The sequence below is a fragment of the Silene latifolia genome, chromosome Y (genome assembly GCF_048544455.1).
Source record: "Silene latifolia isolate original U9 population chromosome Y, ASM4854445v1, whole genome shotgun sequence".
NCBI classification, from domain to species: domain Eukaryota; kingdom Viridiplantae; phylum Streptophyta; class Magnoliopsida; order Caryophyllales; family Caryophyllaceae; genus Silene; species Silene latifolia.
The window spans coordinates 159,977,791-160,049,879 of record NC_133538.1 but is presented as its reverse complement, the minus strand read 5'-3'; the positions used below and the strand labels follow the sequence as shown (position 1 = coordinate 160,049,879).

General features: G+C 37.9%; 1 protein-coding gene, 2 long non-coding RNA genes and 3 other non-coding genes across 9 annotated transcripts; 3 read left to right on the top strand and 3 right to left on the bottom strand.

Moving 5' to 3' along the window:
* Nucleotides 1–7,840: 7,840 nt before the first annotated feature.
* On the top strand, nt 7,841–11,338 carry LOC141634464 (uncharacterized). The gene is made up of 9 exons (XR_012539197.1): nt 7,841–8,043; nt 8,685–8,804; nt 9,011–9,101; nt 9,251–9,324; nt 10,080–10,235; nt 10,327–10,429; nt 10,555–10,627; nt 10,734–10,832; nt 11,044–11,338. It is a non-coding gene; the product is annotated as an uncharacterized LOC141634464 (long non-coding RNA).
* Nucleotides 11,339–15,704: 4,366 nt separating this feature from the next.
* On the bottom strand, nt 15,705–21,234 carry LOC141630494 (uncharacterized). 4 transcript variants are annotated; one of them, XR_012537503.1, is made up of 7 exons: nt 20,976–21,230; nt 20,174–20,492; nt 19,281–19,327; nt 18,978–19,091; nt 18,801–18,876; nt 18,190–18,334; nt 15,705–15,941 (listed from the first exon to the last, which is right to left on the bottom strand). It is a non-coding gene; the product is annotated as an uncharacterized LOC141630494 (long non-coding RNA). The 4 variants fall into 4 exon arrangements; XR_012537502.1 differs by lacking the exon at nt 19,281–19,327 and having other exon boundaries at nt 20,976–21,234; XR_012537501.1 differs by lacking the exon at nt 19,281–19,327 and having other exon boundaries at nt 18,978–19,205.
* An 8,484-nt stretch (nt 21,235–29,718) lies between these two features.
* On the top strand, nt 29,719–32,691 carry LOC141629277 (uncharacterized). Its single transcript, XM_074442303.1, has 4 exons — nt 29,719–30,097; nt 30,146–30,588; nt 31,389–32,439; nt 32,645–32,691. The coding sequence occupies exons 1-4, from the start codon at nt 29,719–29,721 to the stop codon at nt 32,689–32,691; spliced, it is 1,920 nt and encodes a 639-aa protein (XP_074298404.1).
* Nucleotides 30,088–30,194, bottom strand: LOC141635282 (small nucleolar RNA R71). Its single transcript, XR_012539981.1, has one exon. It is a non-coding gene; the product is annotated as a small nucleolar RNA R71 (small nucleolar RNA).
* Nucleotides 32,692–39,141: 6,450 nt separating the features above from the next.
* On the bottom strand, nt 39,142–39,248 carry LOC141636540 (small nucleolar RNA R71). Its single transcript, XR_012541146.1, has one exon. It is a non-coding gene; the product is annotated as a small nucleolar RNA R71 (small nucleolar RNA).
* A 10,177-nt stretch (nt 39,249–49,425) lies between these two features.
* On the top strand, nt 49,426–49,532 carry LOC141637082 (small nucleolar RNA R71). Its single transcript, XR_012541644.1, has one exon. It is a non-coding gene; the product is annotated as a small nucleolar RNA R71 (small nucleolar RNA).
* Nucleotides 49,533–72,089: the final 22,557 nt, after the last annotated feature.

Here is a 72,089-nt window from a genome sequence, read left to right as displayed (position 1 = left end):
TGGGGGTATGCATTTTAAAGAAAAGAAACTTCCAGCTTTATTGTCTAAAGTCGGTGTCTAACATCGTAGAGGTCTGGGGTATCATCCCCAAACCAGTGGGCAAGTTGAGGTCTCTAATAGGGAACTAAAGGAGATTTTGGCTAAAGTTATTTCTAAATCACGGTAGGATTGGAGTTTAAAATTAGATGACACATTATGGGCATATCGGACTGCCTTTAAAACACCGATTAGTGCATCACCATATCGGTTGGTTTATGGGAAGTCATGTCATTTACCTATTGAACTAGAATATAAGGCTTGGTGGGCTATTTGTCAATTGAATTATGATCCTAAGTTGTGTGGTCAGAACCGTTTATTGCAGATAGATGAGCTGGAAGAGTTTAGGCTAAATGCCTACGATAGCTGTTTAATCCCCGACTACGCTTGTTTCCTGGTAAGCTGAAGTCCGGGTGGAGTGGCCCTTATACGGTGACTGGCGTCACCAAGTTTGGGTCAGTTGAGTTAGAGAATTCCGAGGGCAGACGGTTTAAAGTGAATGGCCATCATGTGAAGCATTACTATGGAGCAAATGATTTTGTTGGCAATGTCGAAGTGTTCTACTTCGACCATGTAGATGAACAAGATAATTGAAGCCAAAAGGTCGTGCGGGACCTCTTAAACTTGCGCTATCCGGGAGGCAACCCGGCTTGTAATTTATTGTACTTTGCTTAAAACATTTAGTTAGTTTTGTGTGCTTTAGTTGCTAGTTTTATATGCGTTAAACTGGAACGTTTGAACTTGTTTTGTTAGTTCTACAGGTTGTTTGCTGCGTGTTTGCAGGTTTATCGATCGAGCATTATACTTTCTCGATCGAGCACTTTCCTCACTCGATCGAGTACTTCACCCTCTCGATCGAGCACCCCTAGGAGATGACCTCTTGATCAAGTCCTTAAGTCTCTAGATCGAGCACTTCCGAAGTCCCATTCTACTCGATCGAGTACTTTGTTCCCTCGATCGAGTTCTCTTGTCTTGCCTCGCGTCTTGCGATGTTGCTATGGGGCTGTTTCGACCTCCCTTGGTGCTGGCTGGTTTGGGGAGGTCCCTACTTTGCGTTATCTTGTAAGTTCTCTGAGGCTACACTCTTCTTTTCAGTTTGCATTTCCTTCCCTTATCTTTGGGTACAATGAGGGCATTGTACGGTTTGGTTTAGGGAGGGTGTATGCATCCATATCCGTTTATTTCAGCATATAGGTTGAGTCGGAACGTTGATACTTTTATACTACACCGAGTCTTTTTACCTTTGCCTTGTACTTTTTAACATTTCTATTAGCATAGTCATTTGCATAATCTACGAGTTTTTGTTTAAATTCAGTTGAACGAATATACTTGACTCTAATATTGGCAAACTACATATACATTCTAAGATTTCGAGCTTGATAAACTGGTGACATTCATGACCGGTTTCATTTAAGATGTGAGTAGTACTCCTTATAAGGCATGTAACATCAAATTGTACAAACATGACTCTCTTTTCTTAATACCTGTATGCATTCGGGTTCCTGGCGGTGACACATGTGGACAGGTAACTTACGACCCCTTCTTTCATTTCTACCAATGAGCCTCACATAGCCAAATTGACATGTTTTGACCCACTATTTAACTACAATCCTAAATTTAGCCTACCCTAGTCAAGCTAGTTTAGTAGTTATTATGGGTATGTTGTGATTATCAGTTTGGTATTCCGTCTTGAATTAAGAAGATGAGGAGAATGGAAAGAAATAAAAGAAGTGAAATGGAAAAAATATGAAAAATCAAGAAAAAGTTGACGAAAGAAAGTTGAAAGAAGAATAAAAATGAATCATATGAAAAAAAAAGGTTGCTGAATATGACTCCCAAACCTATCATTATTTTTCATGGGGAGTCTTTTGATGGTGTGAGTGATGCCAAAATGGCACGATTTTACGATTTGTATGTTGAGTAGTGAAGCGGGATGAGTTTATTATTTGGTTACGGTTGTACTAGCTTGACTTTACCTCCACTTATCCAAATTGTTTTTGCCCCTTCTTACCCAATTACTTCACATCACATTATATGTAAGTCCTCGGCGTGTGGCTTGGTCCTAATTGGTTGGAATGCATATGTACGGTCGGTAGAAATCGGTTTCATTTCAGTTGCATGCATGTTCTTATAGGTCGAAGTTGGGTGAGCGGCTTTATTTCTTTTTTTCTCACAAAATTATACTCACCTTGTGCTTAATCTGTGTGATGAGTGACCCGTGAGAGTCCGATATATATGAGTCTTGCAAGGTCGACGGTTCAGTAGTTTCAAACATTGATTTAACTCGTTTGCACTTGACCCATTGCCACTTTGTTAATTTGTTGCATTAAATTGGTTTAGGTGGACAATTTATAGCTGATAAGCTGGTCCCGTTCCACTTGTTGTTTTTAGTTGCTTTTATAGTTTGCTTGGGGAAAAGCAAAGGTTTAGTTTGGTGAAATTTGATGCGTGCATTTTATATAAGGTTTTCACCCTATATTTATACGCATTTCCATGTTATTTATGTAGCATCTAGCTACAAATGTCCCCTGAATAGTCTACTTTGGTTTGTCTTGTATTATTTGCAGGTATGAACCGGAGGAGAGTTAAATCAAGCCTGAACCTGGCCCGTTTGCATGCATTTTGGGAGATAGAAAAATCGGAGCCCGGAATTTGTCACCTAAGGATGCATGAAGTGGCTTCGGAAGGTGTTTTGAGTTCACCCATGCTGATTCAGTGCTAGCTAACTCGATCGATTAAGTTGACTGCTAAAACTGGTCGATCGAGCACCCTTTGATGCTGAGAACCCTCGATCGAGTACTAGCTTTGCTTGATCGAGAAGGGTGTTTGTTGAGTTCCTCGATCGAGTACTTGCTTTGCTCGATAGGGATTTTTAACCTTTGCTTTGCTCGAAGGTTTTGACGTTAGAATATTTTCTATGCAATCTTTAAGATTTATCTTTCGGATATTTTAGTTTTATCTTAGAATAAATAAGAGTACGGCAGGAGAATGAGGCATCGCTCTTCCCCTTCTCTTTGGCTCCTTACTCCTTAGACCTAAAACCCTAGTTCTTGGAATTCCTTTGTATTGGGTACTTTCGATCCTTAATTTCAAATATTAATTATTGCAATTGTTTTTGCTGTCATCTCTTTTCTCTATTGCTTTATTTCTTGTTCTATTTAGTATCAATCTCTATCATTAGGGTTCATAATTTATCTCTTTATTATCATGCTCAAGTTAATTGTTTCGTTCGCTATTATTAATTTCTAAACTTTCATCATGCATAGCTAATCTTTTTATGCTAGGACATAGGGGAGCCATGGTAATTAGGGAGGTTAATATTAGGTGATTAGGTTTGGCTATAATTAGGTTTGTGTTGTTAATCACTGCATTTTAATAGCAATTAGTTGCTCGAGTCGACGCATTTGGCTAGTTGATTTGTTACACCTTGACCTAGATCGGAAGATTGGAAAAGGTAAGACATGCACTGAACATTAGGACATTCTAATGAGGGCGGAAGCTAAGTTAGTAATGTTTTAGGGCGAATAGCGGACCGGAAGGACCTTTTCAATACCCTGCAGACCAAGTTTATGCCGACCTTTGAGCCAAGATTGCATTCCTAGGAAACCATGGTGAACCGACTGTCCTAGTTGTTTCTCTCTTTCTGGTAATTTCTTAGAACTATTGCTTATTTCTTTATTGTTCCTTTTCTCTTTATCTCCGTAGTTTAGAATCAACAATCAACCCCCAAAGAAACGGTTACTTAGGCAGACTTAGTTTAGAATACAATATTCCCATCTCCCTGTGGATTCGATAGCCGATTGCCTCTACTACATTTTATAGAGAACGGTTGGTTTTATTTTTGATAGGGTTGCGACAGTCGTGTCACAACACGTTTATCTTAAGCGTGAGTTTGGTAATTTATTTTCATTACATATGTTTTGATATTTCAATCTAGTTTTGATATATTATTGCTGCTGTAACATTTATATCATCTGATATGGCTGGGACGACGTCGAGTTACTCCCCACTGATTGTGGCTGTTATGTTTATAACATGACAGGTGTTAGCTTTGCTGGGGATTTCTGTGTGAGCTAGCGAGTTGTTTGCAGATCCTACTCTGATTTTCTGCTTTCTTTTATGGTTTTTAGTTTGAACACTTTGAGGAATTTTATTTTCGCCCTTTTTTATAAAAGTGGCAATTGTTTAGACTTGACCATTTATTTTTTTTATTCTTGAGGATTTTCACATTCTCGTTATAATAATACTTAGTTCTTATCTTTGTGTATAATAATCCCAAGTCGACAATGTTTCTGCCATTGTTCAGCGATAGATTTTTTAGGGGATTACAAAAATTGTATAGAAAATCGATTAGTGATAAGTATTTTTTTTCAATCTCAACCATCCATTTCAATCCAACTATCTACATTTTTTTCCTTTTCTTTTTGGTAGTCCTTAATCAATTTCCTCTCAATCCATCTCAACCATCCATTTAGTCCATCCAATGGCCCTTAAAGGGACTTAGGGACTCAATGGAAGAGGAGGACTCATAAGAACTTCTCTCTCTCTCTCTCTCTCTCTCTCTCTCTCTCTCTCTCTCTCTCTCTCTCTCTCTATCTATCTATCTATCTATCTATCTATCTATATATATATATATATATATATATATATATATATAATTAGGATCACATGAGTCCACCATATCTTTTTGAGTCCGTGAGTCCATGATACAATATCACACGTTATGCTACACAATATCACAACTTACAGTTTCACACGTTATACTAAACAATATCACAGTTAAAAAAAAGTTTTTGAAAAAAAAAAATCGAAAAAAAAATAGTGATATTGTTTTGTAGTACAATATCACATATTATACTAAACATTATCACAGCTTACATTAAAAAAAAAATTAAAAAAAACCTTTTAAAAAAAAATTGAAAAAAAAATCGTGATATTATTTTGTAATACAATATCATACGTTACACTAAACAATATCACAACTTACGAGAAAAAAAAAACTTTTTCGAAAAAAATATTTGAAAAAAAAATCGTGATATTGTTTTGTAATACAATATCACGCGTTATACTAAACAATATTAAAGCTTACTTACAAAAAAAAAAAAAAAAAAAAAAAAAAACTTTTTCGTAAGAAAAAATTTCGAAAAAAAAAATTGAAAAAAAAATTTCGAAAAAAAAATAAAAATAAAAATCGTGTTATTATTTTGTATAGTGCGTGATATTGTTTTATGCACTCATGGACTCAAATATATAGGTGGACTCACCAGATCTTGCTTATATATATATATATATATATATATATATATATATATATATATATATATATATATATATATAGTTCCTATGATTAATCTATGCTACCATGATCAAAACATATCATTTCTATAAGTAGGCGTTTGGTTAGAGAGAGGGAAAGGGAAAGGGAAAGGAAATTGGAAAGGGTAAGAGGGGGAAATGTATGAGATTACCTAAAACTTAACTAGTTGTTTGGTTACACCAAGAAGATGAAGTGTGATGGGTTATGGTTTGTTTTGGTGTGCGGGTGGCGGTTTAGGTGGGGCATAAGCACGCGGAGCATCGGAGATAATAGGAGACTAGAAGAACATTTGGTATACACTTTCCTATCCTTTCTCCTTTACATTTCCTTTTCTTTTGTACATATTTGCATGGAGGAGGATGGGATTTGTTGATGAGGATGTTCCTTTTTGAAACTTGTGCTTGTGTGTTGATGACGTGGTGTTAGGACTTAGCTTGTTTGCATTTAGACTAATTTGTTGCTTGCATTAAGATTCTAGTTGCATAAACGTAGCTTGTTTATATTTGTCTAGATTGCATGCATTATGTCTCACATGTTTCTTGCAAATACGTGTCAAAGGTTTGAAGGTGGGAAGTTAAAATGCCATCCATGCCGATTTTTGTTGTGACCATGCCTTTCCCCTCTTGATAGCTTGCGTGTTTTGACATTTTTGGTTAGAAAAGGGAAAATGTGTATAATCTTTACCAAGTATTGACCCCCTTGTAAGACCTAACCGAGGTTTGACTTGACCAAGTACCAAATTAACTACCAAAATGGTGAGGTTTAGAGCCTCCAATGGGCCGACCCATCTATAACCGACCCCATTTAGATGTGAGTAGTTCTCCTCGCGTTACAGCGTTTCATCAAAACGCACAAAAGTGGCGCTCACTCCTTTACCATAAAAATGTTAAACTTTGATGTGCATATTTAGAGGCAATATCAATGTGTAATAAAGTAACTTCACATAGCCAAATAAGCCTTTGTTTCACCCTTAAGTCAAGTTTCCCTTTTGTTAGCCCATTTTTGAGCCTAAGCCATGTCATTTCTTTCAGCAACAAAAACAACTACATTTCATAAACACCTCACCATTTCTTGAGTTGTTCGTCATTATGGTTCTTTTAAGGTGTGTATATGGGTCTAATAAAGAGTGTATGTCAAATAAAGGCTTCAAGTCTTATAAAGGCTTGAAGTCTTATGCAATTGAGTTTTGTATTGTAAGTATTAATTTTTGGAAAAGGTGATCACTTACACCAATTTTGTGGAGGATTCATTTGCATTTGATAGAGTAAAGTAAGTTGGTTAGATGTGGCGACTACTCGATTTATAGCCCCACATTCCTAAAATGGTCTTTACACCAACCCCTTCTTACCTAACCCAAGCCCCGTTGAAACCCTCGTTGCCTCTTCTTTTATGTGCTTTATTTACATTTCTTATATGACATTAGGACGGAGGACCACACTATATTGTGGGCGCTATATCGCGAGTCGTAGTAGGATAGTGGACTTGTCTTATTTTGCACAAAAAGTCACCCAATATTCACATGTGTGACGAGCGAAAACCGTGAGGAATCGGTGCTTGGATCGCTAAGAGTCGACAACTTGATTTTTGGTTGAATCTCGTGGATGTCATGTCAAACTTATAGATTTTGTCGAGTTTTCCCCCATTGCGCCGCCTTGGAATTAGTTTCCTTAGCAAGTTGTTTGTCACATTGCCTCGTTTGAGCTAGATTTAGGGAATTGGCATCTTGTTATAACCCCGAGACGACATTTCTCACTTTCAATTTTTTTTTTTGCATATTGCATTTGAGCCGTTAGATGAGGAAACGACTAATATTTTGGATGCATCCTTACCTTCATTTGTGTTCCTACTTGTTTGGATGTATCACGATATTGTAGCAAGACCATACACTACTACAGAATTCATCAAGGACAACAGTGGATGGACATCGGATTTTTGAAAAAACAGATGTAATAAGTTTGCACATCGGATTTTTATAAAAGTCTGATGTAATTATATTATATGGACATCGGTTGTTATTTTCAACCCATGTCCATTATAATGGACATCGGATTAAATTACAACCCATGTCCATATAATCCTCAATTTGGGCGCAAAATGAAAACAATTCCCCCGCCCCAAATTATTTTCACTAGCATACTGAGTCAATCTATTATACTTACTCCATATCATTCTTTTTTTTAGACAAACCCAAACCCAAACCCTTAGCTTACTCATCCCTTTCTTCTCTATCACTAGTAGAAAAATGACATTAGGCAAGTACATAAGGCAACGGTCGTTGAAAATAACCATAGCCGTTTATGAATGGCTACGGTTATGTACCAACAACCGTAGCCATAAATGCCCATTAGAGAAAAATACTACGGTTCTAGCCTTTAACCGAAGCCAAATGACAAGAAAAAGCAACGGTTATAATTCTAAAGTTCTAAACCGAGGCCATTAGTAACCCACTCATCAGAATATATGTGACCTTACCAACTAAACCCTCTCACTACCCCTTTTTAATTCAGATTCCCATCTGCCTCACTCCCTCAACACCCAACTTCCTCATTATTGCTCACCTCCACGCAGAACGTCGGTAGCCATATCATCACCAACAACATCTCGCCATTTCCGACACCAACCTCGTGACCCACCAAATTACTTCCGGCAGCACTTGTTTTCAATTTATACCTCTCGCCATTCTCAATCAGGTTGGTATACTATCAATTTTTTTCTTAAATCCTTTGTTTTTCCTTATTTGTTTTCAATTTATAACTTAATTTAGGTTTTTTTATCATCTAGGGTTTATGGATTCAATTATTTTATCTACTAGGGTACAAGTAAGTATTAGGATTAGGCCTTTCAATTAAACTTCAATTCAATTGGGATATGGGTCTTTTTAATCAATTTGAGTAAAAGGGAGGTATTGTTTTCAGTCCAATTAAGCAGGACTTGCAATTTATGAATACAATAAAACTCTTGCGGTTGTGTATTATATTTCAGTTAGTATTATACTCGTATTGTTGTTTACAGCCCTCGTTCTAGCTCTATGAAGGTTCATTCAGCTAAATCATTAGCGAATTTCATGGTTAATCGTTATTTCATAATTTAGTTACTGCCGTTTTGATGGGTCGTTCCATGAAATTTGCAGTTTTGAATACAATAAAGTAGGACTTTCAAATTTGAGGAATGTATATTAGTACAATACCAGTCCAATCTAACATGTATATATGTACAAGTCCAGTACAATCTAAAGACGGCGACCTTAAATAATCTTATGGATAAGTACTCTTCTTCCTGATGCTGCTGCTGCATCATGTCTGATATGATTGCATTTGCCATAATTTTGTAGCTGAAGATAAAAAGAACAAGCCAAATGATAGGGGGCATAAGTTTGAATTACGAGCTGGCAGATTGATATAATTAAGTGACATAATTTATCGCTCATAAGGAAATAGTGATGCTTCACAAGGTTCGTAGAAGTTTATTAATATTGTTAATCCTGTAATATTGAAAACTGTGCACTTGTGCAGCATACTGTTCTCTTGGTCTTGTTAGGTTGATCACATCTTATGATTCTTATCTCCTTGATAGGTTGATTATGTCTCAGTTATCATTTTAATAACCTGTCTATTCATCTCGACTTATCCTTGATTAAAAGAATTATGTTGCCTGCAGCCAGAAACGATAATTGATATAAAGCGGTGATATATTGGCCACTGTAATATTGGAACGGACATAAAACAAGCTAGCTTTTTAGGCCAGACTGGTATTTTTTTTTCTGTCAATGCCATTTTAAAAGCTTTGATTAAATTTTGTTCGGATGTGGAACTCAACATCGGTGTTCCAATACTTTACTTGATAGCCGCTTTGATTTTGTTTGCTCTGAATTATAAGTAACTATGTGGCTACTGGAAGTGATGATGGTAGATGGTTCATTTGGGAAAAGAAAACGGGTAGATTGATAAAGATGCCAATGAGTGATGAAGCTGGTAAGGCTCTCAAAAACCTTTTCTGGCCAACTTATTCTTATTTATTTACTGTAGTTATATTGAATAGATGACACCATCACAAAGTAACAAAAAAAAATTAAGTCTAAGATGTCTTATCTGATTTACTTATTTACATCTTTGGTATTCTGTTCGCCTTGTTTTCAGTGGTTCATTGTGTCCATTCCCATCCATGTGACTCTGTTCTAGCTACTAGTGGAATAGATAACACTATTAAGGTATTCTTGCCAGTTCTCAGTTGAGGGATTTTATTTATTTTTATCTAAAACTTTCGCGGTTTTCATTGTTCAGCAGGGACGAGCGCCCTTGCTAACTCCCCATTATCCACCACTGTTGAGGAGTGAATGTAAGATGTAGAAATAATACTTTTGTGAAATTATGCATCTTCAATAGAGATGAACAAGTGCAGTTTTTTTGTGTTTGTTATCAGTTTCTCTGAGTTCTACGTGTCGTGCTATAGTGTCTAAGAGGACCGATTTATATTGCACATTGCTTGTATTTCAGGCGCACAACCATCTAAAAAGTCTTTATGGTGTATAAATAGTGGCAAGTGCTTTTTAGGCGGATAATTTAGGCTCTAGAAATGTGTTGTTTGCAATTAGTGTTTATGATTGGTTTCTTTAATTGAATTGGCTTATTGGCTTATTTCTGCTTGATAGTTCAGAAATACAGATCGCGCTTTTGTGCCCCTTTATTTACCGTAAATGTTGATTATACTTATACGTATATTGTTATAGGTACTTGGATAACATCTGTGACCAGCAAATGTACGGGTTCTTATGTCCAGAAATTATTTCACAAATAGGCTATGCCTCAGATGAAGCAGTAACCATACTTTCTAAAAGGATGAAAGACTTGAAAAGGAAATTTTACATCGCTCCATATTACGATGAGTAAGTGCTGATCAACCTTGCCTTTTAAATAAACAAAACTGTCACCATTTATTATTGATTATCATGTAAATAAGTTACAAATTATTTACAGTGATCATTGGATGCTCAGACCGACGTTGTTGATCATAATCAAGTGCATTGGTTCGACTCACTAGGAAAGTCGGTCAGTCAAAGTTGAGATCTTTAATTAATGCGTAAGTTCATCTTAATAGTTCATCTATTGATATGCACATAAATAAATGTTCAACTGATTAGAACATTAAAAATGGCAACTATTATTGGCTGACAATCATTTATTTGAAACCATGTTTATATTTAGATCGGTAAGAGTATACGGCTACAATGGTGGGGAAAGAATGCGTTCTCAAGCACCGCAATGGCTGCAACATAATGTAAGTTGTTGCTTATTATGACGACAAATTCAATGTCTGATCATCAATCACTTTTAATTGACAAAGTCATGTTATTGGTTTAATTCTTGTCGAGTTGTTGTTTTAGTGTGCTCGTCAACAAGGTGTTGTAGAATGCGGGTACTACGTCATGAGGTACATGCTGGAAATCGTCACGCGTTCTAATCCAACAAAAGCTATCAATGAGGTCAGTTTCGACATTATAGCAAAACTCTGTATTTTTTCAAGTAATTATCCTACTTTGACCTGCTGCCTATACGCATTGTGGGCGAACCTGCTGCCAATTCAATGAGCTAGCTGTTGCACCCTCTTCCCTTAATTATTAGCTTATATGAAGCTGCCCTTGTGAGTTGTGAGGCCATGTCTGACTACCCCATTGTCATTAATATGCATTACAGGTTTTTCAAGACAGCACGCCATATTCACAAGAAGAATTAGATGAGGTTCGGGACTTGTGGGCGAACTATTTTCTCAATATCTAGCCGTAGATAGCTAGCTAGCGTAGTAATGTATTAGGTAGTTGCATTTTGAAAAACTGATTACATGATCTGCAAGACCATATGTTATGTTGGCTGGGATTTGTTATGCCCTTTGTTGTTGTTCGTTAGTTGTTGAATTCGGATGACGGAGACGGTTGCGTTGTATGTTGATTGGGATCGGTTTTTATTAATTGAAATCGATCATTTTGGTTGAATGGCAGTTGACATGTTTTGTATTAATGTTTTGGCATTCAAATTGGTGTAATGCAATATGAATTGGCCTGCTCTTTTCAAATTTTTTTAAAAAAAAAAAAACAATATAAAGGACAGCGGATTTATAAAAGTTCGATGTAATTCTAGCTTCAAAGGACATGGGCTTTCTATAAAAATCTGATGTACATTACACATATGGACATCGGATTAATGTTAAAATGTGATGTTCATTACTCATATGGACATCGGATATATTTAAAAATCCGATGTGCATATATTAATGGACATCGGTTTAAAGTCCCATGTCCATTACACCCCATATGGACGGGACTGAACTCTACATCGGCCTATAATCCGATGTCCATGTGTCTAGAAGTCCGATGTCCTTCATGATTTCTGTAGTAGTGTTACATGCCTTGCAATAGGGCACTTCTCCTCATAAGTGTCAAATTGTGAGTTGAAAGGGCTATAGGTGTAGCTAAACCCGACTCTGATATTATAATAAAGTATTTACGCTTTTTGCTTGTTTACATTACGGGTCTTAGTTTAGTTTAATGAGCTTACTCGAGGACGAGTAAAGTTTAAGTGTGGGGAGATTTGATAAGTATAATTTTAGTTGCGTTTTACCCCATACTTTTACCTTATATTTGACTCGATCTTGTGCTATTTAATTGTCTAATAGCTCATTTTACTATATTATTAATAATTAATAGTTTTATTATAATAATTGTGAATAAATGTTATTTTGTTGGAATTTTGGTATTGCTATTTGCCGTTTAATCTTGTAGGTACCAATTCGAAATAGAGTATGGAATCGATAATGGAGTCGGGTTGAAGGCAAGTTGAATAATTAAAGAAAAACGAAGAAAAAAAAAGCAATTGATTAAAGGCCAAAGTCAAAGCTTGACTTCGACATACTGAGTACTACTGAAGTACTCATCATCAATCATCATTAACCCTACATCACCATTATTCATCATCGCCACATCGTCAATAACACAAGCTCGCTCAATCCGAGCAACCATGGCAGCATCACCAGACACGACCTTGCGGATAAGTAGAATTTTAGTCGCGTTTTACCTCTTATTTATACCTTACTCTGTCTCGACTTTTTCGTGCTTAAATGATTAAATAGCTCATTTAATTACTAATTTATAATAATTAGTCGTCTTAGCTAAAATTAATAATTAGTCGAATTCTTGTATAATATTAGTATTAGTATTACTTTATTATAATTTGTAGGCGAGGCGAAATAATAAAGCGGGAATAGACGGATTAAAGAGCAGTCGACTGAACTCAAGCCATTTAATTAAAAGAACAACAAGTCTTGCTATAGACGGATATATCCGTCTATAGCAAGAGACGGGTCAAATACCCATAAAGTGGTGATATTTTTGGGCCCCACCACGCAAGTTGTTGTTTGTCTTATGTGTAATGTGGTATGTTACTTAGCCCGACTTTAGTTATAGACCGATAGTTATCGTTTATAATGAGATTTTTTGTTAAAAGAAAGGTCGACCTTTGAACTTAGTCAACAAAGAGCTAAAATCATGGAAATGCCCAATTTTTACCATGGTGCTATCTCTTTCTCGCACCCATCTATCTAGATGGTGTAGCAATGTCTTCATCATCCACCATTGTCAAACAGAAATTCAATCACGCTCTAGAATCATCACCATATTTATACACATTCTCGTCACCATTAATCAACTCGACAACCACCATTCCTCCACCACCACCTCCATCTTCATTTGTAACCCGATTCCCACCATCATCACCATTCATGTTCATGTCATTATCATCTTCAAAATTAACCCATCACCATTGCCATCCTCTTCTTCGAAAACCCGAATCGGAGCTCCTCAATTCGCACCACCAATTCATCCACAATCTGCATCTCGCCTGAACAGGACAATAGCAGCACCGCCACCGGAGTTCACCTTGTCCGATTAGACCTTCAGCAGCCATGCATCAACAAGCAGCATCATTCTTCAGTTCGACAACCAGCCGGCCGACCGGCCGCCTGCCAACCGGCTGGTGGTCATTCTATGCAAATTTTACTACTTTTGTGATATGCCTCAGCGCCGCTCAGACCTACGGCAGCCGACCTACCGGCCCTTTGTTAGAGTAACCCAGGAGTGTACCTTGAAACACTCGAGCTTTACTGACAATGGCGGAAGTATAGAGAGAAAGAGAATATGAGAATAAGAGAGATAAAGTGATTTTTGTATTAACTAGTTGTTGCACCACGCCCTACCGGGCGCGGTGCCCCAATTTGTCGAAATGCTAAGCGTAAGTGAATTGGAAATAAATTAACATGAATCATGGTCCAACATATATTTAGAATTTGCGGAACGAGCATTATATATACGGAAATTTCTCATGGTACCATCGAACTTTGGCCGATTACACATGGTATCCCTCCTTTTAACTTTCTACATATGTTACCCCTGTGTTTACGTTTTTCTTTCCCAAAATACTGTTAATAGACTTTTCGTTATAACACCGTTAGTTTACAAACACTTTACCATCCCTAATCTTAATCTTCTTGTTTTACCATCTTGAAGAAATCAAGCCTAATCTCACCCATCCCCTTTCCCACCACCACCATGCGCAACCCCCACAACCACCACACCCAACGACAAAATCCAATCCCATCACCACTGATGACGCCACTCTGCTGCCCTCTCCCTGGCGACGTGTCTCTCTCTCATCTTCCTCTTGCCTCTTACCTTTCTCACTTCAATATTAATAGCCTCAATTCTAATTCGGTAAACAAACAAGTAATAGCTAAGCTTTCCCAATGAAGTAAACCTATGGTGAACATTCTAAAACGAAATCAAAGTAAGAAAAAAATCTAGTGCAGACAATAAACAAGTAAGGGCACAAGAAAAATCAACAAGGAATGGCAAGAAAAGAACACCATATTCATGAGAATAAAACCCGAGTTGGGGGCCGTTAAAACTCACACTTTTAACCACCTTCTTTTAAATTCAAGATCAACCCAAATGAGTAAACACTAATCTGATCAAAACCCAAATTCCAAAATCGCAAATTCAGGTCTTCATTGATCTCTTTCTCCTACATCGATCTTGATCAAGGTGTTCTTGAATTTGAGTAGACATTAGAATCAGATTGAAACGAATAGCAGCTTTACAATGACTGATAACACGGCGTTAAATGTATGGTATTCCGATTACTGAACCGTCGACATGGTAGACGACCTCTTTGACAAGAAGTCTAGGCCTATGCATCGCCGTGGTACAATGGTTTTTCCGCTGGTTATTGCGGTGGTGGTGGTGGATGAGCAAGAAGAAGTGGTTGTAGTTGAAGAAGATGATGACCAAGATGAAGGAGGACGGGATGAATTGGGGGAAGTTAGAATTTTCATTGGAATCCCGCCCCAAACCCTAACCCAACTGTCTCAGATGATGGCGACATTAGTGGTGGTGGTGGGACTGGATAGTGCCGTTGGTTATGGGGGTCCCGCGAGGTGGTATTGGTGGTGGTAGAGGGGATGAGTGACATTAGGCTTGAAGATATAAAACAAGGGAGATGAAGGATTAGGGATGGTAAAGTGTTTAGAAGATGTAAATTAACAACGTTATAACAAAAAGTCTGTAAGGGTATTCTGGGAAAGAAAAAGTTAAACACAGGGGTACCATATGTAGAAACTTGTAACGAGGGGTACCATGTGTAATCTGCCAAAGTCCGAGGGTACCATGGGAAAAAACCGTTACATATATTACACAACTCGCGAAATTTCTTGAAAACATGATGACTAATGCTAAGTAATTAGAGAATCATTGCTAGACAATAGAAGGCGACCTTATAGGCCATTAAGATAGACATTTGTTTTTTGACAAACAGACCTAAAGAACCTGATAAAAATACGAGAAGACAAAATCAACACCGACGAACGAAAACATAACACACTTAGTAAGACATACTCTCATCCATGCTACCTTATATGCCTCCAAAACAATTTATGGCCAAAGCGGGTGAAAGACATCCTTGGCATTAGCATAAGCGCGCAGGAGTCGTTGCTTGTCACTGAAAAGCATGTAACATAGATTTGATAACAGTACTCATGGGCCATAATTAATGAATCCTTCGAGAGAATACCAAGGCCACAAAAGCCTAAGAGCAACTCAAATCAAATCCCAGTGAGTTATATAGCATATGAATGAGAGAACATATTGTCGAAATCACGGGTTCTATCCAATCTCAATCAAAATCACCAGTTACACACTCAGCTTATTATACTGTATACTTAGCAAGATAGTACAAAATCTAAAATCTACATGTTGACTTCGCTCCATATCAGTAAACTCTACTTATCCTATTGGCTAACCAACAGTGTGTCATTGTGAAATTCCTAATCCCCACATTAAAACACCAAATCCTATGAGAATCAAACATTATCAAACACTAAAACAAACCGGTTCTGCCACATATTCAAAGTCAACTTAGTAACAAATCTCAAACTCTCTTAAATTTAAAAGTAACACGCTCAAGAGAAAAGAGCGTACTACACACATTTAATGGTAGGGAAACTTGCAGAAGAAAACATCTCTTGTACAAAATAGCCACCACCACATCACCTGCACAAAATTTAAACTTTGTAGTATTAGTGACCACTGTGTCCCTAAAACCCTAACTCCATATTATTTCATTAATACGAACTTTAAAAAATTAATTAAGAGTGCAATTGTAAAATTTAAATTCTAAAGCCTGAGGTCCCAATCTATCGAAGGAACAATGATGTATATTGAATTATTGAGGGATCATGTTCTTTGCATTAATGTTATCTCCTACAGCATGACAGGAGCTAAGTTGGTAAATATACATAATAAGGTTTTTAAAGAGTTCAGATAGGCGATAGGCTATAGAGACTATAAAAATTGACAGACATCGTTGATAATAAATGATAAACCTAAAAAAAAGCAATCAAAACCATCGAAACGATCTTGTGAGTAGTGAAAACATAGGTCATGACAAAAAAATCATTGGGCAGGAGCTGAAAAGTACTTTGTAATTAAAGAACAAGAATCACCGATTCAATCAAAGTGAATTTTTGGGCGCAACATAGCTAATATCTAGCTTTTTCTTCCATCTTCACAACTAAGGTATACACGTATAAACTAATTATACCATTGACGTACATGAATCATAATAGGGAAAGAGATAATCAAAATTTAATAAAGCTTATAGTTGAGGCGTAATCAATGGTCTTATGATGTTTGAGGTCTAAACAATAGTCCTATTACCTTAATAAATGTCAAATGATGTTAACTAAACAAAGAGAAACAAGAGAAAAGATTTAAGGCCTACTTTTTGTTTTTCTGTAAGCAACCCCGGCAATATTCTATTCTTATTGGGAGGTTACTTAATGTGTAGTATGAATATGAATACAACATATGCACCATAGATCTTGACCTTACAATAAATAAGTAACTCTCAATTTTTGATAGCAAGACTTGCTTACGTCATTGGTTCCAGAGTTCATAGCTTCACCTTAAAATATAAAGGAGTAGAAATTTATAGAACTAACTTCATTATAGTTCTTAATGTTACCCTTTCATAAAAACCCAACACATTAAATCTAGCTAACACACAATGACTACCTTTAAGATGGCGAAGAAACCAATTCCCAAAGATCTTGACAAAAAGAAAGGTAAGGATTGTATCGAAATTATGGAGGATCAACAATCAAACTTAAAAAACAGAAGTGGGGATTGGCATACATTATCAATTAATTTCCACAAAAATTCAGAGAGGCTCCACAAACAAACTCTAAATCAGGGAAATGAAAAAAAAATGCTAAAAACCAAACACAAATTATAGAGTAAGATGGTCTTATACTGTGGCACCGTCCATTTCTGTAAAAAAAACGCTCATTTATTGCTAATAAATGAGTTGATGTTTTACACAATGGGACCATCTCGCAGTGTGAGACCATATCATACAATAGTCACCGCAAACAAAAAATTATTGTCTATATCAAAAGTTTAAGACTGACATAATGTTTCTTATTCCAACTGACACAAATTTTAGAATCTTAAAGTTCCCTTCTCTAATACTTAGTGTATGGTCTGTATTCTCCTTTCAAAGAACACCAAAAAATAGTGTAAGAGACCATACACATGCACCAATTTTAGAGTAAACACAACGGCAGTCATCTAAACCCCTATAAATCTATAATTCAACATACCAAACAAAGATCAACCCATGTCCCATGGTGATTACTTGTTTATGATTTTACCGAGGCATTTAAGAATTATAAAACCACAGTTCGTAGTTCGGGTGGAAATGGATCGGGTTGCAGTTCAGTTTCCCATTAAGGTGAAATTGAAGTCATTCTTCTACCAAAACACAAAGCACGTGTCAACTACCTCAGTTAATTATGCTGTGAACCAAGACCGAAAACCTCTGTCAAAGCATTCCGTTTCATACAACGTAGTACCTCATAAACCTCATGTTCATTTTAACAGCTATATTTGTGATGAAACAGTCGACATGAAGGTGTCAAACTACATTTCTTCAGTAAAAGCACGCTTTAGGCATGAATTTACTCGTTCATCTTGATAAACAAGTGTTCTCTTAGGCGCTTACCAGACAAGCCACCATAGAATGGTTTTCTAGTCTCTTTTGATTTACAATAAGCCACATTGCAGTACATGCACTCTGAGTTTATGTATTTGCTATGAGATTTATGCACATATTATAAACCCAATTTTAATTTGCCACCCTCTGACACAAGTATTACAGAAACAAACTGCATAGCAACGTATTCCAGATAGGACAAACTATAAGATGCAAGTATCTTGAAATTGATTAAAAAGGTTTTACCTAGTCAATCGCCCTCGTCAAGGCTTTTCCCAAGCCAGAAGCTACTGGTTTTGTGTCCTCTGGGAGTACATTGTTATCTGCAAATCTTGACTGCCGTAATGTCCTTGCTCCATCATTCTAAAGGTTTTCTATCATCAGGATACTCCTGAAATCCAATATGATTATATTGATCAAAGAATTCATCTTACATACTGGATACGGAGTTGAAAAGCCACTTGAAGGTAAGACTCAATATATAGTCGGGGATGTAATGAGAAGGATTGCTATTTATTATACATAAGATAGAATAACAAAACAAAAAATTCCTAGTAGCCTAATTTCTTTGCAATACTGAAAAGATTTAAATAGATGGGGAAGCAGGATAAAGATCTGACAGAGAAGGGAAAGTAAACGTAAAGGAATAGAAAGGGAAAGGGCAAGGGAAATCCGAGCGGAGAATAAGGGTAAGCTAACTTCCATTAATCTGGAGACCCTGCAGCTCTGGACTGTTTTAGTACTTGTCAGAAAAATAAGCGATTTTACGACATATTACTACTACATATTTAGTACGTTACACAATGAAAGTTAAACAATGAAAACAACAATGAACAACAAAATATAGTTTTTACTACCTGATAGAAAACTTTTAAGATCCGTTCAACAGACAGTTGGTTTCAAACACCAGGCTAAAATAGTTTCAAATAACCCCTAAAACAAAAGAGCAGCCACAATCACATATATGAAATCCTTAAAGGAGCATAAAAAAAATAACCAATTCAAAATGCAATTTAAACAGCGAGGGAGATTACCATCAACAGACGGAGTACAGAAGACGAGATCAGCACACAAGCAACTACCTTCCGAAGTGAAGTCCACAAAAAGCTAGTCAACAGACAGATTGAATCCCTCAACAAATGTCAAACCTACAAAGTATAATCCACGATCATTTAAAGTTTGCACAGATGAATAGTGAGACACTGCCTACACAGTACACGCTAACCACCCACGACGACGATAGACGAATAGTTTGAAGCCGCCTGTACATCAACCACTGACAACAAAATCAAAATGACCCCGTTAAAATAATAACCTAATTAAGCAAGAGAACTTACTATCAACTGTCGACCCACAACCATCTCACAGGAATGACATAGCAACACTGATCATACAATCAGACAAAGAAAAAAAAAACAAATTAAACATCACCCAGCAGAAAAAAAAAACCGCTAGGCACACCCCGTTTTCACACAATACTCTTAAGACAAATTCAGCACCTAGCATAAATTCTAGGATTATAAACTATTATCATCAAGAGAGATTTAAACGCAACACCTACAGATTTCGAGACCAATCCATAAACGTCACATAATTCATAGTCACTCAACCCACGACCCAGCAAACTTACATGTACCGTCAACTAAACAAAGGCCTCACTAAACTGGCAACGCTAAAGTCTGCCACCAAATTAAGTGTAATACAGGCGAGCCGTATGATCTCAAAACGCTATAAAAATCCTACGCAAAAATAGCAGCCACAAGTGACCCGCATCGCTCAACTACGGTGTCTCTTAGGTTAGCCACGTCCAATAAAAAGCCTAAACTGACGAGAAATAAGAGTTGTGGACCTGGGAAAACTACGCCAGTCCCAAAACCCAGATCACATACCAAATAATCCTCCACAATAGATGACAGACCAACACCTTATTTGATACTGCATGTATGATACCCTAATTGATATTGCAGGGGCGGGGCTTTTCACCCTCAATAACACACAAAGATAGTAAAACATTAGGCAAAAAGGAACCTCAAACAAACACTAATGACTCAATTCATTGGGGTAAAAACAAGCCACAAAAATTAGGCAAAAGTTCAATACATATGATGCTTGTGAATATCTCATTGCCAACGACATTAATCTTCACAAACTACGCAAATTTGCCTGATAGTACTGAATTAATTACAGATCACTAACCGAAAATAATTGAAGGGTTGGAGAGGATACTTACCCATGTTTCCTCCTTTCACTTCTCTAACAGCCCTGGTAAATACTTTTTCGGACCAATAAATATTTGCATTCTACCTATTTTATATCATTCTCCATACCCAATTAGAGCAGTTTGGTAAACGTAATCATCAATAATACATGATTCATCAATTGAAAAAACGCAAACAAATAACCACAAATCAAATGGAAGATGGAGAGTTAGGGCTAGTAAGAAAACCTTGGGATTACGCTGAGCGTTGAGATGGTGGAGACCGAAGCTTTTATAGCACGATGTTCAGGTTAGCATTCATGGGTCCGCTGAAATTGGCGGTGGATGATGTCTATGAAAACAATGATAATCCATTAATATCAATAGTAAAAAAATCATATGCAATAATCATCCAGAGAAAAAACACATCATCACCGTATCCAATAATCCAAACTTTGTAAAACCTAAATTGAACAAAGTCCAGATGATCCTAAGCATAAAATCATACTTTGTGAAACTAATGAAATTGGGGTTAGTAGACTGAAACTTTGAGAATTAACTAAAAGCCCCATGATACAATCCAAAAAGAAGAGGACAATATCGGAAACACACATGAATTAAATTCTTTGTGATGTTCAAGAAGCTAGACGATGTTCTTGATTCTTGATCAAAATTATAGCGAACCAATAAGCAGTGAAGAACGGCGAAGATGAAGGTGGAAAATGAAGGGAGAACATTGAAGAGTGAGGTAAGATAGTAGAGCACAAACCAAAATTCAAAAATAATGACAAAAACATCTCAGGTACAAGAAATAAAAATCCGAAAATGGGAATACCTCTAGTGGTCTACGGTGAGGATGGAAGAAAATGCAGGGATACATATGTGGCGGTGGAACGAGGTGATGGGCCTGAGAATAACACTGTCAAATCGAAAATCATGGAACGAGTAAATGAAATTGAAATGGGGAAACGAGTGTTGGAGAGTGAAAGATGGAAAAAGGAAGAAATGAGCCCATGTGAGTATGTGAATGTGAGGCTAAGAAAAGGAAAAGTAGAAACTCAAGAGAACAGTAGTGTACCACTGCTCATCACATGAGGAGCACGGGAGGCACTGTTCCTAAGAAGTATTTTTGGAACTTCTTATATTTTAAGAGGTTATAGATATTCTGAATGAATGAGATATTACATCAGAGAGTGTATTTATAATCTATAACAAGTATAACAACTGTAACAAACTAATGCCAGCTCATCTTTGATTGGCTGACTAACAACTTATGTAACTAACTCTTTGCTAGATATTTAACTACTATAACATTCCTACCCCTTGAGAATAGACTTGACCTCAAGTCTGAACAACAAAAGTAGGATACTTCTGTTCAAAAGCCTCTGCCCATTCAGTGGCGGATCTTGAAAAAATTTCTTACGGGGGCCGGGCTAGATTAAATCGACTACTATTGTAGTCTTTCCATTCTAATTTTTTGTTTTCATTAATATAGCTTCTAAAAAAAATGGCAAGTAAATTATTTGCAGGAAATAGGGGTATTATTGAAATAAAATGTAGTCAAATTAAATTTAAAGTATAAAAAAATCGATGTCTATTATATGGTGTTTTTGTTGTTATTTTAGACATTTTTAATTTAACGTAAATGTAATTCCTTTCTCATGATCATTTGTTTACCTTTGATTTTGACACAAAGGCTAAGGAGAGATGAAAGAACCATTTATTTGGTGACAAATGAACCAAATTGAGTGTTGAAGATAAATTGTTCATCAAAATCATTACCAAAATAGAAAGGTAAACAATTGACCGAGACACCCTAATATGGAATAGATAAACAAATAACCGTGACAAAGGAGTATGAGACAAAAAAAATTACTATTTAGAACTAAATTTCGATTCATATTAAAAAAAAAAAAAACGTGAATCTTTATACTCCGCACTTATTGCTTACTAAACAGTTATTTTGTTGATTTAATTAACACAAATTGTTTAGTTAAAAATACGTTGAGAACTGTTAGTCACCCAACAAAAAAATTCCAACTAAATGATACAGTGGGCCAAAAACCCAAAGAATATCATCAAGAGAGAGTATTAAGATTTATATAAGTGGGCCTTTCTTAACAAACATGTGGGCTACCATGCATTATGGTACATCCTAATATCGACAGGGGTCAAACTAACCGTGTAGTGTATTTGCCCCAAAGGTTAGGGGGGGCCTGGCCCCTGCGCAGGTCAAGGGAGATCCGCCCCTGTGCCCATTCCCATGTAGCCTCAGATGCAGGGTAACTTGTCCATTGCACAAGATACTGTACCACAGCAGTATTCTGCCTCTTCACAACTCTCCTGTCGAGTATAGCAAGGGGTTGTACATCAACATCACCTTCTTTACCATGAAACCACTCAGGAATATAAGAAACAACAGGTAATGTGCCTCTAAATTGGTTCAGTTGGGACACATGAAAAACATTATGAATGAGAGCTCTTGCAGGCAATTTCAACTTATAAGCTAGCTTCCCCACTGTATCAATTATCTGAAATGGCCCTTAGTATTTAGGAGAAAGCTTCTCATTGTATACCACTTCATAGGGAGTAAGCTTTGAGGCTGTATGGAAGTTGGTATTATACCACCATTCAGCAAGAGGTAACCATAGATACCAATCCTTGGGATGTTCACTGGTCATGCATCTTATAAAGGCCTTCAAACATCGATTAACCACCTCAGTTTGAGCATCAGTCTGGGGATGATAAGAGGAAGATAGAAGGAGATTTGAACCATGAATGGAGAATAAAGCTTGCCAAAAGTGACTCAAGAATACAACATCCTTGTCACTTACAATGCTATGAGGCCAACCATGAAATTTAAACACATTATCAAGATATGTTTGAGCAACACCAACTGCAGTATAAGGATGAGAAAGTGCCATGAAATGAGCATACTTACTCATGCGATCTACCACCAAAAAAATCACCTCTTTACCTTGTGATTTAGGTAATCCTGTAATAAAATCCATTGAAATGTCCATCCAAACATCTTCAGAAATAGGGAGAGGTTGCAGTAACCCCGGAGATGCTACATTATCATATTTGTTGGCTTGGCATACTTGACAATTTCTTATGAAATTGTTAATAAATTTGTTCATACCTCTCCATGTAAATAATGCTTTGACTCTGTTGCTTATAGCATCTCTGCCAGAATGTTCCCCTTGAGATGACTCATGATACCATTGAAGTATAGTGTTTTTTAAAGAGTCATCAGACCCAATAAGTATCTTCCCTTTTCTCCTGATTAGTCCATTAACCAATGTTTACCCAGCAACTAATTGTTGTTCTTGAAGCTGGTCAAGTATATGTGATAAGGAGGGGCCAATAGCATAACTATCTTGAATCTTTTTCTCCAAATTAGATTACACAACAGATAAAGCCAACACAAGAACCTCTGAACCGACTACCCTTGACAGTGCATTAGCAACCAAATTTTCCTTGCCACTCCTATATTGGATTTCATAATCAAACCCCATAAGCTTTGATACCTAAAATTGTTGGAATGGTGTAGAGACTTTTTTTTGAAGTAACCATTTGAGACTTTTCTGGTATGTTTTAATTATAAAACGTTGACCAGATAGATATTGTTCCTACTTTTGTACAGCTGCAACCACGGCTAACAATTCCCTCTCATAGACAGATAAATTTTGCCATTTTGGACCCAAAGCTCTGCTAATGAATATTAGAGGATGGTCTTCTTGCATGAGGACTACACCAATTTTTGTATTAGAAGCATCTGTCTCTACCACAAAGACTTTTGAGAAGTCTGGTACAGCTAAAACTGGAGCTGAACTCAAAGCAGTTTTTAGTGCCTCAAATGCTACTTGAGCTTGCTTATTCCACTCAAATGCTCCTATCTTGAGGAGTGAGGTAAGGGGTTTGCTAATGAGAGCATAATTTCTCACAAACTTCCTATAATACCCAGCCAAACCAAGGAAGCTCCTTAGTTCTTTCACAGATTTTAGAACAGGCCAATTTTTAATTGCAATAATCTTCTATGGGTCTGTTTCTACCTCTTTTCCTGAGATAAAATATCCCAAATATTCGACCTTATCAATAGCAAAAGAACATTTACTAGCTTTGGCATATAGCAAATGTTGCTTCATGAGGCTAAACACTTCCTTCAGGTGCTGAATATGGTATGCCATGGTTTTACTATAAATCAAAATATCATCAAAGAAAACCAAGACATACTTCCTCAAGAGTGGTTTAAAGAAATGATTCATCCACCCTTGGACAAAAGCTAGAGCATTTGTAAGCCCAAATGGCATGACTAAGAACTCATAGTGCCCATTGTGAGTCTTAAATGTTGTTTTAAAAACATCTTCTTTGCAAACTCTCAATTGATGATAACCTGATCTCAGGTCAAGTTTGCTAAAAACTGATGCCCCTGCTAACTCGTCAATTAATTCATCCACTACTGGTATTGGAAACTTGTCCTTCACTATTCTTTTATTCAATTCTCTATAGTCTACACATAATTTCCAAGACCCATCCTTCTTCCCAACTAAGATCACTGGAGAAGCAAAAGGGCTGCAACTGTCCTGAATAATACCCTTATTTAACATATCTTGGACAAGTTTCTCAATGATATCCCTTTGCTTCAGAGGATACCTGTAGGGTCTTATACTAACTGGATTTGAGCCTGTTTGTAAAGGAATCCTATGGTCAGATATTCCCCTAATAGGTGGCATCCTAGTAGGCTCTTCAAACACAGTCTTATACTCTTGCAGCAAATCTGGAAGACCAGCATTTTGTTGTTGAACTGGTGCAGCAGTCATTTTTATAAGAGTAACTTCATCAAGTTGAGAGCCCCTAGGAATGAACTCCATAAGATACAGTTGCAATGCATTAGCAAGTATCTTAGGGGTTTGTGTTTCTTGCAATGTTTTAACCCCTTTAGGTGAGATGCCCCTCAAGGAATGATATAGCCCATTATAATCAAATTCCATAATCAACTTCTTAAAATTCGACTTCAAAGTACCTAAAGTACACATCCATTGAACTCCTAACACAATTTCACAACTATCCAATGGAATCAATAAAACATCAGTTTGAAACTAAGTATTTTACAGCTTCCAGGAAAAGTTTTTACAAATGAATTGACAAGCCAAATGGTTTCCATCAGCAACAGCCACTGCTTGGGGCGCTATAGGTTCCATTGGTAGCTTCAATTTTTGTGCCAAAGATGGATCTAAGAAGTTATGAGTACTCCCTGAATCTATCAAAATATGCAAGGTTTTCTTTCATAATATCCAGTTACTCTCATTGTTTGAAAATTATGACTACGACTCAATGCATTAACAGATATGCAAGGCTCAACATCTAACAATTCATATTCATTTTCCAATCCCTCTACTTCACCCCCATTTTGGTCATCACAAAACTCTTCTTCTAAACCATCCACCTCTACAGTGAACAACTGAGACTCTTTTATTTTACACCAGTGATTCCTGCCATAAGGTTGGTCACAAAGAAAACACAACCCCTTTGCAATTTATCTCTTCTTTCTGCAGCTGAGATAAATTTTCAAGGCTTTTGGTCAATCTTTGTGGTGTTAAGATTGTTCTTTATGATGTATGGATCTTGTGGAGTAGGTAGTAAAGGGGGTTTCATTTGGTTTTATAATGGTTTTGCTTGATTTTGAAACTGGTCAGATGATTTGGTAACCAAAGAGGAAGATGAAAAGGTGGCCTTATTGTGAATTTTACTGACTGCAGAAAAACTATCCTCCTGTAATCTTGCATACTCTACTGCCTCAATTAAAGAACTCGACTTAAATGCCCTAACAAAGGGTTTAAGATGAGGTTTCATACCACCAATGAAACTGTCCAAAAAGTATTGGTCAGGTAATTGTGGATTTCTTTGAATCATTAGCCCTCTAAGGTTCTCAAAAGCATCAAGATAATCATCTAATGCACCAATTTGATGCAAATTATTAAATTCCTCTACAACATTCGCACCAATATGTTCTTTAAATCGGGCACAAACATCCTCAAAAAATTCTTCCCATACAACATTCCTTCTAGCAGAAATATATGAATTAAACTAAGCTTCTGCTCTACCTATCATATGAATTGAAGCTAAATCCATTTTCTGATTATCAGGTACTTTGGAAAGATTAAAGTATCTAGCACACATCTTAAACCACATACGAGGATTATAACCATCAAAAACTGGAAATTCTAACTTAGGAACATACCTAAATGGCTTAGAAACATGAGTAGGGTTGCGAAAACCATTCATATTTCCATTGACAGTACCACTGCATTGATATCATGATCCTCTGAATCCTCAATTACAAAGACACCTCCAGATTAAGAAGGCCCAGATTGTTGCGACTTCTTTTGCTGCAACAGCTGCATAATTTGCCCAAATTGAGACTTGCTTTGCTCAATTAATTTCCCTTCTAGCTGTGAACTACGCTCCTCAAACCGTTTCTCAAGAATCTTGAGTTGTTCTTCAATTTTTTTGGATAATTGCAAAAATGTTAAGTGTTTTGATGCCAGATTGTAATCAAGAAAGGAAAGACTGATGAATTGATTGAAAGTGATCACGTGAAAGTGACCAAGAATGGAAAATTAACGGCGCCCAGCGAAAACTTGGATCGAAAAAAAGCTCTGATTATCAATGTTAAAGTAACCCAGGAGTGTACCTTGAAACAATCGAGCTTTACTGACAATGGCAGAAGTATAGAGAGAAAGAGAATAGGAGAATAAGAGAGATAAAGTGATTTTTGTATTAATATTCTAAATGAATGAGATATTACATAAGAGAGTGTATTTATAACCTATAACAAGAATAACAACTGTAACAAACTAATGTCAGCGCATCTTTGGTTGGCTGACTAACAACTTATGTAACTAACTCTTTGCTAGATATTTAACTACTATAACACCCATGGCCCCTGCTGCTACATCCGATGTATAAGAAGACAAGAAAAGAGGGAAAGACGCTTTTGCCCTTAATTTTACCTCTCAATTGAATGCTGCGTTTTGTGCATGAGGGGAAGTCGTTTTGTTTTGTTTTGTTTTATGGTGTTGGCAGGTTGAGTACTTGGTTATAAAAGCCCAGTAACCCCACAATTGCACTCATGACCCATTATTTAGGATTATTAATAGAATGAGTAATATTAGTATATGATTAATAATATAAAAATCCTATTTTATTTTATGTAATCCTTCAATCTTTCTCTTAATAAAGTTTTAATCTTTCTTTAATTAATCTTTAATTACTCTCTACAATTGTTTAGATCTACAATTTCTTATTAGTTTACATTTAGTATTGGGTTGTAATTTGAAGATTAGAAAAGATTCTTCTTCCAATTTTAATGCAAGTTTCACCCCTTTTCATCATAGTTGTTATATCTTTCTTCCCTTATTCATTTGTTTATATTTTCTTTTCCTCTAGTTTCATTGTTAGTGATTGTTGAATTCCTATTGTTTGTTGCTAGAATAGAGTAAATTTCTCTCTTGTTCTTCCATTCATGTTTCTTGGTATTGTTCTTTTAGTAAACGTTTGAATCTTTGATTTGACTTGTCAAAGTCTACTCCTTTTTACATTAATCCATCTTAATCTTACTTTAATTAGTCAATATTCTTCTTCACATAATTATTGTGTGATAAATTGTAGACATCAATTTCATATCATGTTATTTGTTAAAGCATCCACTTTTCAAATTCTACATGGTAACCCTACTTTTCAAAGAACACACATGGTAACCCTCAACTCTGTTAATACGCATTGTCGTGACCCTTAACTTCTTTTTCCGTCAATTTTGTCCGTTAAGTATGTGACGTGGCGAATTGAGTTTTGAGATTTTCTACAAGGTAACCCTCTGTTTTTTTTAAATCCTACAAAATACCCTATTCATTTTTTTTAAAGATAAACACTCTTAAAAATACTCCCTTAGTTCATAAATTTATCATTCTTAGTACATTTTTCACTCGATTACTCCAAAAAATGTCAACTCTTAATATCATCATCTCTTTAAGGTATCATTACCATAAATTTCCAAAAACCGGGTTCAATAATTAATAAGGAAATCTACTATTAAGTCAAATGTTTACAAATGAGTCTCACTCCTTAATTTTACCCAACTTTATTGTGTCAATTTGTCGAATAATTGAACTAAGTTATTATTGTGTTGACAACATTAATAATTTTGTCTTATTTGATGAGGTTTTGAAAACAAAAGTTTATTAATTAGATAAACTCTATGAATCAAATTTGGGATTGATTATTATAATGCTCGGAATAGAGTACTTTCACTTGGTATTTAGAATATCTTATTGGGAATTTTTTGATATCGAACAAAGATCTTATTTGATTTTTCTTTAAAAACTTGCTTAATTAAAGGGTAATGAGGGTGGATATGACAATTTGGGAGTAATCGAGTAAAATTGTGAAAAAAAGGTTGATTAAGGGATTATATTTTTATGCACATGTGATCTGTAGAAAAAGTAGGGTTAACTTGTAGAATTTTTAAAAATATAGGGTTACCTTATAGAAAATCTCAAAATTCAATTGGCCACGTCACATACTTAACGGACAAAACTGACGGAAAAAAAGTTAAGGGTCACGACAATGCGTATTAACAGAGTTGAGGGTTACCATGTAGAAAAACCCTTTATGAATTGTTTAGTTTTAATTATCACGAGTAGTGAGTAATCTTTTAACTAGGGTGCGATTAGGCACTAACACAAGTAATTAACATGATTGATTCCATTTAAGTTAGTTGTTGAGGGGTAATTAGTGGGGTTCTTCAAAGGATTTATCATTGTAGTGTTGAATTTGGGATTTTGGTTGATTGATAACCCTTGTCCACCAATGGAAATTGGTTAGGTCCTAGATTAACCACCCACTATGGGAGTGCCTTTGGGAACCGGGTTGACCTTTACCTTTGGGAAAAGGGTTGGAAAATCTGAGAATCTATTGTAAGCTTAATGTCCTTGAGCGATACTTGAGTGTTTAAAGAATAGCGCGTGTTCTTTTTGCATTAAATTATTGAGTCGGGGAAACCGAGTCACGAACCCGGGAGGGAGGTGAGTCGGGGTGTCTAGTGTCCTATTATGAGCCCGGGACGGAGTTAATAGGTGAATTAGATGAGTTTCCCCTTACTATATTACCCCTAGATGACTAATTGATGAAATTAGCATGATAATTATGAATGTTTGTAGTCTAATCGTGCCCTAGGCCTTTTATCAATTGAGTAAAACCGTATTATATTAGCTTGCTTTCTTATTTTTAGCATTTGCATAGTTAATGTCATTTACTTGTTAGCTAGTCTAGTTCATTTAGATTCGACCCTAAATTAGTGCGAAGAATCTCGTTCACTTGCGAGGTTAAAACTTAGACCATCAAGTTTTTGGCGCCGCTGCCGGGGAGCATTGGCTTGATATTAATTGTTTTGTTCTAGTTTAGACTAAGTTATTGTCACTTTTGCACACCTTGGTGTGCCGTTTGTCTGGCTAACCTCTTTACTTGAGTGTGTAGAGTTCTTTGAGAATCCTTTTGGAACTCCCGAAGAAGGAACTATGGTCGCGGTTCTTATGAGAAACAATTTGGCTCCCAAGATAATAGTCAACCCAAGTATTGTCAAGCCACCAATTCAAGCTAACAACTTTGAGGTGAAGGGTACGTTACTACAATTAGTCCAAGGGAATCAATTTGGAGGAGGTGCAACCGAAAACCCCAATGAACATATAAATGATTTCTTGGATAGTTGTGAGATGTATAAGGCCAACGGTGTTTCGGATGATGCTATTCGCCTTAGGTTATTCCCTTACTCCTTGAGGGGAAGTGCCAAGGAATGGCTCAAGAGTTGTGCCCCCGATTCACTAAGGACTTGGATTGATGTTTCCAAAGCTTTTTTGAACAAGTATTTCCCACCTCAAAGAACCGCCAAGATCAAAAGTGAACTCTAAGGATTCACTTAACTTGAAGATGAGACTCTCTATGAAGCATGGGAGAGGTATAAGGCACTTCAAATATTATGTCCTCATCATGGAATTGGGGATGATGAGCTCATCAACAACTTTTATGAGGGGTTGAACAATGTAATGAAGATGAACTTGGACTCTGGTTCGGGCCAGGGAGCACTTGATAAGATTGATCATAAAACGGCTAAGGAATTGATTGAAGAAATTGCATCTAGGACTTTCCATTGGAACAATGATCGACACAAGAGAAAAGGGAAGGCAAGTGTCGAATCGGCAAACAATTTGGAAGTCAAGGGTTTGGTTGAAGAACTAAAGCAACAAGTGGCCTTGTTGAAATCTAGCAACACACCCAACAATTCTTCATCAAGTAGGTACCAAGTGTCTGGTTGTGAGTTTTGTGGTGATCAAGGGCATCCACCCAATGAATGCCCCTTGATGGTGGGAGATGTAAATGGCATGGTACAAGTAAATGGTGTGTGGGAGTCAAGTCTCGCTAGACAAGCTTTCAACAACAATCAATACCATCCCAGAATGAAAAACCACCCAAACTTTTCCTATGCTTCACAAAATACCCAAAACCCCACTTTCCAACAAATGCCAAAATTTACACCCACCTTCCGAGCTCAAAAACAAACACAAGCCTTCAACCAAGGACCACCCGATTTTCAAGGAAGAAACTTTCAACCAAGACCATAATTTCAATCACTTAATCAACCAATCACACAATCCTTCCAACAACTCACCCAACTAACATTTCAACAAAACCAACAACCGCCCTAACAACAAGCACAACCAAAGTCCAAATTGGAGCTCATGATGGAGCAATTGATGACCAACCAAAATCAATTCATCACTAGCACAAATCAAAAGCAAGAAGAGACCACATCCTCAATTAACCAATTGAGGAGTCAAATGCAAGCATCTCAAGTCTCTCAAGTTAGCCAATTGCAAAGCCCGAATGGGATATTTCTGGGTAAAACCGAGGAGAATCCAAAAACTATCAATGCTATACACTTTAGGAGTGGTAAAGAGTTCGAGGGTTGTGCACCTATGAAGAAAACAAAGATTAGTCAACCGTAAAATGTAGTTGAGCCACCAAAAGAGGTTGAAGATGATCTTGTGGAAGTTGTTGTGGAGACACCCATGGTGATTGATAACCCAAGCAACAAATTGTGAAACCATATGTGCCACCAATCCCCTTTCTACAAAGACTTGCAAGGCCAAGACTTGAGAACAAGTACGAGAAGTTCATTGAAATTTTGAAGGGGATGAATGTTACCATACCATTTCTTGACATGGTAACCAAAATCCCAAATTATAGAAGGTTTCTAAAAGAACTTGTCACTATGAAGAGAAGGAGTGGAGGAGTACAATCCGTTAACCTCTCTAGAGAATGTAGCGCAATCCTCACTCAAAAACTTCCTTGCAAACTTGAAGACCCGGGAAGCTTTTCTATCCCTTGTTCCATTCAAGGGGTGAAGATAACGAGAGCTTTGTGTGATTTGGGAGCTAGCGTTAGCTTAATGCCGCTTTCCTTGTTTAAGAAGCTACAATTGGAAGATTTAAAACCCTCAAGGATCTCACTACAACTAGCCGATCGCTCGGTTAAGTATCCCTTGGGAGTGATTGAAGATGTTCCTTTGAAAGTTGGGAAACTTGTGATCCCGTGCGACTTCTTTGTCATGGACATGCCCGAAGATAGACATGTGCCAATTATTTTGGGTAGGCCTTGCTTGGCCACGGGAGGTGCTATGATAGATCATAAGAGTGGAAAACTCTCGCTCCAAGTGGGTAATGAGAAGATTGAGTTTGAACTCAACAATTCCATGAAGTCTCCTCCTATGGGCAACTCTTGTTGTAGGGTGGATATGGTGGAAGATAACTTGGATAAACCTATTCTAGAGCCTTCATTTTTGGACCTATTAGAAGCTTGCTCAACAAATGAGAATAGAAATGGACGTGATCTTGTGTTGAGAGTTGATGTGAAAGGAGATTTGGGTGAAGATGAATCAAGAGAAGAAGAATTTGAAGACCAAATTAATGATGAGATAGAATTGTATTTGAGCTCTCCAAATCTATTTGATCTAAGCTCTTTTGAAGGTACACCTTGGTTGGATAACTCATCAAGTGATTGGGAAGCTCAAATTAATGCCTTGGAGGCGACTCTTAATGGAAATGGTTCGGTTCAAAAGGAGGGGGAAGAAAATTGGGATATGAACGATAGCATTATGAACCTCAATGTTGAGAAATTGACCCCTCCATCTACTATTCCTTACCGATTTCCTTGCCTTGATCATGAAGAGATTTTCCAAACAAGTAAATCCTATAAGATCCCCTTCCTTCTACCTGGTCGACATATTTTTACTAAATCTTTCGGTTACTTGTCGTTAGGAGCACCTAGACCAAAACACAATTTATAACTTCACAAACAACTCAACAATTAGTAAAGAGGCAAGTAAAGGTTGGATCCCAAGGGACGGGAATTGAGATGAGATTTCTATTGCAACTAGTGGTGTCTTAGGGGTGTCACAATTGAGGTTTGATGTAAAAGATCACCAAACTAAATAGCAATGAAAGTAAACAAGCAAGATGAATTAAAAGGGATGTAAACAATTGATAAAAAGCACTAGGGTGTCATGGGGTCATAGGGGATTCATGGAAATTGATCATACGAACATGTTCTCAAATTATAAGCAAGCAATTATTGTTGTGATGGATCAAGTTGGTTTATATCTTACAATCCTAGGAAAGTTTGGGTCCCGGAGCCGAATCGATTAGATTGTACAACACCTACAAGTCGACTTAGTCTTCCCTACTCAACAACATGCATGGTCTAATGAGACTCGAGTTGGTTTATGTCTTACAAGTCTCATTGAAAAGATAGGTGATGGGTAAAAAATGCAAGGATTCATAGACTCACATTTCATCAAACATAACATGTGCATGAGTTGAGATCAAAACAAGCAAGCAAATAAACCATGAAAGCATATTAATTTAAGCATGAATCATTCCCCATGTTGGTTTCCTCTAATTACCCATTAACCCTAGCTAAGGAACTACTCACTCATTATCATGTTGAACATGCTAGCAAGGTTGTCAATCATACCAACAAAGTGAAACATGATGAATAAATGAAAGTGATTAACAATAATTAAAGAGGGATTAAGAGAATTATACCTACTAATGATTCCGATAATAAAGCAAAGAATAAAAGAAGTACTTGATGCTTGATTGAGAGGTTGTCAATCTCCCAATAAAAACCCAAATAATCTTCAATTACCCAAAATAAAGGATGAACAAGAGAGAGATTAAGGAAATAAAACTTGTATTAAAACATGATTAATTTTTGATTACAAGATTAAAGAGAGATTTGATTGATATTAACTACACTAAAGATTGCTAAGAAGAACATGCTCTTCTAATTAGACTAATGGGGTATTTATAGTGGGGATTAGGTGGATGAATTAGGGTTAACTAAGGGCTTAAATGACGATTAAGTCCCTACTTAAGGAAACGCCAGTCTTTTTGGAAAGACTCTGGTCTCTAGGAAGACTCTGGTCTCTAGAAAAAGATGTGCATCCTTCCTTGAAACTTGAAGAAGACGAAATGGGTCTGCCTGAGAATCCGGGCGTCTTTAGCACGGGACGGGCGGATTTGGTGGTCTCTGCCCGGGCGTCTTGGAGTGAAGACGGGCGTCTTCTGGGTCTTTTGCACGGGCGACTTGGGGTGAAGACGCACGGATTGTGGTGGTGGAGACGGGCGTTTTCTGGGGAAGACGCACGGATTGTTGTGCAGTCTCGTTTCTTCTTCTTTTCTTCCTTTTTCTTCATAGAATCCTTGGGGATTTCCTCGGGGATGCAAGGATCTTTTCTCATCATTGCCCATCTACTATAGTATGTACAAAGGCCTTCTAATCTTGTCTCTCCTTGATGCTTGGTCATTGAATTCAATCAATTTAGCCTCATTTTGCCATGAAAATGCAAGGTTTGCACTCCTTTCCTACCAAGGGAACAAAACCTCAAAGAATATGCAAAACAAATAACTAAAGACAATAAATGACCCAAATAAGCACTAAAAAACATGGGAAAAAGGCTAATTCGGGGACTAAATGTGCTCTAATTATGGTCACATCAAATATCCCCAAACCGAACCTTTGCTCGTCCCGAGTAAAGAGGTGACAAAGACTAGGACCATTATTTAAACTAACCTAATAACATAGCTGATATGAGACAATTAGCGGGTCTCAGTCCCCCCCTTCAACTCACAACAAGACAACCATGAGGTAGGATGCCTTCTTGCAAGGCAAGGTGGGTCTTGCCAAAATGGCGACACATCCAAACATTAAGCACACAAGATCAAGTAATGGATGCATCTACAAAAGAATAGCCACTTCCTCATCTAAGTGGCGGAAATTATCTACAAGGGAAGCAATTCAAGGGTACACACTCCTTCATAGATGCAATTTCTTCAAACTACTAAGCCTAGAAGGATACCAATAAATCACCTCCAAACTGTGTCAAGCTAGGGTACTTTTGTCCTTAATCGTTAAATGCTTTTGTCAAGAATAGACTCCCTATGGTGTTAGAAACACTGGAGGATCGCGGAATTCCCCCTCTTGCCTAGACAAGAAGAAGGGTCGTCCCCTCTCTACCATGCACAAAAATGGATACGATGGATAAAGGGATCAATGGATATTTGAGTTTCACTTTGGGAGTTTGCTTTTGTTTTTGTTTTTCCCCCCAATTTCTTATGGCATTTGACATTTGAGAACACTTTCTTTGCCATTTATTTTTGATTTTTGGCATTTCAACACTTGACAACTTTCAACTTTTCTTTGCATTTCTCTTTGAACATTTTCAAAGTCACCCCATATGTAGTGAAGGTGGCTTATATTTGAAGCTTTAGGAGTTCTATTTTTGCTTCTCTTTTCATTTGATGCATTTTTGCAAACTTTCTTTCACTTTTCATTTCATTGAACTCAAATTGATTTTTTTTTGTGCCCATTCCCTTTGATGACAAAAATGTGGTAGAACATGGATGATGGATGGATGCATGGTTTCAAGGGTCACCTTGGAATAAACGGTGGACAAGGAGTTATCACACCACAAGGTACTCTTGACTAGGCCTTAATCCATGGGTCAAAGGATACTAGCATGACACATCCTAGAGTGTTTTACAAGTATTCTAACAAGCAAAGTCTTAAGAAGAAAAAGCATCTACTAGGGCCTATATACACTTGTCAAGCTTCCCAAGTAGACGGTTTCGCAAAATTTTTCTAACATGCAAACTACATGCCATGATGCAACTTCCATATAAACATCCTAATGCAAATGATTCTACCAACTAATATGACATATAAACTAAATGCAAGTCCTAAGTTCACATTGTTATACCGCATCAATCAAAATAAAGCCACATAGTCATTAACATAAAGAGGAAAAAGGAGATTGGAAAGATCATACCATGCGGTCTTCAATATCCTCATGTCTCGGATGTAGCGTAGTCGATCAATGTGAACAAGGATAAAACAAACACAATATATACAACAATATATACATGACTACGCTACAAAGGAAATGAACTTATTTTTGGTTTTTCAATTTTTCAATTTTTATGATTTTTCAAATTTTTCAATTTTTTTGGATTTTTGAATAAAAGTTAAGTTAGAATTCCCCATCCCCACACTAATAAGGGCATTGTCCTCAATGGCCAAAATGATGGGAAATCATGCAAGGATGATGCATGAATTCTACTCTAAATGCAAGCTACACTAAGCTACACTACATGATGCATGGTTTTTTGTTTATGACGGAGAGCGTAATTTAGATTGCCTCCCGTTGCGTATGCATGTACTTCCCCAAACCGAGTTAGACATTATTTCTAATGTCCTAAAGTTGGGGTAGTTCATGCACACAAGATGCAATGCATGAAACTAAATTTGTCATTTTGGATTTTCAAAAGGTGGGAACAACGAAATAAGAACACCTCAATGGGGCCGAGGTGTTAGTCCTCTATGTTGCTAGGACTCAACCAACCATGATCAAGATAAAGTAAATAAAACAAAGAAAGAAGTAAGCAAACCTCAAGAGGGTAGGAGCCTCCAAAGCTTGCTAGTCTTCCACCATATCATCATTATCATCATCTTTCTCAATAGAAGTGGACTCATCACCACTTCCCTCTTCACTTTCTTGTTCACTTTTTTCATCATCCTCTTCTTCTTCTTCACTAGCCTCTTCATCAATGCTATCAACAACCTCATCACCGACAACCTCATCGTCACCCGGAATCTCACCCCTAGATGCACTCGGAAAGAAGACTTCCCTATCCGCCCAACTAGGCAAAGGACATGAAGGATCAAGTAGTCCTTGCCTAGCTAAATGAAGGAGGGGTGGATATTGGGCTAAGTAAGCATCTTACCGATCCTTAAAAGCTTGCTTGTGCATCTCTTGCATAAGTAGAGTCATATAATCTTTGCTTGCTTCAACACCTTCGGTTTTGAACTCTTGGTACTTGAAAGGATAGGGTGGTGTGACAATGGAAGAGGAGGGCATTTCAACTTCATCCCTTTGTTGTCGGATAATGTATTCGGCTTCTTTTGAGAGGGGAAGGAGGTAGTTGGTCCGATGGACACTCAAACGACAAATCTTAGAAGGCAAAGTAAAAGATCTAGCCTCATTGGTGAGCCACCCATACTTGGTGTCAAGAGGGTTATGGGTAACCCACTTGTACTTGTTAATCATAGCATCCATATCAATGAGATGACCCCCCTTTTTCGCCACATACTTGCTGATGCGTGTCTTTTATATGATGTTTTACATCCCATTTTACACGCATTTCAGAGCTCATTCATGTAGTTTATGCTACATTTCTCCCTATTTCCGTCTACTTCCCAATTTTTGTACATTATTGCAGAAATGTGAAGAATCCAGCGGAAATCGAGCTAAATCCGTCCCCGAGTATCCTGCATTGCATTTGACGTGAAGTATTCGCTTAAGGAACGAGTTTGGTGCGCAATTCAAGGCCCAAAAGACAAATCCACGAGATTATAGAAGTCAAGTAGCAGCTAAAGCAGTCGATCGACCACTACCATCAGTCGATCGACCAACCTGCGGGTTCCAGAAGCTACTGTACACTGAAGAGCAGTCGATCGACTGCCATGCTTAGTCGATCGACCAAGCTGCTATCCCAGACGAAAATTAAAAGATCGAGGAATTTGAAGCCCATTATGTTTAGGTTTTGATAATAAGTGTTACGTATGTTTGCTATATAACGTAACCTAGAACATCAGATAGAGGCATCCAGTTTTGATCCGATTTTTATCTAAGTTTTACACAGTAACATTCAGTTGCTATTAGGGTTCGAATATTGTTTTAGCATTGGAATTTCGTACTTATTCTTAATCATTCCTCTGCAATCTCGGTATTCTTCTGCCTTATTTGAATTCACTCTTACTTCGTTATTAGTATAGAATTGTTAGTTAGTTTCCCGAAACCGTTTTATCACTTTATGTTAATTGTTTGTTCCACTATTTTTAGCATGAATTCAGTAATCTTTATCGTCAATATTATTGTTATTTTTGCCATAGCCATGAGTAGCTAAATCAATTGTGCTAGGATGTAGGGAAATTATAGCGTAGGCGGCGTAGTATTAAATTGGACTAAAATCGCGTGTCAGTCGATCGACTGCCATACCTGGTCGATCAACTGACCACGTGTGGTTACCTTTCGTTTTAATTGATTTAATGTTGTATTTAACGAATCGAATGCATGCGACCAGTTAGATGCTTAATTTATGACTGACCCATTAGATCGAAAGATAGGGAAAGTTGTTAGATCACCAATTAAAATGACTAAACTGTGCTGAGATCGAAAGATAGGTAAAGTTTAGATTATTAGTCACTTTTCAGGACGAGGGTCAGTATTAGTGATATTAGGGACTTATAGTGAGATCGAAAGATGCTATCTGTTAAGAGTGGACCGAGAGAACCTCTTGTTTCCCGCCTCACATGTGTTCGATTTAGACCTGTTTAGTATGCTGCCGCCGAAACTATAACGAACCGACCATCCTAGTACCTCTTTTTATACTTGATTTCATCCGTTTGCTTAGTTCAATTTATTTTATTGCTCATTAGTTGTAGACCAAATCCAATCAAACCCCCACCTTATTGTTACCTTAGACCGAATTTAAACAACTAGAAATTACGTCTGCCTCTCTGTGGTTCGACCCGACTGCCGCTAGCTATAGTTGTAGTTGGAGATTATAAATTTATTTTTGACACTTCACGACGGGTATCAAATTTTGGCGCCGTTGCCGGGGAGGCAATTGTTCTAATTTTTAGTTGTTATTTTATTCAGTCTTTCTTTAGTTTAAGGGACTTCCGTTCCTTAAACTTTTCTTATATTCTTTTTGTAGTTTCTTCTTATGCGCAGGTCACAGGGTGGTGAACTAGTACCATTAAATCCTGAGATCGAGAAATCCTTGCGCGAGTTGAGACGATCACAAAGGGTATTACCGACAGAGGAAGAGCTGAGTACTCTGTCAAGCTACTACGAGAACGCTCTGTTCGAAGGAGATCCACCTACATCTCCTGCTTCAATTTCTTCAGCTGAGACAGTTACTTCTCCAGAAATCCCAGTCATGGCTGAAGAAGCAACCATTGCTAGTCACTCAGAGCCTACAGCTGCGAATCTCTACAAAAGATTTGAACTACCTGGGGAGGCGAGAAAATTCGAGCCAAAGCCTTCCTATATTAACCTAGTTGAGAGAAACCAGTTCGAGGGAGCTGCAAATGAAGATGCAGCCAAGCACATGGAGATTTTTATTGATTATTGCTGCTCTATACCCCCGCCGGCCGTTGTGACCCAAGACCAGATCAAGGAGACCATGTTCATTTTCTCCCTTCGTGATGCTGCAAGGGAGTGGTATAGAGATCTGGACCGAGCCGCTCATGGGATCACCGACTGGAATTCCTTAGCCCTGGCATTCTACAAAAAGTACTTCTCTGCCTCGAAGACGAATGCCATTAGAGCTCAGATCACGAGCTTTAAACAAGGGCCTGATGAGAACTTTCATGAAGCATGGGTCCGTTTCAAGAAACTGGTGCGAACCATACCGCACCATGGGTTTGAAAAATGGAGTCTTTGCAATCAGTTCTATAATGGGCTGTATGACGATCAGAGGGTTATTTTGGATGCTGCAGCCAATGGCCGATTTGCTGAGAACATGGGAGAGACTAAGGGGTAGAAGATCATCAATGATTTGGCCACTCATAAGGCTGAATATGGGAATTCGAGAGGAAACCAGAGGAGAGTCTTTGAATTTTCCTCTGTTCGCACTAGAAGCTCTCACTGCAAGGTTTGACAAATATGAGTTGGGAGGAGGTTCTAAAGGAGGGATGTACCATGTTAACGCTGTTTCAGACGGTCCTTTCGTCAGTAGAAGATGTGGAGCTGAGGGGCATGTCTCAAAAAATTGTTCTGTCCCCTATGAGTCTTGTGCTGCCTTTCAACACTATAGGCAGACAAACACGTACTATAAGCCGAATGTCCACCCCAACTTGAGGTGGAGTAGCCAGAATGTCCTGAATCCGACTCAACCTCCACAACAGCAACAGAAGCAAGCTTATGTGCCCCCTCATCATAAGCAACAACAATACCAAAAGCCTCCATATGTGCCGCAGTGAGAACAATCCTGAATTCCGATTTTCTTTGAGTTTAAGAACTTTCTTCTTTGAAGGAGTCCCAAGCTAGAGAGGCCGGGATGAAGCTACTAGAGAGCCAAATTGCTCAATTGGATAGTAAGAGTACCACTCGAGCTCCCGGACACTTACCGACTCAAACTGGCCAGAAAAATACCCTGAATGCCATTACTTTGAGGAGTGGGTCTAGCCTGGAGGGGCCTGCTATGGTCGAGGATGCCCCTGAAAAGAATGAGGCGGAACCGAGTCAAAAGAAAGCTTTAACGAAAAATAACAAGAACAAGGCGTCTACGGGTATATCGGTCGATCGATCGATATACCCGGTCGATCGGCCCGATATGCGGGTTCAGGAGCTTCGAATCTGTACACCTCGGTCGATCGATCGAGCAAGGTGGTCAATCGACCGAGACCCCTACGATATTGAGAAATTTCGTCCTTCAATGCCCGATAATTTAAGAGACCATTTGTTCTGGGGTTCGACAACTCCGAAAGTATTGGGGCAAGACCCGAGTCTTTGATGGGTCCGTCCCGATTCGAAGTTCGACCCAATGTCGGTCAATGGCTCACATTTGAGACGGTCTGAGGAGGGTTCAAGCTTCAATAGGGTGAAGGTGGTGGACTTTCAGCCTAAGTCCACGGATGCCGGCATGCGAGACTTAGAAGAGAGGGCTAAGGTACTTCTCTCAGCCCCATATCCAGAGAGACTAGTGCCGACAAAGGAACAGGTATCTTTCAATAAATTTGAAAAGGTTATTCGTAGTTTGAATGTACAAGTTCCTTTCCTTGAGTTGGTCAATCAAGTGCCTGCCTACACTAAATTCATGAAACAGCTCTTGTTTAAGAAAAAGTCACTTGAAAATGTGCATACTATCACATTAACCAAAGAGTCATGCTCTTATTTGTCTCATACTGCACCCCATAAGCTAGAGGACCCGGGTAGTTTTTTTGTTCCTTGCAATATAGGTACCTTCTCTATTGAGAAGGCATTATGTGACTTAGGAGCTATTATAAGCGTCATGCCCCTAAGCCTTGCTAGGAAGCTCAAATTGACTAGGTTCGTAGTGACAGATATGACAGTACAGATGGCTGACCGATCTGCGGTCCAGCCAATAGGAGTCCTAGAAGACATCCCCGTGCAAATAGGGAAGTTTTTCTTCCTTGTTGACTTTGTCGTCCTAGATATGCCTGAGGATGCCCACATACCTATCATTCTAGGTAGGCCGTTTCTGCACACTGTTGGTGCAGTTATTGATGTTGGTTCTAGGATCCTGACCTTCAAAGTAGGGAAGCATTCTATTGTCTTTGCCCAGCCGGCTAAGAAAAAGGACCCCATGTGGCATGTGACTTGTAATACGGTTTCTGACAAGAAATCGTACTTTGTGCTTCCTGATTTACCTATCTCTATTCCTGTTGTAACCCCTCCACCCCAGATTGGGAGCAAATTGGAGGAAGATTTGTCTATTTCTGATATTGTAGGAGCTGGTTTGGGGAAGGAAGAGCTGCAAGTCACTCCAGCCGCAAAGAAGCCAATCGTTTCACGAGGAGGTCTTGGTTGCCTTAGCTATGCCACTGATGAGGAAGTTGATGACGAACCGGTTAAGGCAAGGGAGTCCGACTTGGACTTTGACGAGTCTGAAGAAGTCATTGACTAGGGAGATGATGAAAGTGTTGATCCGTTGAGCCATACGGACGTGGAAGCTAAGAAGGGTGCAACTGATAAGATAAGCACCGTTGAGGCTACCTCTAGTAGCCAGAAGCCGACGAAGTGGGCCATTCCGTGGCCGTTCTAGATCAACTACTAGTTGATCACATGTTTTCCAAACTTTTTATTTGCTTTTGTTAAACACTTTTTATTGCTTTTGTGTGCGCGAAACTTCGCATTTTATTTTGCTTGCTTAGGATTTTATACACTTGAGACTTTATTTTGGGTTTTGCGCAATTTTGGGCGCGTATTATTGTGCACTTGCAGGTTTTTAGACCTCTTTAGCTCAAGTAATTGAGCAAATACGAAGAAATAAGAAGTTACAGCAGTATCTTCGGTCGATCGACTGGCAACATTGGTCGATCGACTGGTTTGCAGGTTCCAGGAGCTACTGTTCCTTTCACCTCGGTCGATCGACTGAGCTATATGGTCGATCGACCGTGGTCGATCGACCGACCTGCACTGCTGTACCTGTTTACGACCTCTCTCCTGCTATGTTTGGTCAATTTGCGGACTTAAGGGAGTTTTCTACTCCAATTTATCTTCCGTCATTTTTTTTATTTCTTCTATTTTTCCCAATTATGCACATAATACCGCTTCATTGTTGTCTTTCTCGATTTATGCGTGGTTCTTTGTTTGTCTTTTGAGGTCCTTATTAGTAGCACTGCTGGCTACTGAAACCTCCTAGCTCACGCTGGTTTGGGGAGGTTTCCTTTGCTGCGCTTAAAGTCTTGTGAGTTCCCGAATTCCACTTCACTTCATGTTTTATTTGTTAATTTTCTCGCAAATTCCCATTTCTCTTTTCTTCATTACATGATTTTGCACAATGGGGACATTGTGTGATTTGGTTTGGGGAAGAGTTTTGCATCACATATCATTTGCTTGCATTCACGTTTACATTTTGTTTTGCATTGTTTATTTCATTCTTATATTCAAAAAATTCAAAAAAAATTGAAAAATTTCAAACATTTCAAATAAAATGCATGTTTATTTTAGCATATAGGTAGAGTCGGAACGGTAGTATTTCAAGGATGATATTGCATTTGCATTTGTTTATGCCTAAGCCTTGCTTGATTGATATGTTATTAGTAGAATCATATATGCATAGTCTACGAGTTTTCGTTAATATTTTGCTGAAACTTGAGACTTGACTTAGAAAATTGGCAAACTACATCATATTTCTGAGATTTAGAGCCTATAACTGGTGACATCTATGACCAGTTTATCTAGGATGTGAGTAGTACTCCTTATGAGACATGTTACATAAATGTGCATAAATATGAACTTAATCTGCTTAATACCTGTATGAATTCGGTTTGTGGTTAGTTGACACATGTGGTAGAGGTTTCCCTTTATTCGTTTTGCCCATGAACCCCACACTGCCAAAAATAGCCTTTTTGTCCAATTACTACATCCTACATATAGCATGTCCTTTGTCAAGCTAGTAGTCCGTGTTCTTGGGATTGTTACTTAGTTTTTGGTTGTAAATGCTCTTATTGAGATTTAGTTGGGAGAATGAAAATAAAGGAAGGAAAGAAACAAAGTTGAAAAGGAAAAAAAAAAGAAGTGAAAAAATGTTTCAAAAAGAAAATGAAAAAAGAGGTTCTATACTGTTTAAGCGGTCGATCGACTGGTATTACAGGTCGATCGACTGAGGTTCGAGAGAAAGGAAAAGAAATCAAATTCGCATAATTCAAATCCTTATCTTTTGGCAATTTTTGCTCCCATGTATTATCCATATCTTATGGGGAGTTAGTTGATTACCTTTATACCTAGAGATTGTGAGATTTGTGCTTGCTATAGAACCGTTTCATTTGTTTTTGAGCAAGAAGTTGGATGTTGCCATATGGTTCCGTTTCGGTACTAGCTTGATCACCTGTACCTCCACTTTTCCATAAATGTTTTGCCTCTTCTTACCCATACCTCACATATCCACATATATACCTCGGCATGTGTCATGGTCTCTTGTTGGTTGGAATGCGTACGTACGGTTGTAGAGATTGTTTCCATATTATATTGCAGGCATGTTCTTATAGGTCGTAGTTAGGTGAGTGTCACTACAAATGAATTCTTTCTATCTTTACATTTTTCACTTGTGCTTATTTGAGTGATATGAGCGACCCGTGAGAGTCCGATTTGATAAGTCTCTACAGTTGACGGTTCAGCATGCTTTTAACGACTCCATAACTCGTGTGCATGATTCGCATTGCTAAGTGATTGTTGGTTATTGCATTAAAATGGTTTAGGCTTTACATGTTGTAATTCGCTCTGAGATTGAACTCGTTCCATTAGGTCATTAGATCGAGTCTAGTTCTTGCTTGGGGACAAGCAAGGGTTTGGTTTGGGAAAGTTTGAAGCGTGTCTTTTATATGATGTTTTACATCCCATTTTACACGCATTTCACAGCTCATTCATGTAGTTTATGCTACATTTCTCCCTATTTTCGTCTACTTCCGTATTTTTGTACATTATTGCAGAAATGTGAAGAATCCAGCGGAAATCGAGCTAAATCCGTCCCCGAGTATCCTGCATTGCATTTGACGTGAAGTATTCGCTTAAGGAACGAGCTTGGTGCGCAATTCAAGGCCCAAAAGACAAATCCACGAGATTATAGAAGTCAGTAGTTTGAGCTAAAGCGTCGATCGACCACTACCATCGGTCGATCGACCAAACTGCGGTTCGAAGCTATCAGACATCAAGAGCGATCGATCGATTGCCATGCTTAGTCGATCGACCAAGCCGCTATCCAGCATTTAAAATTAAAAGATCGAGGAATTTGAAGCCCATTATGTTTAGGTTTTGATAATAAGTGTTACGTATGTTTGCTATATAACGTAACCTAGAACATCAGATAGAGGCATCCAGTTTTGATCCGATTTTTATCTAAGTTTTACACAGTAACATTCAGTTGCTATTAGGGTTCGGAATATTGTTTTAGCATTGGAATTTCGTACTTATTCTTAATCATTCCTCTGCAATCTCGGTATTCTTCTGCCTTATTTGAATTCACTCTTACTTCGTTATTAGTATAGAATTGTTAGTTAGTTTCCCGAAACCGTTTTATCACTTTATGTTAATTGTTTGTTCCACTATTTTTAGCATGAATTCAGTAATCTTTATCGTCAATATTATTGTTATTTTTGCCATAGCCATGAGTAGCTAAATCAATTGTGCTAGGATGTATGGAAATTATAGCGTAGGCGGCGTAGTATTAATTTGGACTGAAATCGCGTGTCAGTCGATCGACTGCCATACCTGGTCGATCGACTGACCACGTGAGGTTACCTTTCGTTTTAATTGATTTTAATGTTGTATTTAACGAATCGAATGCATGCGACCAGTTAGATGCTTAATTTATGACTGACCCATTAGATCGAAAGATATGGAAAGTTGTTAGATCACCAATTAAAATGACTAAACTGTGCTGAGATCGAAAGATAGGTAAAGTTTAGATTATTAGTCACTTTTCAGGATGAGAGTCAGTATTAGTGATATTAGGGACTTATAGTGAGATCGAAAGATGCTATCTGTTAAGAGTGGACCGAGAGGACCTCTTGTTTCCCGCCTCACATGTGTTCGATTTAGACCTATTTAGTATGCTGCCGCCGAAACTATAACGAACCGACCATCCTAGTACCTCTTTTTATACTTGATTTCATCCGTTTACTTAGTTCACTTTATTTTATTGCTCATTAGTTGTAGACCAAATCCAATCAAACCCCCACCTTATTGTTACCTTAGATCGAATTTAAACAACTAGAAATTACGTCTGCCTCTCTGTGGTTCAACCCGACTGCCGCTAGCTATAGTTGTAGTTGGAGATTATAAATTTATTTTTGACACCTCACGACGAGTATCACTTGCTATCCTTGTTGAAATTCGGATCAAAGTACTTTGCCAAAAGAGTGACTAGACCTCCATTTACAATAACGGTGGTGCCTTGCTTCCCACAATCAACATTTAGCCATCTATCCACCAAAAGCCTTAGAGAATTGAAAGGCTTGGTGAATTCCGTTCCAATATTTAAGGCCGACTCAAGAAGAACACAATCGAGCTTGGTAAAGTGGTTGGTGTCTTTTCTTGCAAAGATGGTATTCCCTATGACCTTATACCACACTCTAATGCCCGGATGGTGGACTAATAGAGCGCGACTAGCATGATAGTTCTCAAATTTCCTTGCGGAAATCGCCTCACAAAGAGGAGCGGGGTCATACTTTCCGGGATTCTTGAAATATCTATGTGAATGCTTTGCCCAATTCTTTAAAGGTGATGCGCCTACTCACATTAGCTAGGCGGAACTCGATGTTTTCCATTGTCTCTACCTTAGTAACTTTCAAAGAACTCAAGAATTCTAAGGTAAGGGAGGGGTATGTCAATTCTTTTGTTGCAAACAATTTTCCCAACCCCATGGCTTCAAAGATGGCTTTAGTTTGCTCAAGGACACTCAACTTATCTAAGGCATCTTCACAAATAAACTTGGTGGATAGAAAGGATTTTCTAGCATACTTGGTAAATGTTTCCCTATGGGAGTTAGAGATGAAAATTACCTCCGGATAGTTCGAAAGTTGAGCAATTTCCGGAGTTGTTGATGTTGTTGCTTCCAAGGGAGGTTGTTGTTGTTGCACTTCCAAGTTTGAGCTAGCTACCACCATAGCCAATGAGGCTTTCTTTGCTTGAAGACTTTTTTGTCTTGTTCATAGTGCCTTTGCCTTAGGTGCCTTTGTTGCTCCTTTTGTCCTTGCCATTGATGATTTAACCAAGAAAAGAGTGAAAATCTTCAATTTCCAAGTATACCCAAATCGATTTTAAGGTCAAAGGCTTTGCCTTTATAATTTCAAAAATCGACTCAAAGGTTGAAGATTTTGGTGCTTGGTTTGATTTTTGTTGAAAGAGGAGTGATTAATTTTTGTTAGAAGGATGATTTGATTTGATTTTGATGAATGTGGTTGAGGAAATCTTGTTTTTGTGATGGAGAGGATGAGGGTTTTGAGTTTTGGGGTTTATGGGTTTATGGGTAGTGTTTTGAATGAAGAAATGAAGAAATGAATGGGGGATGGGGTTTATAAAAGACCCGAAAATTTTGATTTGCAGGGGAAGAAGGGCGTCTTTCCTTCGGGACGCTCGGATTCTGCTTGTTTCAGCTTCAGAGTTCTCACCTAAAGACGGGCGTCTTTCAGTAAAGACGCTCAGATTGTTCAATCGTGGGCGTCTTCAAGACGGGCGGATTCTCTTCCAGTGAGATTTCTTGTTTTTCCCAGCCAAAAAGACGGGCGTCTTTCCTTTCAGGACGGGCGTCTTTCTGAGGACGGGCGTCTTCTCTTGCAGGACGCTCGGATTTATCAACAGTCCCAAAATTTCAAAATTTCCGTTCAGATGGACGAGCGGATTCTTACAAAGACGCCCGGATTGCCTGAAGACGGGCGGATTCCCTTGAAAACGCTCGGATTCTCCCTGTTTTACCCGGATTCAGTTCCATCCGTGTACTTGCATATCCCTTGTCATTTTTCATTCTTCAAAATCCCGTGTTCTTCATTGTGGGGGCACTACTAAGGCATGAATAGCCTAGGCAATTGCTATCCCCACACTAAGCTAAAGCACTACACATCAATTGAATCATTAGTCCCTCCCTCACTTCTCTCAAAAATGATAATTATCTTGATCAAAGCATAAGAATCCAAGAATGACAAAAATGCAATGTAAGAATTAAAATGCGAGGTAGGGAGTTAGAAATATTTACAAATGGTGGTTTAGGGAGGACTCCACCAAGCTCTCATCCTTAGTGAGATGTCATGGGGGCATGTCCAAGGTGTTGGTGATGTTGCTCAACACCTTGAAGAAGTAATCAAAAGCTTGTTCATTATCATGATAAAGATCTTCAATAGACCTTTGCCCTTGTTGTCGGTCTTGATTGATAGCATTACCAATATAGGGATTTAAAATCCCTTCAAACTCATCGTCCCAAAGACCACAAACTTCATCCACTTGATAACTAAAGATCTCTTGAGTTGATGGAGACAACTCTCCCATTTTCTTGTCTTGGCCAATGAGGTCATCCTCTTCATTGCTCGACTTTGGTGAGCTTTTCAAACTCTCTTTGTTATAATTCACTTGCTCTTTGAATGGAGCATCTTCAGTTTTCTTCTTCCATTGGAATTCCGACTTCTTCTTATCATCCTTCCGGCTATAATGATCAACCATAAAACATGGTTCATGCAAACGGGGAGCTCTCATGGTCTTGTCAAGATTGAAAGTTATGCTCTCATCTCCTACTTCTAGAGTGAGCTCTCCATGCTTCACATCAATCACCGCACCCGCGGTGTGTAATAAAGGTCTTCCTAGAATGATTGGAATGTTGGAGTCTTCTTCCATGTCAACAATGACAAAGTCCACTAGGATGAAAAATTTCCCAATTCTTACGGGAACATCTTCCCATATCCCTAATGGTGTCTTCATCGATATATCGGCCATTTGGAGTGTGATATTGGTGCATTTAAGCTCTCCCATCCCCAACCTTTTACTCACCGAGTACGGCATAACACTCACACTAGCCCCTAGATCATATAAGGCTTTGTTGATCATGGTGTCGCCAATGGTACACGGTATTGAGAAGCTTCCTGGATCTTTGAGTTTTGGAGGTGAACTCCCTTGAAGTATTGCACTACTCACCTTAGTGAAGACGATAGTCTCAAGCTTCCGAATTGACTTCTTCTTTGTGAGGATGTCTTTCATGTATTTTGCATAGGCCGGCACGTGCTTTATTAATTCCGTGAAAGGAATTGAGACTTCCAAATTCTTCACAATTTCCATAAATTTTCCAAGTTGGTCATCAAATTTGGGCTTGCATTGACGACTTGGAAAAGGAAGTCTAATCACAATGGGCTCCTTCTCCTTGACCTTGTCTTCATTTTTCTTTGAAATTTCTTCTTTTGATGGTTCTCCATCCTTGGAGTTTTGCACAATTTCTTCTTTATCACTAGCTTCCACAACTTCATCCTCAACTTGCTTCTTCGGTGCTTCATACCTTGTACCACTCCTCAAGTGAATGGCACTAACCGTTTCATGTCTTGGGGGATTACTTTGAGGTGGTAATTGCCCCTTTTGTCTTTGTGAGCTTGAAGATGCTAGTTGAGTCAATTGGGTTTCCAACATTTTGGTGTGAGCTAGGATGTTGTTGATGGTGGTTTCCTTTGCTTGACTATCCTTTTGCATTCGAGTGAAAAACTCTTGTTGATTCTTTTGCATTTGAAGGACCGCTTTTTGAACATCATAACCTTGGTCATTTTGTTGATTGTATGGAGATTGATTTTGGTAACCTTGGTTTTGGTTGTAAAAGGGTCTTTGATTTTGGTTTCTCATGGGAGGTGGGGTGTATGTTGTTTGAGGGTTTTGAACATTTTGGCTTTTGTATGAGAGATTTGGATGGAACTTGGTGTTTTCATTGTAATAGTTTGAATAAGGGGTACCACTCTTGTATGCTTGGAAAGCATTCACTTGTTCATTTGTTCCCCTACATTCACTTTGGTCATGTCCCAAAGTTCCACAATTCTCACATATCCCACTTGGGATTGATGAAGATGCCGTCATGGCATTAACATGATGCTTTGGTGATTTTGAGGCTTCTTCAAGTCTAGCCATAGCTTTTTCAAACTTCAAATTGATGGTATCAATGTGAGCACTAAGTTGAGCACCCAATTGAGTAATGTAGTCCACTTCATGCTTTCCTCCTCTAGTAGCCTTGCGAGGTCTACTATATTATGAGTTATGGACCGCCATTTCCTCAATTTTTTTCCAAGTTTGATTGTCATCAACTTCGGCTAACATTCCATTTGATCCCATGTTGAGAATTTTCCTTGAATCTTCATAAAGACCGTTCCAAAATTGTTGTACCAAAAACCACTCGCTAAATCCATGGTGAGGACATGAGCGACAAATCCCCTTAAACCGCTCCCAAGCTTCATACAAAGATTCTTCATCCCTTTGCTTAAAGCCCGTGATTTGAGCTCTTAGCATGTTAGTCTTTTCCGGTGGATAGAACTTTTTGAAGAAAGTTAGAGCCAACTTCTTCCAAGAATCAATTCCGAGAGTAGCCTTATCAAGGCCTTTCAACCATTTTTTCGCGGTGCCAATTAGAGAAAAAGGAAATAAGACCCATCGTATTTGGTCTTGAGTTACACCGGTTTGAGAAATCGCATCACAATAGTCACAAAAAGTCTCCATATGAGAATGAGGGTCTTCACTAGGCATCCCCCCAAGTTGGCTTCTTTCGACTAATTGGATAAATGCGGATTTGGCAATAAAATTTCCGGTTAGATGTTGTGGTGTGGGAGTACCATTGGGTACGTTCTCCTCGGTGGGTACGGAATGTGATGAAAACTTAGGCATTGTGGGTTGATTTTGTATTGGGTTCTCCTCACCTTCTCTTGCAAAAGGGTTGATGAACTCAATAGTATTTGGTTGAATATCTACAACCTCACCAATACCTCTCAAAGTTCTCCTAGCAAGTCTTCTATTGGTTATCAAAGTTCTTTCAATTTCACGATCAAAGGGTAACAAGTCACCTTGTGACCTTCTAGACATGCAAAATATCAAACAACTCGAAAACAATTAGAACAAACCTTGAGGAGTTTTACTTCCCCAAGGCAAAGAAAGACACAACTAATAACAATATAAGAAAATCTAAATCAAGTTAACACCGTCCCCGGCAATGGCGCCATTTTTGGTCGGCATATTTTTACTAAATCTTTCGGTTACTTGTCGTTAGGAGCACCTAGACCAAAATACAATTTATAACTTCACAAACAACTCTACAATTAGTAAAGAGGCAAGTAAACGTCGGATCCCAAGGGACGGGAATTGAGATGAGATTTCTATTGCAACTAGTGGTTCCTTAGGGGTGTCACAATTGAGGTTTGATGTAGAAGATCACTAAACTAAATAGCAATGAAAGTAAACAAGCAAGATGAATTAAAAGGGATGTAAACTGATAAAAAGCACTAGGGTGTCATGGGGTCATAGGGGATTCATGGGAATTGATCATACGAACATGTTCTCAAATTATAAGCAAGCAATTATTGTTGTGATGGATCGAGTTGGTTTATATCTTACAATCCTAGGAATGTTTGGGTCCCGGAGCCGAATCGATTAGATTGTACAACACCTACAAGTCGACTTAGTCTTCCCTACTCAACAACATGCATGGTCTAATGAGACTCGAGTTGGTTTATGTCTTATAAGTCTCATTGAAAAGATAGGTGATGGGTAAGAAATGCAAGGATTCATAGGCTCACATTTCATCAAACATAACATGTGCATGAGTTGAGATCACAACAAGCAAGCAAATAAACTATGAAAGCATATTAATTTAAGCATGAATCATTCCCCATGTTGGTTTCCCCTAATTAACCATTAACCCTAGCTAAGGCACTACTCACTCATTATCATGTTGAACATGCTAGCAAGGTTGTCAATCATACTAACAAAGTGAAACATGATGAATAAATGAAAGTGATTAACAATAATTAAAGAGGGATTAAGAGAATTATACCGACTAATGATTCCAATAATAAAGCAAAGAATAAAAGAAGTACTTGATGCTTGATTGAGAGGTTGTCAATCTCCCAATTATAACCCAAATAATCTTCAATTACCCAAAATAAAGGATGAACAAGAGAGAGATTAAGGAAATAAAACTTGTATTAAAACTTGATTAATTGTTGATTACAAGATTAAAGAGAGATTTGATTGATATTAACTACACTAAAGATTGCTAAGAAGAACATGCTCTTCTAATTAGACTAATGAGGTATTTATAGTGGGGATTAGGTGGATGAATTAGGGTTAACTAAGGGCTTAAATGACGATTAAGTCCCTACTTAAGGAAACGCCGGTCTTTTTGGAAAGACTCCGGTCTCTAGGGAGACTCCGGTCTCTAGAAAAAGATGTGCATCCTTCCTTGAAGCTTGAAGAAGACGAAATGGGTCTGCCTGAGAATCCAGGCGTCTTTAGCACGGGACGGGCGGATTTGGTGGTCTCTGCCCGGGCGTCTTGGAGTGAAGACGGGCCTCTTATGGGTCTTTTGCACGGGCGTCTTGGGGTGAAGACGCACGGATTGTGGTGGTGGAGACGGGCGTCTTCTGCGGAAGACGCACGGATTGCTGTGCAGTCTCGTTTCTTCTTCTTTTCTTCCTTTTTCTTCATAGAATCCTTGGGGATTTCCTCGGGGATGCAATGATCTTTTCTCATCATTGCCCATCTACTATAGTATGTACAAAGGCCTTCTAATCTTGTCTCTCCTTGATGCTTGGTCATTGAATTCAATCAATTTAGCCTCATTTTGCCATGAAAATGCAAGGTTTGTACTCCTTTCCTACCAAGGGATCAAAACCTCAAAGAATATGCAAAACAAAGAACTAAAGACAATAAATGACCCAAATATGCACTAAAAAGCATGGGAACAAGGCTAATTCGGGGACTAAATGTGCTCTAATTATGATCACATCACTACCGCCTAGCCACCATTCCAAGATGAAGGGTTCTAGCCATCAAAAGGACCCAACAAAGGGAGCCAAGGAGGGTAAGAGGAATCATGACAAGAAGCGTTGGAGAAGAAGTTGGTTGTGGTATGCTATAGCTTGGTGCTATTTATGCTTGTTTGAGGCTTTTGCTAAAACCTTTGACCGACTCCTTCATTCCTTGAGTGACATGGATCATACCACTTGGAGATTCAAGCAACAAAATTTTGAATTAAAGGTTTGGCGAAGTCCCTCAAGAACCACCAAATTGTATATATTCTCTTCCCTTACTTATACTTTACTTTCATTTTAGTTTCCTCCCTACATTTATTCCATCGAGGACAATGCCACGTTTTAAGTGTTGGGAGGAGATTCATTATATAAAAACTACAAAAATTTGAAAAATTTAAAAATCATGTTATTCATTTTATTGCACCTTCCTTTCAAAAAAATCAAAAAATTTCCCAAAAAATTGGATATTTCAAAAAGACAAAAACATGTTAACTACCTTATTAGTGTAGAATTGTATATACGTGTGCTTTTGTCTCTTCTCGCATAGGTACATCACTTCAATTGAAACATCATAAGGGAATATGAAGACGCCGCGGTATGATCGTTCTAAACCCTCTTTCCCTTCCATCTTTTTTCATTTGTTACACTTGAGGAGGATGGGCTTGTATGTTGAGGATATGAAGTGTATTTTGGAGAATGTGGCGATTGTGTGCCTATGTGTTGTTAGGAGCTTGCATTAGTTTATGTGGCATATAGATGGTAGAGCATGTGCATTAGGATGTTCATATATATATAGTTTGCATCATGTAGTTGCATTTAGGTAAATTTTTGTAAAAATGCCTAATTGGAAAACTTGACTAGTGTAGAAAAGGCCATTGTAGATACTTTTGTCCTTGATACTTCGTTTTCTAGAACACCTCCAAGACACCCTAGGTTGTGTAATACTAGTATCTTTTGTCCCATGGACTAAGGCGTAGTCAAGGGTTTGCATGTGAGTCACCTATCCAACCCTATAATGTGAACGGATTTGGTGAACTTTTCTAGGGGACCTTGATTGATTTGGTGGTTTGGCAACCCAAAAATCATTTTCATTAATAAGTTTAAAGTGCTGATCATTTCAAAAGTTTTGTAATGTGCAATCGTTTTTAATTGGCAAAGAAACCTCAAATGTTTTGAATTGTTGAATTGCCGAGGAATTTAATGGAGGTGTACCACTTCGATGTGCTTTGAAGAGGGATCCATTGAATTGGGCCCCTACACGGTTGTGAATTCAACCGCCCAAAGACAGAGTGACTATCACCCCGAAAAGCTATTGTCTAGAGGTTAATCGGTTGCCTAATAAGCGATTGGCGAAAGCAAAAGACATTAGCAAGGAAAGGAGAAACCCCATCTTAAAGTTTTGAAATGTGAAATGCGGAAGTTGAAACGAGGTCAAATTTTGAATGCTAGTCAAATCCACTTTCTTTTGTTTGATTGATTGAGCATTTCATTCCCAAAAACTTTTTGTTATGCCACCTTGTTGAGCTTGGGACGATCCTTGGCCTTTATTTTTATAGAGAATATGAGATTTGTCATGTCATATGCCACTAACATCATAGGGATCATCCTTCCAACCCATCTGATCACCCTTGACGAAAGCATTTAGCGATTGTGGACGAAAGTAGCCTAGTTTTACACCACTTGGAGGTGACTTGTTGGTATCCTCTTGGACTTAGTGGCTTGGAGAACTAGTATCTATAGCGGAGTGTGTACCCTTGAATGGTTTCCCTTTTAGTTGATTTCCGCCACTTAGATGAGGAAAGTGGTCATTATTTTTGTTGATGCATCCATTGCATATTTGTGTGCTTAATGTTGGATGTGTCCAATTTTTCTGCAAGCCCCCACTTGCCTTGTAATGGAGCACATACCTCATTGTGTTTCATCGTGAGTTGAAGGGACGGAGAAGGCCCGCTAATTGCCTTTCATCGTATATTATTAGTTTAGCTAGTCTTCTTATATTAAGGGTCTTAGTTCAATTAATGAGCTTAGTCGAGGACGAGTAAGGTTTAAGTGTGGGGAGATTTGATAAGTAGAATTTTAGTCGCATTTTACCCCTCGTGTATACCTTGCTCCGTCTCGACTTTTGCGCGCTTAAATGATTAAATAGCTCATTTAATTACTAATTTATAATAATTAGTCGTCTTAGCTAGAATTAATAATTAGTCGAATTCTTGTATAATATTAGTATTACTATTACTTTATTATAATTTGTAGGCGAGGCGGAATAATAAAGCGGGAATAGACGGATTAAAGAGGTGTCGACTGAACTCAAGCCATTTAATTAAAAGAACAGCAAGTCTTGCTATAGACGGATATATCCGTCTATAATAAGAGACGGGTCAAATACCCTTAAAGTGGTGACATTTTTAGGCCCCACCACGCAAGTTGTTGTTTGTCTTATGCATAATGTGGTATGTTACTTAGCCCGTCTTTAGTTATAGACGGATAGTTGCCGTCTATAACGAGATTTTGTGCTAAAAGAAAGGTCGACCTTTGACCTTAGTCAACAGAGCTAAAATCATGGAAATGCCCAATTTTTACGTGTCCGTTTTCTCTCCATTTCCTAAAAAGAAATGGAGAGGCAAGTTCTTATAAATGGTTCGGATCATATTTTGACAACATCTAACGGTTCTAAATTTACGTATAAAAATAAAGGAAAAATAGGAGTGAAAGGAGAAATTATTATTTAAAGAGATTGTGAGAGAAAACAGAGAGAAAGGAAATGGAGAGGATCCATTTCCAATTTTTACCATGGTGATATCTCTTTCTCGCACCCATCTATCTACATGGTGTAGCCATGTCTTCATCATCCACCATGTAAGATAAATTATAAGGATCATTGTATAGGGTACATACCTTTAGCGGAAGCAACAGTCAGATTGTCTGGAGTGTATAATAATAATAATAATAATAATAATAATAATAATAATAATAATAATAATAATAATAATAATAATAATAATAATAATAACAATAATAATAATAATAACAATAATAATAATAATAATAATAATAATAATAATAATAATAATAATAATAATAATAATAATAATAATAATAATAATAATAATAATAATAATAATAATAATAATAATAATAATAATAACAATAACAATAATAATAATAATGATGATGATAACAATAATAATAATAATATTAATAATAATAATAATAATAATAATAATAATCCTGGGGTTTTCCCCACTTCTATTTCTCGGCCATTGCGTGGTGTTACTGTTTTGGGAGGACCTGTCAGTACGTGTCCTAGTTTTAGCAGTGAGATTGTGGCGACGAGAGTAACTAAGACCATTGAGCTAATGGACTTGGTTGCGAGGATTGAGGACCCGCAATGTGAGTTGCTTCTTCTTCGAGCTTGTACTGGTATTTCTAAGCTTTACTTCTCCCTTCGTACTTGCTCCCCTAGTGTTTTTGGGTCTGTCCATCTTCCTTTTGATGCCGCTCTGCGTTCTAGCTTGGAACGTATTGTCACCGCGTCAGGGCCGGGTTTTGGGGATTGGCAGTGGCGCCTTTCTACTTTCCCTTTTCATCTGGGTGGACTTGGTGTCTATGCGGCGGGAGATGTTTTATTTTATGCTTTTATTGCGTCCCGCTTGCAGTCTGCTGGATTGCAGGCTAAGCTCCTCGCCCTTTCCCGGTGTTGTAGCCGCCGGTCCTGCTTTTGATGATCTTTGCGCAGTGTTTATCGCGACTACAGGTTCTGATATATTGGGTCACTCTAGTGAAATTGCTGCCCCCAAACTTATGAAGAAATTGGCAGACATTTATTTCACGACGGTTGCCGTTGCCTCGGAGTCTGTTTTCTCTTTGACACCGCGCCAGCTTGCTTTATGGCAGTCTCAGCAGGGTTATCATTCCTCTGATTGGTTACGTGCGGTTCCTATCTCAGGGTTGGGGCAGACTATGAACGGGAGGACTTACCGTAGTGTGTTGGGGTATCGTCTGGGTGTTCCGTTATTCACGGTATCTAGGCCCCGTCCGCTTGCTCTCGGGTTTTTCTTTGGGATGTTTTTGGGGACCATGTTGTCTCTTGTACTGGTACTGTGGGCGTCAAACATCGACATAACCTTGTCCGGGACACTCTTTTCGACATCTGGTATAGATCTGGTATTACTGCGGGGAAGGAGGTTGATATCGGTTTGGTTGATGGGCATGGTGGCTCTCTTCGTCCTGCGGATCTATTGCTTTATTCTTGGGACAGGGGCCGTGATGTGTGCGTCGATCTGACAGGTTCTTCACCTTTGACTCAGACTGGGTTGGCAGATTTTGTGCCGGGCCGGGTTGTTGCTGATGCTGCTCAGCGAAAGTGTGCTAAGTACGGGGATTTGTGCGCGGTAGCGGGTTATGGTTTCCTCCCTTTCTCTTTCTCTTCACTCGGGGAGTTGGGTTGGATCTTGTTGCCTTGCTCAAGCGGATCCAGAAATTCTCGGTATCTCCGGATGCGGGGGCTCGGGTAGCCGCTTACATTTTTACTAGACTTAGCTTTGCTATTGCTAAGGGTGTGGGAGCTCAGATTGTTTCTCGGCTCCCCACCAATTTCATGTAAACTTTTATTGTTATTTTAATGAAAGCTGCGCGCATCCCTTTATAATAATAATAATAATAATAATAATAATAATAATAATAATAATAATAATAATAATAATAATAATAATAATAATAATAATAATAATAATAATAATAATAATAATAATAATAATAATAATGATAATGATAATGATAATGATAATAATGATAATGATAATAATGATAATGATGATAATGATGATAATGATGATAATGATAATGATAATGATGATAATGATAATGATAATGATAATGATAATAATAATAATAATAATAATAATAATAATAATAATAATAATAATAATAATAATAATAACAATAATAATAATCCTAATAATAATAATAATAATAATAATAATAATAATAATAATAATAATAATAATAATAATAATAATAATAATAATAATAATAATAATAATAATAATAATAATAATAATAATAATAATAATAATAATAATAAGATGATTAGTATACTAGGATATTCTCCTTCCTCTTCTAGGTTTCCTTATGATGACAATCAATGGAGCATGTCAACCCAATAACCTATTTATATAGGTTAGAGGTATTCTAGAAAGGAAGAGACACCTAGCCATAATAGAACTGTATTTGGGCCCCCCCATCAGGCTGCGCACTGTATAATAAACAGGCCCTACACTTATCAGTACCATCACACTATGTACTTAACCATACTGACTGAGACAGAGCTAGGCCCAATGGATCATATAACTTTAGTGGGCTTTACCGGTCACATTCAACCCGTTTTCATAAATAAGAAAACTGACTAATGGAAGTCCAAACCCAACATTCTCCTACTTGGGCGACATTGTTGGTTTTATTAAAAGAAGTTTTATTTTACGAAAATATTTCGAAAACCTTTATTTTGTAAAACGACTCTCGGGTTGAACAACATGGCCATAAAAAAAACATCTCAGTCTAGAGAACTCGGTCCAATAAGCAATTTAATGTGAACCATAGCGGACATAGTACAATTAAGTCATACAAGACCTTCCATGATCACAACACCAAAAACTTACCGACATGAGTCCCAAGTGTGACAAAGTGTAGTGTGGTTTTAACATAATAGATCCAAACTTTAAGATGAGCATGCTTAACCACATTTTGTAACACCCCGTAAATTTGAAAACCTTTATTATATTTTAAAAGTAATATTTTAATCTATTTTAATTTAATATTAATTTATTTGAAATAAAATCTATTTGATAAAATATAATCTTATTTTATTTTGAAGAAATGTAATTATTTTTGATAGTTTAGAAATGTTTAAAAGTGATTTAAACTATATTTAAACATTTTCCTTTGATAAAATAGATTTCGGATAAAAGTCGTAAAATCTGGATTTTCCCATTTCTTACGGTCGTTGGGTAAACGAGTTTGGATATTGGGCATATGAGTACTTAATCTTTTAGTAAAATCGTGTTTAAGAACTTTAATTTTCTCGGAAATCGCGTTCGACGAATATTTCTAATTTAAATTAAACGAACCAAAACGTAAACAAATGACCCATCTCCCTATGCCTTTAGCTGGCCACCTACCCTCCATTTTTCTCCTCTTCCAATTTTTATTTCCTCCATAACTCAATCTATCTACTCCTTCTCTCAAACATCAAAAACCCAATAAAAATCCTCCTTACAATCCCTAAATCCACCATAACATCTTCATTTCTCCACCAAATCGCATAAAAATTATATATTCGGAATCCTCTCTTCAATCCTCATCTACTAGTAAGCTTTATTTTCATTTCCCCCAAATTTTATTTAAGACACTTTTTTTTGGGGTTTCGAATTTAAGCTTAATAATTGTGTTTTTGTTGTTCTTATAGGTGAAGAATTTGAAGTTGAGTTAGGTGACTCATGTGTTGTTGAAGATGAAGAGTAATTTTGGGTTTTAGAAGCTTTCTCAAGTTATTACTTGTCTCTTTGCTAGCTTAAGGTAACTATTCCGAGTTACTCGACGAATTAATGTCACATTAGTAGTTGTATTCGTTGTTTGTTGTTGTTTGTTGTTGTTGTTGTTGTTGTTGTTTGTTGTTGTTTGAGACGATCTTGTTGATAAATGAATGAATGGAGTAAGATGAGTATGCTTATGTTTAATTTATGTTAACCATTTGTATATTATTGTTTAGAACAAATTTGGATGAGGAATTATGTGTTGTGACAAGTCCGCGTGTTGGCTGGAATGCGTCAGTACCGGATCGAAACGTTTTCCAATGTCTCCAAAAATATGACAGATTGAACGGCATCGAAAAATTAGGTGGTTTAGCCACTTGAATCACTCAATTCGGAGTCCGTATGAGTAAATGGCGTCGTTTTATCGATAAAATTTATAGAAAAGTTTACCCTTGTGTGAGACGGTTATTTATACTATTTTATAATGTGAGAATTTAATTGAATTGGATATTTTGTAAGTTGGAATACATTTCCTTATGTTGATAGTTTTTCACATGATAGAAATTCGAAATGGCATGAGAATAATGTTGTGATGAATTTTGTGATTTGGGCCAAAGTAGGCCAAAGACTCTGAGCTGGGTCAATTTGACCAAATGAGTTTGGTCAAGCTAGGTTTAAACCGGTCAGCCTCGATTTGACCGATGACCCGTCGCGGGACTAGGGTCGAGGATTTGTCTTTGAGTATGATTGTCTTTTCATATGTTGGTTGTTGGATGAATTGGTTGCCTTATATTTGAGTCTTGTTGCCTCTTTGCCATTTTAGCTTGTTCTCATGGACTATGGTACTGTTGGTTAGTTGGAATTTGGATTAATATTGATATTGGAGATATTGTTGGATTGTCAGCTAAATATGCTCTTGCGTAGCCTTTCATATGCAAGGGTGTGTATGGTCATTTGTGTGTGCAAGTTTGGACTCTTTGCCCCTCTTATGATTAATTGGGTGTCCTACTTGTCTTGTGTTGAGTGGGCTAAAGTATTCAAGCTGGGACTAGGTCCTAGGTGAGTATTTCGGCCTTCGTCATAGATAGGCCCTTATAGTCTTTGACGAGTATATGTTTACCACTTAATAGCCTTTGTGTCTTAGCTTGGTGGGCTTATATCCAAGTTAGGGCATGACCTCCTGGCGTACTCTTAGAAGTATGTGGTCAGCTTAAGTACTAGCCAACCCTTTGGTGGACTCCTTAGGGGTACTCATGTGTGTGATCATGGGTCTTGGATGCGGTATTTTCCGCATGTCGCTAGGTCTGCGCAGGTTTAGGACTAGGGTGTTTACCTTACCTCGTGGTATAGACTCGAGTTCTGAGTGACTATTGATCCTAAGAACTTATGCCTGTCTCTAGATATATTGTCCTTTCTTGTTTGATGATTCTATGAATCATAGAAGGTGAGATGCAAGCCGGCTATGGTTGATAGAGTTTGGATTCCCGGATGTTATGTGATTCACATGATAGTGTAGTATGAGTCGGTCTAGTATTCACATGCTAGGACTATGTGTTGTTATATTGTTGTTCACATGATAAGCACGATTGTCTAGCATCTATATGTTAAGGTTATGTGTTATTCATATTCATATTCTTATGTTTACATGTTATATTAATTATGACATTTCGTGGCTGGGAGAACTCGGAGTTACTCCCCACTGACTGTGGCTTTCGTATTTATATAAAATGCGATTGAGTGGTAGGTGATGCATATATGGGGTACATGGACGAGCTAGCGAGCAAAGTAACCTTGGGACCTAGATTGGCTTTATATTATTGTGACCCTTAAACACTTTTATGTCATATACTTTTTAGGGACATATGTCTCCCTTTTTCATATTTGGGTTGTATAACTTTGTTTCGCGACTTTAGCGATGTTTTATGTATGACATTTATTTTGGACCTTGCATGTTTGACACCTTCCCATTTGGATATTTTTATAACAGTTCAGTTTTAAAATTACAGGTTTTTACCCAAATGAACCTATTACAAACATATCCATGCAGTTTTTATCTAGAATTATGTGTTTACTTTTCCGCAATGAATGAGGGTGTCACAGTTGGTATCAGAACCTATTTGCTCCAGACGCACGTTTGTGCACCCCAATATAAATAACTTGACCTTAAAATAATAAACTCGAGAGATGGGTAGGATGGGTAGACTTAGGACCTTATGTTGTAGTCTCTTTGTGATTGCTCTTGGTTAGGTGCTAACATGTTTGTTGATTGTCATTTAATCATTGTTGTGCCCTTGGATCAATAACCGTAAACCTACCGACGTGAAGAACAAGATTTGGTGCCTATTGCCGAGGATTGAAGATTTGTTCAACTCTTGAAGGATGATTCTACTTCCTCGAAGATGTTTCTCATTCTTTGTGTATCTTGCCTTACTCTTTACTTCTTAATGCTTGCTTCTTCTTCTAAACTCTCTTTTCTTTCCTTAGGAGTGACTCTTGTACCCTCCCAACTTGTGTTTTGTTCCTTGCTTATCTTCCTTTAACGCCTTTTTTTTTATAGTACTCTTTCTTTTGAGGAACGTTGACCTTGGTTTAGAAAATTCAACTTTTGAGGAGATTGTTTGTGGTTAACCCATAACCCTGGTTTTAAGAGGTTCTGATGATTGGAAAGACTTAGGTGGAATTGAGTGGTGGAATCGAAGGTGTAAGATTGAAAGAGTAAGTAAGTTGAATTTACAATTGGCTTTCGTAATCACTTTGGATATGAGGATTTTATAAGGTATATGTTACCATATGAGAAATACTAATTTTGGGATTATTAGTTGGTCTAAGTGAGTGATCTTAATTACTATTTGAGGTATGGAATGAGAGTGAGACTGAGCTACATTGTTGGGAAATCTTAGCACTTGTTTTAATAACTAGAAATGATAATGGTATGGTTGACGCCAATTGTTAAGTTGAAGGACATAGTTTTAATTTATGGTGTTAGAATGTGGGAATTTAGAGATTGGAATTAGGACCCTTGATTGAAGATGTTATCATTTTGAGAAACCCATGGTTGACACTAGTTGGATATGAGTATAGCTTTGTTGGAAACCCTGACCTTGATCTTGTGGAAGTTGTTTGTGGATGTTTGAGGATTTGGAGTGATGAAATCACACTTATAGTGGATTACCTTGTTTCACGGAATTTCTTAGGATGAAGTAACATGAGTATTTTGAGGAAATCCTTGAGAGTGTTTTTGGTCATAAGTTTTGTTGTTGGGAAGTTTTCGGAACCGTTTAGGCTGATGATGTAATTTGGGATTTGAGTACTTGGCGTTTCCTTCTTGTCTAATTCCCTTCTTCTTTGAACATGAGCGTTACCGTTCATACCTCCTTTCCTCGCTTCATCATGCTCTTGATCTTGAATTAGCCGCCGTGGTACATGCCTTGAAGACATGGAGGCATTACCTTATTGGAGTTCATTGCCGCATTTATACCGATCATAAGAGTTTGAGGTGTATCTTTACCCAGAAAGAATTGAATGTGAGGCAATGAAGATGGCTAGAGTTGGTGAATGATTATGATGCCGAGTTGATTTATCATGAAGGGAAAGCAAATGTGGTGGCCGATGCTTTGAGTAGGAAGACTAGTCACTCTTTGAGCACTATCCGTGTGTTACCTGACGAACTTACCACGGAATTTCAAAAGTTAGGGATAAGCTTTGTTGGGAAGGGCTTTGACTATCTTAGTGCCTTGAGTGCAGAACCCAATTTTTACCGTGAGATCCGTAATGGCCTACCTGAGGATGCTACTTTCAAGTCCATTCAAGCAAAAATCCAACTTGGGCAAGCTAAGGATTGTGTGGTGGATAGTGATGGATACTTTCGTTACCAAGGTAGGATGTATGTTCCGAGAGTAGCCGAGTTGAGGAAGAAGATCCTTGATGAAGCTCACATTTCTCCTTACTCTATTCATCCTGGTGGTGACAAGATGTATAAAGACTTGAGATTACAGTTTTGGCGGCCTAGGATGAAGATTGATGTCCAAGAGTATGTTAGCAAGTGTCTTACCTGTCAGAAAGTGAAGATTGAGCATCAGAAACCCGGGGGTTTACTACAACCTTTTTATGTTCCCCTTTGGAAATGGGAGTCCATCTCCATGGACTTTGTGATGGCTTTACCTAAGACTGCTAACGGAAAAGATGCGGTTTGGGTGGTTATAGATCGATTGACCAAATGTGCTAGGTTTATACCTATCAAGGAGACGTGGAGATTAGATGTCCTAATTTTTGAGGCCTATGTGAGGGAGATAGTACGCTACCATGGAGTGCCTAAGGATATAGTTTCGGATCGTGACCCTAGATTCTCATTACCGTTTCGGACTCGCTTTGCAAGAAGCCATGGGTAGTAAGCTACTGATGAGTACCGCTTTTCATGCCACTACAGATGGGCAGACTGAGAGGACTATCCAGACTTTAGAGGACCTCCTCCGTGCTTGTGCTTTAGACTTCCACACTTCTTGGGAGAAATGTTTACCTCTTGTCGAATTCTCCTACAACAATAGCTATCATTCCTCTATCAAGATGTCACCTTATGAAGCTTTGTACGGTAGGAAGTGCCGTAGTCCTGTTTGTTGGGATCAAGTCCAAGATGCTCATGTGTTGGGACCCGATTTGGTGACTGAGACCATCAATCAGGTTCAGATCATTCGAGAGCGTATGAAAACCGCTCAAGACCGACAGAAATCTTATGCCGATGTCCGTCGTCGACCACTTGCCTTTGAGGTTGATGATCGAGTATTCCTTAAGGTATCACCTATGAAAGGGGTGAAACGTTTTGGTGTGAAAGGAAAGCTGAGTCCCAAATACATTGGACCTTTCCGTGTACTTGAGAAGATTGGTCCCGTTGCTTACCGTTTGGAGTTGCCCCCGAATTTGAGCAAGGTTCATAATGTCTTCCATGTATCTCAGTTGAGGAAGTACATTAGTGATCCGAGCCATGTTATTCAAGAAGAAATCCCAGATTTGGAACCTAACTTGACTTTGGAAGAAAGGCCGATCCGAATCCTGGAAAGGGCAAACAAGCAACTTAGAAACAAAGTTGTGCCCTTAGTTCGTATCCTTTGGCATTGTGGAAATGTCGAAGAAGAAACTTGGGAGCCTGAATCTTCTATATTAGCCAAATATCCCGAACTTTTCTCGTGAGGTAATCCTCTTTCCTTTATCTAATTCTTGTGAGTTTAGCTATCCTTTCGAGTGTTCCTCTCCTTCTCTTAAATACTCTCCGCGTTAGTAGTCCTTGCCTAGTTGTTTAAATGTCGTAGTTAGAGTTTGGTCATAGCTAGTGGAGTTATTATCCTTATTATAGAGTTTCGAACTAAAGACTTTTGGAAATGTTTTAATGTTTTCCACTGGTTTTAACGTCAATGAGTGGTAAAGCTCGTTATTGGAGACGTCCGATAATTGGTTTTATCATTTTTTGGTGTAAAAATATATATTTTTATGTCTTTGATTTGGAATGTTGATGTTCTTGGACGGCCGACGAGGATATTCCGTTCCATTGAAAAGACACTTATATTTCATACGTTCATATTTTGAAGATTTTGTTTACTTGATTTTAAAGAGATAAACCTACATATATACAATGTTCCTTCTTCTAAGTTTCGGGGACGAAACTTCTTAAAAGGAGGGATGATTGTAACACCCCGTAAATTTGAAAACCTTTATTATATTTTAAAAGTAATATTTTAATCTATTTTAATTTAATATTAATTTATTTGAAATAAAATCTATTTGATAAAATATAATCTTATTTTATTTTGAAAAAATGTAATTATTTTTGATAGTTTAGAAATGTTTAAAAGTGATTTAAACTATATTTAAACATTTTCCTTTGATAAAATAAATTTCGGATAAAAGTCGTAAAATCTGGATTTTTTCATTTCTTACGGTCGTTGGGTAAACGAATTTTGATATTGGGCATATGAGTACTTAATCTTTTAGTAAAATCGTGTTTAAGAACTTTAATTTTCTCGGAAATCGCGTTCGACGAATATTTCTAATTTCCGTCGAAACGAACCAAAACGTAAACAAATGACCCATCTCCCTATGCCTTTGGCTGGCCACCTACCCTCCATTTTTCTCCTCTTCCAATTTTCATTTCCTCCATAACTCAATCTATCTACTCCTTCTCTCAAACATCAAAAACCAACTAAAAATACTCCTTACAATCCCTAAATCCACCATAACATCTTCATTTCTCCACCAAATCGCATAAAAATTATATATTCGGAATCCTCTCTTCAATCCTCATCTACTAGTAAGCTTTATTTTCATTTCCCCCAAATTTTGTTTAAGACACTTTTTTTTGGGGTTTCGAATTTAAGCTTAATAATTGTGTTTTTGTTGTTCTTATAGGTGAAGAATTTGAAGATGAGTTAGGTGACTCATGTGTTGTTGAAGATGAAGAGTAATTTTGGGTTAGAAGCTTTCTCAAGTTATTACTTGTCTCTTTGCTAGCTTAAGGTAACTATTCCGAGTTACTCGACGAATTAATGTCACATTAGTAGTTGTATTCGTTGTTTGTTGTTGTTTGCTGTTGTTGTTGTTGTTGTTGTTTGTTGTTGTTTGAGACGATCTTGTTGATAAATGAATGAATGGAGTAAGATGAGTATGCTTATGTTTAATTTATGTTAACCATTTGTATATTATTGTTTAGAACAAATTTGGATGAGGAATTATGTGTTGTGACAAGTCCGCGTGTTGGCTGAAACGCGTCAGTACCGGATTGAGACGTTTTCCAATGTTTCCAAAAATATGACAGATTGAACGGCATCGAAAAATTAGGTGGTTTAGCCACTTGAATCACTCAATTCGGAGTCCGTATGAGTAAATGGCGTCGTTTTATCGATAAAATTTATAAAAAAGTTTACCCTTGTGTGAGACGGTTATTTATACTATTTTATAATGTGAGAATTTAATTGAATTGGATATTTTGTAAGTTGGAATACATTTCCTTATGTTGATAGTTTTTCACATGATAGAAATTCGAAATGGCATGAGAATAATGTTGTGATGAATTTTGTGATTTGGGCCAAAGTAGGCCAAAGACTCTGAGCTGGGCCAATTTGACCAAATGAGTTTGGTCAAGCTAGGTTTAAATCGGTCAGCCTCGATTTGACCGATGACCCGTCGCGGGACTAGGGTCGAGGATTTGTCTTTGAGTATGATTGTCTTTTCATATGTTGGTTGTTGGATGAATTGGTTGCCTTATATTTGAGTCTTGTTGCCTCTTTGCCATTTTAGCTTGTTCTCATGGACTATGGTACTGTTGGTTAGTTGGAATTTGGATTAATATTGATACTGGAGATATTGTTGGATTGTCAGCTAAATATGCTCTTGCGTAGCCTTTCATATGCTAGGGTGTGTATGGTCATTTGTGTGTGCAAGTTTGGACTCTTTTCCCCTCTTATGATTAATTGGGTGTCCTACTTGTCTTGTGTGGAGTGGGCTAAAGTATTCAAGCTGGGACTAGGTCCTAGGTGAGTATTTCGGCCTTCGTCATAGATAGGCTCTTATAGTCTTTGACGAGTATATGTTCACCGCTTAATAGCCTTTGTGTCTTAGCTTGGTTGGCTTATATCCAAGTTAGGGCATGACCTCCTGGCGTACTCTTAGAAGTATGTGGTCAGCTTAAGTACTAGCCAACCCTTTGGTGGACTCCTTAGGGGTACTCATGTGTGTGATCATGGGTCTTGGATGCGGTATTTTCCGCATGTCGCTAGGTCTGCGCAGGTTTAGGACTAGGGTGTTTACCTTACCTCGTGGTATAGACTCGAGTTCTGAGTGACTATTATTTGTCCTAAGAACTTATGTCTGTCTCTAGATATATTGTCCTTTCTTGTTTGATGATTCTATGAATCATAGAAGGTGAGATGCAAGCCGGCTATGGTTGATAGAGTTTGGATTCCCGGATGTTATGTGATTCACATGATAGTGTAGTATGAGTCGGTCTAGTATTCACATGCTAGGACTATGTGTTGTTATATTGTTGTTCACATGATAAGCACGATTGTCTAGCATCTATATGTTAAGGTTATGTGTTATTCATATTCATATTCTTATGTTTACATGTTATATTAATTATGACATTTCGTGGCTGGGAGAACTCGGAGTTACTCCCCCCGATCGTGGCTTTCGTATTTGTATAAAATGCGATTGGAGGTAGGTGATGCATATATGGGGTACATGGACGAGCTAGCGAGCAAAGTAACCTTGGGACCTAGATTGGCTTTATATTATTGTGACCCTTAAACACTTTTATGTCATATACTTTTTAGGGACATATGTCTCCCTTTTTCATATTTGGGTTGTATAACTTTGTTTCGCGACTTTAGCGATGTTTTATGTATGACATTTATTTTGGACCTTGCATGTTTGACACCTTCCCATTTGGATATTTTTATAACAGGTTCAGGTTTTAAAAATTACAGGTTTTTACCCAAATGAACCTATTACAAACATATCCATGCAGTTTTTATCTAGAATTACGTGTTTACTTTTCCGCAATGAATGAGGGTGTCACAGTTGGTATCAGAACCTATTTGCTCCAGACGCACGTTTGTGCACCCCAATATAAATAACTTGACCTTAAAAGAATAAACTCGAGAGATGGGTAGGATGGGTAGACTTAGGACCTTATGTTGTAGTCTCTTTGTGATTGCTCTTGGTTAGGTGCTAACATGTTTGTTGATTGTCATTTAATCATTGTTGTGCCCTTGGATCAATAACCGTAAACCTACCGACGTGAAGAACAAGATTTGGTGCCTATTGCCGAGGATTGAAGATTTGTTCAACTCTTGAAGGATGATTCTACTTCCTCGAAGATGTTTCTCATTCTTTGTGTATCTTGCCTTACTCTTTACTTCTTAATGCTTGCTTCTTCTTCTAAACTCTCTTTTCTTTCCTTAGGAGTGACTCTTGTACCCTCCCAACTTGTGTTTTGTTCCTTGCTTATCTTCCTTTAACGCCTTTTTTTTTTTATAGTACTCTTTCTTTTGAGGAACGTTGACCTTGGTTTAGAAAATTTAACTTTTGAGGAGATTGTTTGTGGTTAACCCATAACCCTGGTTTTAAGAAGTTGTGATGATTGGAAAGACTTAGGTGGAATTGAGTGGTGGAATCGAAGGTGTAAGATTGAAAGAGTAAGTAAGTTGAATTTACAATTGACTTTCGTAATCACTTTGGATATGAGGATTTTATAAGGTATATGTTACCATATGAGAAATACTAATTTTGGGATTATTAGTTGGTCTAAGTGAGTGATCTTAATTACTATTTGAGGTATGGAATGAGAGTGAGACTGAGCTACATAATTGGGAAATCTTAGCACTTGTTTTAGTAACTAGAAATGATAATGGTATGGTTGACGCCAATTGTTAAGTTGAAGGACATAGTTTTAATTTATTGTGTTAGAATGTGGGAATTTAGAGATTGGAATTAGGACCCTTGATTGAAGATGTTATCATTTTGAGAAACCCATGGTTGACACTAGTTGGATATAAGTATAGCTTTGTTGGAAACCCTGACCTTGATCTTGTGGAAGTTGTTTGTGGATGTTTGAGGATTTGGAGTGATGAAATCACACTTATAGTGGAGTACCTTGTTTCACGGAATTGCTTAGGATGAAGTAACATGAGTGTGTTGAGGAAATCCTTGGGAGTGTTTTTGGTCATAAGTTTTGTTGTTGGGAAGTTTTCGGAACCGTTTAGGCTGATGTTGTAATTTGGGATTCGAGTACTTGGCGTTTCCTTCTTGTCTAATTCCCTTCTTCTTTGACCATGAACGTTACCGTTCATACCTCCTTTCCTCGCTTCATCTTGCTCTTGATCTTGAATTAGCCGCCGTGGTACATGCCTTGAAGACATGGAGGCATTACCTTATTGTAGATACCCGTATCCGTCGATATTGGAATTTATAGAGAACCCGACAAACACCCGATGATGATAGGACACATGTATTCTTTAGTTGTCATTGTCATTATTTGGAGCTCGTTTTACGAGGTAGAATGGGCGTCGTCGATGAAGTATTTTATTAATTTAAATGATATTTAAATTAATGTTTTTTTTAAAGGGAATTCATTTTATTATTTTAAATGATATTTAATTTAAGGTTTTTTAGTGAGTTCATTTTGTTAATTTGAATGATATTTAAATTATGGTTTTTTAGGTAAATTCAATTTATTTTATTTTAGTTTGAATTTATTTTCCCAAGTTTATTTTATTGAAAATAAAATAAATAATTGATTTGAAAAATCATTTTATGAGTATATTTGATTTGAAAAGTCATTTATTTTAATTTATTAATTGATTTGAAAAATCGATTTTTAAAAGCGAAGAACTCGTTTTTTAGTGTGTTTTGAGCTCGATTTTGCTCGGTTTTTTAGCCCGTTTCCTTTGCGAATTGGCACGAATCTCGAGTACATTAACCCACCTAGACCAATACCCATCAACCCATGTTCGAACCCCCTCACAAGCAGCCCAAATTCTCGTCCCAAACCCCTCACAAGCAGCCCGCAACCCAATCCCGTATGCCCTGTTTTGCAGCTCAATTCGCGAGCCCAAACCCGCTCCAAACACTACCAAGACCCGTACCCATTAACCCTAACCCATACCCTAGTATCCTACCCATATTATCCTAGCTTAATCACCAAGAAAACCCCTGTCAAACCCTCACAAAAGTCGATGGACAGCAGCCATCCGTGAGCTAGCCCGATTTGCCTCCCCTCTCTTTTAACCTATTTTAACTCCTTATAAATACCACCCCTCCACCATACATTCATTCCTCTAAGTCTTCCATACATCCAAGCATCACATACAAGCTTTAAACCTCAGAAACAAACCCTAAACATCCTTCAAAACCCTAAACAAAACCGACACACAAACTGAAACTGTTTGTGTGTCCTCTTCAAAACCCTTTCGTTCCTCCATCAAAACTCCATAAAAATTCGAGTTTCTTGTTCCTAATTAACCACATAACATCCATCTACACATTAGACAAAGATTTACGAGCCAAATTGCCCTTGAGAGTACACGAGATCCCTCGAAAAACAGAGTGAAATAACACTCTGTTTTCGCGGTTTACTCTTGTCTGTCCAGTTCTGTTTGTGCTCATTTTTCGTGCCCAATAACCCAAAACGAGCAGGGGTTGCTTTAAGATCCTTGTTCTCCTCTCTTTCTAGTTTCCAAAACATCTTTTAAATCGAATTTTCGTCGTGAAACGAGGGAGATATCACTGTTTGAAAATCGCTGTCCAGAAAGTTTCCAAAACGCGTGTTTGCTTTATTCTTCGTCGACGACGGCCTCTCGAGATAAAATCTACCATCGATTACGACCCAAGACGGTGTCAACGATACATGTAGGTTGAGGGTGCATCAAATCCCCTTCTCTTTCCTCTTTTTATTTCGTTTTCTTATGCTCTTTTTATAGTTTGTTTTTTTGTTTGTTTTCGTTTTGTTTATCGATTGTTTTAAATTAACTATGAAACTAGTTAGTCCGAGTATGAGTTAAAGTACCACCATGAACACCCGCGTTGACTTGAGATGGGAAAAGAAACCGCTACATCAGTCGGTCGTACACCTCCGTCTCATTTACATATCCTCGTGTTCAAGGTAGGGCATAAATAAAACAATTGTCTAACTTTGTTCTTCGTTTTCGACCCCCTTTTGTTTCGGCCAAATCGACAGACCCTAGGACCCGTTGCATGTTAGTTTAACCTCTGATTGTTAACCTATGACGTATTTAGATGACTTTAATTTAATTTAATAACCTAATTAGACACGATAGGTGGCTTCGACGTAAGTTATAAAATCAATCGACGATTCTGTAAATAATTGAATGCATCTCCCTCTTTCACCTAATTTCTCGCTAGTATAAGAGTGCGTGATTAGCACCTTCTTATTGACACTCGATGAGTTAAATTAATTAGCGAATTTGACCTAATTAGATCCTTTAGGCCGTGTGAATGTACCCTCGTGCGACAATCAATCAACATCGTTTTTTTACTCGTTTTCTAACTTGTTTCTTATCCCCTTTCGCAATCACTCGATCTAATCAATGAATCTAACTTAGGAACTAGGTTGGCCTTGTCTTGGCCGTAAGGGTGGCCGTTGGTTTGGGCCGTGGGGTGGCCGTTTTATTTACCTTTCTCGTTTTGTTTTTATACCGTTTGTTTCCTCGTTGTTTCATTGTTTGTAATTATCGTTTGTTATCGAGTTGTACTTTTTTTCAAGTTAGCTTTCTTTTATTGAGTCAAAACCTTTTCAAAAACCTTGGTCTTGTTTGGTTAGACGGTTGTTCCCCAATGCTTGTAGGAGCGTAGTAAACCGCATGTTGTCGAAAGCAACATGGCCCGGTTTATGCTAATGCATGCTTTGGTGCGTAGCCTTATGTCTAATTCGATGAGATTAAGCGCGAGCACGCATTACGAGGAGTGACCCAAGGACCGTGGGTCATGTGAGCCGTGGGCCACCCTCATGTGCACGGTTTTCAAGGCCCAATGGCCGTGTGTTTTGTGTCGTGTTTTGAGTTGTATGTAGCAATTGTAATTAGATCGAGTTGTAATTTATTTATCGTTGTGTCGGCATGAAATGCCTGGTTTGTAATAGGTAGATCCCAACGGCTCCCCCATTCCCCCTAAGCCTTGTTTGCTTTCGTTTGTATGTTGTTAGATCAATCAACCCACATGCTAAATTACAACTTTGACAAAGTTAGTTTAGTTGCATCTAAAACGACATAGAAATTGTTGTCACATGATAGGGTTAAAACAACGTTTGCATATCATACATCGTAGTAGCTATGACCTTGTTTGAAATCCGACACTTGACTTAGTAGAGGCCGTTATCAACGGGCGGGGTTGGGTGTCCTTATGGGCTTCCCAACACGTACCCTCACCCCTTACTCAAGATCTATGGTTTGTGGATCCGTCTAAATACCATTGGATTACGAGAGTCATTCAAATCGAGTGATATAGGGTACAAGTCTTTATCTTTAATCACTCGTAGTCGATTGGCTTTATGCTTTTCGATGAAAGGTGTAAAGTTGACTTGAACGGTTCTAAGTTCCCAAAAAACTTGGTGGCGACTCTAATATGTCTTAATTCGATTCGAAAGAACCTCGAGTCGATTATGCCTAGTGTGGATCCCGCGGGACGCAGTTCCGAGGGCCTTGTCCACAATTTGGCGACTCATTTGGGAAAAGAGGACTAGTTACTCTGTGTTTCTAGGGTCTTTTCCTCCGAGGTGAAACTTGAAAAGAAAGTGTTGGAAAGTAAAACATTACTCATAGTGCTACGATTCATGCATAAACCCTTAAGGACTTGCCGGGCCGTCCCAGCGTTTCTTCGTGATGCGTGGGGGCGACGTCCCACTATGCCAGGAAGCTGCACATTGCTCGCTTCCACTTCGCCTCGCGTGGTTCTTGAGGGTGGGGACGATCTTCTAGGTACTTTACCTTAAGACACCTCGCTCTATTAGACCG

Bases quoted from the DNA above. Each gene is read 5' to 3' on its own strand.
- LOC141629277 (XM_074442303.1), top strand. From the start codon at position 29,719: ATGGTCGCGGTTCTTATGAGAAACAATTTGGCTCCCAAGATAATAGTC. The intron at 30,098-30,145 runs GTGAACTCTAAG...CTCTCTATGAAG, and splicing joins AAGAACCGCCAAGATCAAAA to CATGGGAGAGGTATAAGGCA. The intron at 30,589-31,388 runs GTAAATGGTGTG...GAAATTTTGAAG, and splicing joins ATGTAAATGGCATGGTACAA to GGGATGAATGTTACCATACC.